Source organism: Abrus precatorius, unplaced genomic scaffold, assembly GCF_003935025.1.
Source record: "Abrus precatorius isolate BTA unplaced genomic scaffold, Abrus_2018 Scaffold6, whole genome shotgun sequence".
Lineage (NCBI taxonomy): Eukaryota > Viridiplantae > Streptophyta > Magnoliopsida > Fabales > Fabaceae > Abrus > Abrus precatorius.
In genome coordinates, this window is record NW_020874406.1 from 11,649,766 (window position 1) to 11,721,642 (window position 71,877).

The 71,877-nt window shown below is 29.6% G+C and overlaps 7 protein-coding genes across 11 annotated transcripts in view; 6 read left to right on the forward strand and 1 right to left on the reverse strand.

Moving 5' to 3' along the window:
* The first annotated feature begins 8,712 nt into the window (after nt 1-8,712).
* On the forward strand, nt 8,713-15,452 carry LOC113868716 (putative E3 ubiquitin-protein ligase UBR7). 2 transcript variants are annotated; one of them, XM_027504555.1, is made up of 7 exons: nt 8,714-8,759; nt 8,954-9,077; nt 12,890-13,048; nt 13,603-13,863; nt 14,040-14,314; nt 14,528-14,921; nt 15,115-15,332. In XM_027504555.1, the coding sequence occupies exons 2-7, from the start codon at nt 8,997-8,999 to the stop codon at nt 15,202-15,204; spliced, it is 1,260 nt and encodes a 419-aa protein (XP_027360356.1). In that variant the 5' UTR covers nt 8,714-8,759; nt 8,954-8,996; the 3' UTR covers nt 15,205-15,332. The 2 variants fall into 2 exon arrangements, with proteins under 2 accessions (XP_027360355.1, XP_027360356.1); XM_027504554.1 differs by having other exon boundaries at nt 8,713-8,757; nt 14,040-14,921; nt 15,115-15,452.
* A 13,320-nt stretch (nt 15,453-28,772) lies between these two features.
* LOC113870168 lies at nt 28,773-29,105 on the forward strand. The gene has a single exon (XM_027506765.1). The coding sequence runs from the start codon at nt 28,773-28,775 to the stop codon at nt 29,103-29,105; it is 333 nt and encodes a 110-aa protein (XP_027362566.1).
* Nucleotides 29,106-42,769: 13,664 nt separating this feature from the next.
* On the reverse strand, nt 42,770-43,343 carry LOC113869908. The gene has a single exon (XM_027506427.1). The coding sequence runs from the start codon at nt 43,292-43,294 to the stop codon at nt 42,944-42,946; it is 351 nt and encodes a 116-aa protein (XP_027362228.1). The 5' UTR covers nt 43,295-43,343; the 3' UTR covers nt 42,770-42,943.
* An 8,073-nt stretch (nt 43,344-51,416) lies between these two features.
* On the forward strand, nt 51,417-52,843 carry LOC113869860. The gene is made up of 3 exons (XM_027506361.1): nt 51,417-51,536; nt 52,202-52,335; nt 52,606-52,843. The coding sequence occupies exons 1-3, from the start codon at nt 51,458-51,460 to the stop codon at nt 52,621-52,623; spliced, it is 231 nt and encodes a 76-aa protein (XP_027362162.1). The 5' UTR covers nt 51,417-51,457; the 3' UTR covers nt 52,624-52,843.
* Nucleotides 52,844-53,829: 986 nt separating this feature from the next.
* On the forward strand, nt 53,830-57,795 carry LOC113869724. Its single transcript, XM_027506183.1, has 7 exons — nt 53,830-53,889; nt 54,323-54,670; nt 54,759-54,841; nt 55,270-55,333; nt 55,448-55,565; nt 56,964-57,118; nt 57,271-57,795. The coding sequence occupies exons 2-7, from the start codon at nt 54,608-54,610 to the stop codon at nt 57,352-57,354; spliced, it is 567 nt and encodes a 188-aa protein (XP_027361984.1). The 5' UTR covers nt 53,830-53,889; nt 54,323-54,607; the 3' UTR covers nt 57,355-57,795.
* Nucleotides 57,796-60,627: 2,832 nt separating this feature from the next.
* LOC113869852 lies at nt 60,628-64,621 on the forward strand. Of its 3 annotated transcripts, XM_027506352.1 has the most exons (8): nt 60,628-60,824; nt 61,038-61,052; nt 61,381-61,447; nt 61,538-61,593; nt 61,692-61,781; nt 61,882-62,021; nt 63,753-63,807; nt 64,016-64,472. In XM_027506352.1, the coding sequence occupies exons 3-8, from the start codon at nt 61,381-61,383 to the stop codon at nt 64,217-64,219; spliced, it is 612 nt and encodes a 203-aa protein (XP_027362153.1). In that variant the 5' UTR covers nt 60,628-60,824; nt 61,038-61,052; the 3' UTR covers nt 64,220-64,472. The 3 variants fall into 3 exon arrangements, with proteins under 3 accessions (XP_027362153.1, XP_027362154.1, XP_027362152.1); XM_027506353.1 differs by lacking the exon at nt 61,038-61,052 and having other exon boundaries at nt 60,628-60,826; nt 64,019-64,621; XM_027506351.1 differs by lacking the exon at nt 61,038-61,052 and having other exon boundaries at nt 60,628-60,826.
* Nucleotides 64,622-68,256: 3,635 nt separating this feature from the next.
* LOC113869851 (long chain acyl-CoA synthetase 4-like) overlaps nt 68,257-71,877 on the forward strand; it is a 9,443-nt gene continuing 5,822 nt past the window's right edge. Inside the window, exons 1-9 of one of the 2 annotated variants that reach the window (XM_027506349.1) lie at nt 68,257-68,655; nt 69,262-69,325; nt 69,439-69,528; nt 69,918-69,974; nt 70,372-70,420; nt 70,994-71,070; nt 71,192-71,231; nt 71,320-71,414; nt 71,825-71,877. The exon at nt 71,825-71,877 is cut by the window's right edge and continues 115 nt beyond it. In XM_027506349.1, coding sequence (XP_027362150.1) covers nt 68,504-68,655; nt 69,262-69,325; nt 69,439-69,528; nt 69,918-69,974; nt 70,372-70,420; nt 70,994-71,070; nt 71,192-71,231; nt 71,320-71,414; nt 71,825-71,877 — 677 coding nt within the window. In that variant the 5' untranslated portion in view covers nt 68,257-68,503. Of the gene's footprint in view, nt 68,656-69,261; nt 69,349-69,438; nt 69,529-69,917; nt 69,975-70,371; nt 70,421-70,993; nt 71,071-71,191; nt 71,232-71,319; nt 71,415-71,824 lie in introns of both variants that reach the window. The other variant, XM_027506350.1, reaches the window with a different exon arrangement.

The following is a 71,877-nucleotide window of genomic DNA, read 5'->3' on the forward strand; positions in this document are numbered from 1 at the left end:
CATGCAGCGATGATTCTATTGCTGAGTTAGGCAGAAAATAACACTAAATAGAAAAATTGTGTTAAACTTACTCTATTTTTAGAATTAATTTTAAAAAATATTATTTAAATAAATAAGCCTAACAACAAAGTATCATTCATACAATTATAGGTGGATTATCTCATGTAGTCATAGCCATGGATCAGTTTTATGTTTCAAGCCATTGATGTTTAAATCGTTAATAGATGTGTGTTTCATTGGTTTGTGGTTAGTTAAGTTCGTTACAATATGTAAGTTAGATATGATTGTAGTCGTGAACATGATGCTTGCATAGATATAAAAAAAACTAGGCACATAAAACTGCATATGATTTGTTTACAGTGAAAAATGACAGTTTTGTAAACAAATAATCTAAGAATAATCTGGGGACTGGATTAGGTCCTCTTTGGGTTCTTTTAAGTGTATTGGTAACATGACGCTCAAATTAACAGTGTAAAAAGAGTATTAAGCAATAATAGAGAATAGTAAACGTTCAGAATTGAATCAAACGTAGAGGTTCTTTACAGAAAAGTGCGAAATAGGAAACAAATTGCAGAAACGAAATAAACAACAAGTTGGAATTAAAATGCAGAAGGGTAAATGTGCAGGAATGTAAAGGTGCGTGAATGTAAACGTACGGCTCCTCACAACAGCAGATAGCGACCACCGTGAGTCTCCTTGTAGCTGGTGTCTGGCACAGTGCAGGGTTTTAGTGTGCAGAGAATTTTAGGTGCGGTGTTTGGGTGCAAAAAGTTGTCCCTTGTAAAATGGTGCTTTGGAGTATTTATAGACATGAAGACCACCACCGTTCTCCTCCTTTTGCGGGCACTTCTTAGTAACTTCCTTCAACTGTTGATGCCCATTATCCACAATTGCTTGTGATCATGTTTGTTGGTTGTGGTTTCTTTCGTAACTGTTATCGTACACGATCTCTTTTGTGTAGTGGTGAATGTTGATAACTGCTGGTAACCGCTTTTGGATTTTGCAATGACTTGACCTATCAAGACTCTTGTTTTTCCATCTTTCAAGTATTTTTAGGAGAAACCTAAGTGACTCATTTAGTATTATGACCTTAGAATAGTTTCTTCTAGACTTTTCTTTTCGAGCAATTCTGGAGTTTTGAGAGCTTGTCTTGGTCTTGTGGACTTTGGAGCTTGTCTTTACTCATTTCTGTTTTTTGAGCAATTCTGAAGGGACTTTGGAGCTTAACCAGGTTTGTGGACTTAGAATATTTTCTGACCACTTCCTGTTTTTCGAGCAGTTTTGAGTGTCAGGAACTTGGAAACTCCTCAAAAAGCCTCGAAAAGCCATCAGTTTTTGTGGACTTAGAATATTTTTTTGTCTTTCAAGTAGTTTAGAGAAAAATCAACAATGTGACAAAAATCTCCTAAAATAGCTCGAAATGTGTCCCTTTTAATAAAACTAAAGGTTTAGGATGATCTTTCAATATTCTCTTATGTTTAGGCCTATTTTTTAACTCCTTCTTGACCCTCAAAACTTGTTGAAATGTAATTTTCCTCAAGATAATTTTTAACTTAGAAAATTTTCCTTATCTCAAACATAATTCAAGTAATTTCGTGATTTTTAAATAAAAACAAAAACAAAAGTAATGTTTTAGATCACTATAAAGCATATGAGGTAAAATAAGTAATATAATACTCTTAAGTTAAGTCATGTAATTTATTATAATTTGATACCTAAGTTGCATATGACTTTTATGACGTGAATTTCTTTAAAATAATGACACAATTGAGATTACTATTTCTTTATATTTTAATTCGATACTTGAGTCTTTTTTTATTGGTACTTAGGTAGTTAGTTCGTTATAACACATCAGTCATTAGTGTTGGGAGTCACGAATCACGAGGCTTGAAATAATATGAAAAATCTCAATAGATAAATCATAAATGGTACATGTAATTTTATATTTGTTAAAAAAAAAGTTGTATTTTTCATATGCATTAACACATTATCAATAAAAAATTGTAATGAAAAGCACATTCTTATTATTATTAAAAAGAAACTTGAATCTCATGTAATATTTAATCTATATAGCAGGAGACATACGCTTGCTTAAGCCAAGGACCTTGCAAGCGGCCATTGAACTAGCCAAGCGAAAGGATGAATAACTTCAGCGTTCAAGAAAAAGCATGGTAGGGGGGCCACGTACTAACTCACGACCAACGCCCATAGTAGCGGCGTCAAATGTCACAACAGACCGTACTGACCGTGCACCCAGGAAACTCTCTTGGGCTGAGATGCAACAGAGGCGTGAAAAAAACCTTTGCTTTAGTTGTGATGAAAAATTTGTTCTAGGACACCGTTGCAGGAATGCACAATCACTTCTCATTGAATTGTGCACAGAAGATAAAGGCAGTGATGGCGAGTTAGGAGGCAACACTGATGTTAAGGAGCATCTGGTGTCATTAAATGCGCTCGTCGGGGGGTCAAGCAGCAAGACATTACGAGTCAGTGGGTTATTGCAACAACAACAAGTGTTCGCGTTGGTGGACAGCGGCTCAAGCTTGAACTTTATAAACCCACATTTGGCACAACAATTACATTTACCAGTCACTTGCATCAAACCCTTTACAGTCAAAGTTGCCAATGGTGAGAGACTAGAATGTCGAGAGAAATATGAAGCAGTGCCCTTTGCCATTCAGGGCCACACCTCTCATATGACTCTTTATGCCCTTCCGATTAGGGGATTAGACATTGTCTTGGGAATCCCTTGGCTAGTAAGTCTAGGGCCAGTTACAACAGATTATAAACGCCTCATAATGACGTTTCGCTTATGAGAAAGGGAGTTCTGTTTGACGGGACTTAACCAGAAGGAAGTGGAGGCAACCAGCCTTGATGTGGTGGTTCGTGAATGGAATCGTGGGGCAAAACTATTTTGTCTAATGGGTTGTGGGGAGGAACATCGAATGCCCATATTGCTAGAGAATCAGCATGGTAGTCTAAAGAAACTCTTAGATGAGTTTAGTGATGTAATGGAAGAACCGAAGGGACAACCACCAAGTCGAGTGTTTGATCATCGAATTTGACTAATCGATGAGACTAAGGCAGTTAATGTGGCACCATACCGATACGACCACTTTCAAAAGAATGAAATTGAGAAGCAAGTGAATGAAATGTTAAGCTTAGGCCTCATCCGTCCAAGCACAAGCCCCTTTTCCTCACCTGTACTTTTGGTAAAGAAAAAGAATGGAACATGGAGGTTTTGTACAGATTACCGAGCATTGAACACAGCAACAATCAAGGATCATTTTCCAATCCCAACAGTTGATGATATGCTAGATGAGTTGTTCGGATCAACTTATTTCAGTAAACTAATTTACGATCGGGTTACCATCAAATACGCGTTGACCCTGAAGATGTACACAAGACTGCCTTTCGAACCCACAATGGCCACTATGAATATCTTGTTATGCCGTTTGGATTATGTAACGCTCCATCCACCTTCCAAGCTGCCATGAATGACATTTTCCGACCACATTTGTGAAAATTTATCTTAGTTTTCTTCGATGATATCTTAGTGTATAGCACCACATGGGAGGCCCATCTAGAGCATCTGAGATTAACGCTCATGATTCTGCGCAAGCATAAATTCTTTGTTAAACTTGCTAGATGTCACTTCGGGAAGGAAGAGGTGGAATATTTGGGGCATTTCATCTCAAAGGAAGGCGTGCGAGTTGACCCGAGAAAAGTTGAAGCTATGGTAACCTGGCAAAGACCAACAACCGTAACCTCGCTTAGAGGATTTTTGGGCCTAACAGGGTACTACCGTAAGTTTGTACAGAATTACGGGATAATTGCTAAACCACTCACGCAATTGTTAAAAAAGGGATGCTTTGGTTGGGGGGAGGAGGCAGAACAAGCCTTTGAAGCCTTAAAAACAGCCATGACATCTACACCAGTCTTAGCACTACCAAACTTTTCGAAAGGCTTTGTGATTGAGACTGATGCCTCAGGCCATGGTGTTGGAGCAGTCCTATCGCAAAGCGGACGACCAATAGCTTACTTGAGCAAGGCTATCAGTATAAGAAAAAAGCTTGGTCAACTCATGAAAAGGAAATGCTTGCAATTCTGGAGGCTATAAGAGCATAGCGACAATATCTATTGGGTTGCAAATTCCAAATCCACACAGATCAAAAGAGCCTTCGTCATCTTCTTGAGCAAAGGATTACGACTCTGGAACAACAAAAGTGGCTAACAAAGTTGATCGGGTTTGATTATGAGATCGTGTACAAACCAGGAAAAACAAATAAGGCGGCTAATGCATTATCTCGATATGGACAAACTATGACCACAACAGATTTGGCGGCTATATCTCAGCCAATTTGGACTTTATGGGAGGAAATAGCACATGCTACGGCAGCGGATAGTTCCTTGGTTGAAATAGTGAGACGGGTGCAAGAGAACACTCACCCAGGAGATGGGTATCGACTGAGGAATGGATGTTTTTGGCTTAATGGAAAAATTATCGTGCCAAACGATTCAAATATATAAAAGTAGATGAATTTTGAAAAAAAATTTACTTTCACTCTTTATACATGTAAAAATACACAAATTTAAAAAAAAATGTTTTCACAACTGCATTAAAATTGTATTAATTTTTGTAATAGTAATTTAATTCAAATTAGTTAAATGTATTTATCTTTAATTTTTATGATAATTTTAAATTTTAATATTAATATTTATTTTAAATTTTATTATTAGAAACTGATAACGGATAAAATTAAGAAAATTTTTTAAACTTTAAATTAAGTTAATTATAAAAATAAAAAACTTTCTTCTTTAATCTAAATTAAGTTTATTATAAAAATAAAAACTTTATTTTTTAATTAATGTCAATATAAAAGAAAAATAACTTTATAAAGTTATATATTGTAGTTCTTTCTTTCAAATAATTAATATTTTTATTAGTAATAATATTAATATATACTAATTAATTTTAACCTTTAAAATAATATAAAAATTATCATAACAAAATTATGAAGTTATTTTTTTATTTTATAATTAATAATTATAATATTATATTATGACATAATAACTTATCCGTATTTTTCGTTGTATTTTTCAAATCTTAAAGTGAGAAAGAAAATGAATTTTATTTGGTATATATAAGGAAAAGTACAAGTTATTTGTTTGAAATAAAATTCCTCTAAAATGGCACATACTATTTCAATGCTTTCTGAAATACGACTTAGGACCTGGATTGGAGGATAATGATTCAAATAATTCATTTGTAGTTTTCTTATGAGTTTAGAAATAAAAGTCAAGTCAATAGTATGAACATGATTTTGGTCGATAAAAAGGTGAAACTGTCAGATTTCTTTAGTCAAAGGGCATAAATTTTTATTATTATTTAATTTAATTCCTTCATCTTTTCTCATTATTTCAAAATTTAATGATTCATTGTACTGTTAGGAAGAATATTATATCACGTTATGAAAAACTACTCCATCAAGGCAATGTGTATATCATAGAAAATTTTATAGTCATTACTCCTGAAAAGAATATGTTAACCACTAAACACAAATGAAAGTTAAATTTGATGATAACCTCCAAAATTTCAGAGGTTAAATGTAACAATATCTCTTTTAATTGTTTTAATTTTGTTCCATTCTCAAAAAATTTAAGTGGGTTAGATGAATTATATCTAATTGGTAAGTTTTATTTTTATTTTATTTTAATTGCTTTCATATATAACCATGTGTGCTACTTTATTGTTTTAAAAGAATGTTTGACACATGTTCAATTAGATGTCATTGGTCATGTGGTTGAGAAATAGGATCTAAAAGAGACAAAAAAAAATGGAAAGAAAAGCAAATATATTGATTTAGTTCTCGAATAGTTGGAGTGAATATTATTTTACAACATATTTTAATGGCTAAAATATTTTTTATTTATTTTATCTCTTTCATTACTTTATACTAATTAAAGGTTATATTATATTGAATTTGTTTTGTAAGAATCAGATAATTGTTTTCACTTTATGAGAGGAGTTTGATGATCAGATGATTAATTTTCTAAATAATAAAAATTATAATGCTTTACCTAATGTGGTTATTCAATTATGTAAAATGAAAACATTTTGTGATATGATTCGTTATCAATATTGAACTCCTTTTAATTGTGTGATAGTTATTATTATCAACAAACTATATTTCATGGTTGTTTCAAAAACTTTAGGCATACCAAATGCTTATAATAGAACAAAGTTGTATATTAATTCTAACATAAAAGAGACTATTGATTATAAGAATAAGTAAGTTTTTTAATTATTTTTTATTTATGGAGGCATCATTATGTTTTATACAATATTTTTTATTTTTGTTAACTTATTAACTATTTTATTTGTGGTATAGGATAAATATGAATGATGCAAGTATAAATCGAGTATTAAGTTAGATGTTTGGGTACTTCTCTGTTTCTATAGAAGATGGTTTGCTCCAAATTCAAAGAATGACCATATATAAAATAATTGAGACAAATTATGTATGTTCTATATTAAAATAATGAAGTGAAATGCATTAAGATGTTCTTTGCAAACAATTTTTTTTCCTTTTTAGTTACATGTTTATGTTACTTTTTTATTTATTTTGAAGTTTAGTTATAAAGTTATTTACCAATATTTTAATATATTTGAACCATAGTATTCTCTGTCAATGTTATATAAGTGGATAAATTTTTTAATATATAAATTTAAGTTAATTTAAAAAGATTCTTACAACATCTTGATTTAAGTCCTTTATTATCATTATGAAATACATTATTTATATTAGTCAAGTTATATTAATTTGATTAACATATATATCCATTTTTTTAACTTTAATATTAACATATTAATGCATTAAGAATTAATATTAATTTAGTGTTTGTAATTTTAATATTAACATATTAATACATTTATTCTTGCAAAGTTTAAGATATTTTTAAATTTTTATATTAATGATTAATTTAAATTTTATTATTGGAAACTAATAATTGATATCTAATTATCGAAGAATAGTAAAATAAATAAATAAATTTTATTATTATTTTAAATTTTGATATTACTATAGTTGTTATGTAACTAAACTAACTCATAAAAATGATTAGAAAACTTTGAACTATGTGTATAACATGCATATATTACAATAAATTATTTATAAACTATTTATAAAATTCTTTACTCTGTATATAGTGCATACATATATTATAGGTAAACTATTTATAAAAATTATTAAGTTCAAATCAATATTTTATTTTCAAATTTAAAGATCATATATTCTTTTAACATGGTAAGCACCCCTTATAATAATTACCTTATTACAAAGTTGAAATCAAAGTTATTTTTCTTTATTTTATAATTAATAATTATAATATTATATTATGACATAATATAGTATGTATTGACTTTATTCTTATAATAATATTTGTTTATATTTTATATGTAACTCATAAATTTTATATTATATCAACATGTATAATTTTAATTGATATAAAGATTTATTTTTGTATTCAATAAAATTATTCTTCTATTTTATTTTCTATTTAAATCTTAATTAAAAATTTCAAATATATAAAATTTATAAAAATTTGTATATAAAAATATATTTATCATAATTTTTAATTTAATTATATTTAATATTATTCAATATAATAAAATTTTATTATTACATATTTTTATATTTAAATTATAATTATTTATTTTAAAATAAAATAATTTAATAAATAATATAAACAAATTTGTGTAACACACAAATATATTTACTAATTTATAACTAAATTATTATCATTAAGATTTACAATGTTTAAAATCATATATAAATTAATTTTAACTATTATATTTATTTTTATATATTTTTTAAAAAATAATCAAAATTTTCAATTAACATTTTTTATGTTTTTATTATATTAAAAATAAATATTTTTATTATATTTGTACAAATCTGTGCAACGAACAAACATATTTACCTGGCATAAAAAAATTAATATTTTTTATCCCTAAATTGTATGCTATATAATTTTGTAAAATAAAATATATTTTTAGTATTTATAAATATAGTTAATATTTATTTTATTCCTTCAATAGTTTTAGTCTTACTAAATTTTAAATATATTAAAATTGATTTTTTTATTATTAATCATCAATTATAAGAATTATTTTTAAATTTTATAAATTAAAATAATATTTGAGTCTAATTTTTTTACTTTTAAAATTAATTTACAAATATTTAAAAAATATTGCAAGTCTTAATACAATATATGAAATATTTTTATTAATAATAATATTAATATATTAATTAATTTTAATTTAAAAAAATTTAAATATTTTATATAATTATTTTTTAATTATTAATTATAATATTATATTATGTTATAATAATTTATTTATGCATTGCATGCATCCTAGTTAAAAAATATAATAGTTGCAAATTTCATCCAAATGTATCTTATTTTAAATAATTTTGAGTCATTTAATTTGCGAATCAATCCACTCCCAAATTCTCATGCTGCATCTCTTGGACATATGGCGGGAAAATGTCCATATGATCCTTATTTCACATTTTCCCATACCAAGCCCTAAACCTCTTATATAAGGACATAAATCACAAATTGTGCATTTCAGTGCTCTGCTTCATACTCCAAATCCTCTCATTTCCTTTACCCATCTTTTCGCCGCTGCCGTACAAATGTTCAGCTGCTTCACAGTAGTCTGATCGATATTCCACCATTCACTTCGCTATCGCGTTAGTCACTCATAATTTTCTTCTCTCTTTTTTTTTTTGCTTTGTTTTCAATTTTGCTTTTGATGCCTTGGAATTTAGGGTTTCTTAATCCGGGGGTTTCGTGCTAGCTCTTCGCCAAAGGAGCCTGTGCCCTATTTACATGCTTTTGTTTCTGTTTTCTGTTCCTTAATTTTTGTCCATGTGTTGTGTTTTAGGAACGGATCGTGAAACTCCGTAACCAGAAGCCAGAGTTTGAAAATGGAAGGTGCGTTTGATGATGAAGCTGAACCGGCTGTTACAATCGGCGAGTACCTGGAGGAAGTCGAGGAACGAGAGCTGGTTAGTATTTTTTGCATTCTTGACATGTTTTCATATCTATGTGAAGCTTAGTGTTATGTATCTCTGATGTTGGTTGTTTGACATAATTGATTTGCATCTCATTTGGCTTATATTGTCAAGATCTATCTTATCATTATGAATTATGTGGGATAATGTTTTGCTCTCTTTGACCGTATTGCTACTTGTGGTCCTTTAACCAGTAACCGTAACCTGATAGCTTCATTAGGAGGTGTTGTACTTGTTTGTCCATGTAACTTGAGAGTTATTTGTTTGGATGTTTACAATTTTGCGGAGGCGATGGAGTTGGCTTAGTGAAGTAATGCATATCTCATTTAAATGGGGACAAAGGCTTACTGTTTAACTATTGTATGCATGTCTAAAGAAAGTATTTGACCTTATGCTTTGCATACTTTGGGTGGGGTGAGAAATCACTGCTTGCACTTTGGTGTAGATTGGTTTTCTTGTTAAAGCTGGAGATTATGAGTTTTGTTTCAAAGCTGGAAAACATACAGAGATCAAATTCTGAAGCACATGTTTTAAAGGATATTTGAGAAATCACAATCTACTCTTAGACAAGTATGCGTGTGTGTGTTCATTCAGTTGACTATTGTAGTGCTTATGAGAATGTAAATTATGTTCCAACGTCCAAGTAAGTTGTAAACTTTGTCTGTACGTGTTTATTGCTTGTTGGTTGTGTTAATCACCTATTTATTTGGGGAAAAGAAAAGTGAATATTTTATGAGTATTAAAAATGATTAACGGTGTATTTGGAATAAATGAAATTATCTTGTGATTATTTGTTACCTGTTATGGAGTATGGACTACTAATGTGGGGGCATATATGGTTTTTATAGCATTGTTTTATAATGATGCCCGATTTTCCTACATTTTTTTTATTTGTTAGAAGTTCAAGCCCTTGAAATTATCTGAAATCTCATATATTGGTTCACGAAACTTTGGTTGGCTAGTCTTCATTTATCATATCGTGATAATTTGTTCCTTGTCTTTTGTGCTTGTTTTCTGGTTTGGTTCCATTGTTTCAAGCATGGTAGTCAAAATTGCGATTATACTCGTAAGATCATATGATTTTATGATTTTCTCCATGCCAAGCGATTTCAATCCTAGGATTTGATATGTTTTGTTAGGTTGTTGGGATTGCACGATCTTACTGGTAAAATCATGTGATCGCAGCATGCTGAAAAAGAGCCTGATTTAAAAATAATAATTTTTTCATAAAAAATCCAATGCACCCACCTGATTTTCTCATGACCTGGTTTATATAACCCAAGACCTGCATGTCTAGGTTATTTGGCCGCAACATTACCCTCCATTCCTTGCTCTTTCTTCTTCAAATCTGTATGTGAATGTGACTGGGTGGGTACTGGGTTCTATTCTCTGCCTCTATTTCTTCTTCAATGTTGATTGCTGCTGTACCTGCAAGTTTGAGTTGCTCCTGGGTATTGGTAGCTGTGCCTGTGAGTCTGTCTTGCAAATGGATGCTCAGTGTTCAAATACAAGGCCCCCTCTCTCCATTCCCACTTGTATTCAACTCTGTTTTGATTATTATTATGTATTTTGTTTCTGAATTTTTTTTTCTAGTTGCACGTTTCGTGATCCTTTTTTCTGGTTGGCATTTTGTCTATATTTTGCAAGGTGTGGGCTGGTCCTTTCTTTTCTTTTTTTGTGAAAACTTACATTGGTTAAATAAATAAATAAAATTTTGTTTTTTATAGAGTTGTCATTTGTCGGGTTATGACATATTCTAATTAAATTTTATTAAATGTTATTTATGATTTTAAGGTTACTTTGCTTATTTATGATATTTATATGTATATATATTATTCAAGTTTAATTTCATATTTTAAGATCTTATCATAGTAGTCAATAGCGGGTGGAGCATAGCGGTGCGGTGCCACTATGAAGACCCTATAGCATCGCGGTTAAGAGGAGCGGCTGTTGCACTGCAAATAGCAGCCAAAAATGACAGAAATTGTGGCTGTCGTGGCTGCTATTCAATGTCTAAAATTCTGAACTTGCCCTTTGTTTCTTAACGTTGGGCCCCCTATTTTCTGATCTTCTCCTCCCTCTTTCGCAAGCCCTAACTTCTCATTTTGTCTCTCAGTTCTCCCTCTCATTTAATCTCTATTTTCTACGTTTCCACTGCTTTTGGTGGCCTTCATCTCTGTTGAGGCTTCTACCGTGACAGGGACATTCTGCTGTCATCTTATTCATCTTTGGTGAAGCCTCCAATGTGACTTGGATTGTTTTGAGTCATCTTCTTTATTTCTGGTCATCTTCTTCAAGTTCAACAAAGCTTTCAACATCACTCAGACACTTTCCGGTGACTGAACGTTTTTTTTCCTATTTTAGTTGTGTTTTTTTATTTCCTTCTTTGTTTGGATTCTCCTACTCTGTTCTCTTTCAAATTTCAAAGCTTCAAGTAGAATCAATGGCTACTCCTGCACTCTTTGCTGTTTGTTATTTATTTCCTTTTCTGATTTGAGTTTTTCTTTTTTGTTTTGTTTCAAATTTGTGTATTAATTTTATATTTTTCAGCATGTATATGTGTGCATATAAACTTCAGAACAGCGGTCATCCCGCTACCGCTATCCCTGTTATAGCATTTTTGAGGTTGGCCGCTCTGTGCCACTATTTAGGATTGACTACTATGGATCTTACCTTTCATGCTATGATCCTATGATTTGCATGTTTCCCTCCCCCTCCTGATCCTAGGTAGGATCTTGATTTTGACTTCATGGTTTCACACATGATTTTTTAGTATTAGGACAGGACAATAAAATGTGTGTGAAATATATGACAATTTTGATATAATTTTGATATATAATTTGCATCTAAGTAGAGATTATATTCTTCTTGTGCACTTTACTTTATTTGAAAGAGGCTGCTTGTTGAGTTTCAAGGTTCATAAACTAATTTGATTAGGCAGAAGCTATTATACTTCATGGTAGTTTAGGGTTTAGCTATTTTACTGTTATGTCTGATTCTATTTTACTCAGGTTGTGGCATGATTGCAACCATAGTTATCAATAGCACATAAGTGCAACACTTTTGCAGTGGTCAGCTGCCACAGAACTTAAATAGTGGAGTTTTTTCTGTTTGCGGGTGTACTGGCCCAAAATCTGTATTTTGCAGTGATATCTCTGTGCGGCAGAGAAGATGAAGTGAAAATTCCATCTTGGCCTTATAAACTGCGACATTTTGCGGTTATTTTTTAGGGCCAAAGTTGTCCTTTTGTTTTTTCAGAAAAGTTAAAAACCCTAACCCTAAATTTTGTTTTCACTCTTTCTCTTCTCTCTCTTCTGTTTGAAACTTCTCTTCTCCCAGTTCTGTTCTAACTTTGTGTGATCAAAGTGGCAGAGTCACCCATCTCCAATGGTATTCCAGCCACACCCATGCTTTTCTCTCTTCTTTGTTTGGGGCTTCTGCCTTTTTAACCCAAGTGGCAGAGCTAAACATCTATTTTGACTTGTCTCTCTATTTTGCAGTTCTGTTGTTTCCCCTCCGCAACCTTTATGATACTTTTTTCTTTTTTGTTACTTATTTGTATTCTTTAGACTTGTTACTTTTTATTGATAATTATGAATGTTTCATTAATTATGGATATTTTTTTGAGCATTGTATGTATAATTATTTATATAATATAGATCATATGTATGCATACAAAAATTTAAAATAGTGGGCTTCTTGCAATATCGTTTTGAGGGTTGACCACTATGTGCTGCTATCTGGGATAACTATCATTGTAATGTTGGCAGTTTAATTATTTCCTTTCTCATTTATTCAATTTGTAGGAAGCTGATTTAGTTTTGGGGGGTGATGATGGCAAGGAGTGTACCTACAGCAAAGGTTATATGAAAAGGCAGGCAGTTTTCTCTTGCCTCACCTGCACTCCTGATGGGAATGCTGGAGTTTGCACAGCTTGTTCATTGTCTTGCCATGATGGTCATCAGGTGGTTCTTATGATTCCAGAATTTTGGATTGCATTACTATAGAACAGAAAATGGATATGGATTGTGTTCATGTTTACTTTATATTGTCATTATGCATTTTTGTAAAGGAAGGTGGTAAATTATGATGTCAATTTTAGATTATTGTTTTGCTCGTATAATCTCCAGTGGTGAATCTGAGGTATATTCATAAAATTTTCAGTCATAGATTTGTCCTGTATTGTAAATACTTGATCTGTAGTCTGTGGTGGGTCCCTGATTACACGCTAGTGGCAATATAAAGTAAATCATAATTAGCATTAATACATTGTCTACATTGGTAGTGTTTCTTTTTATTCTTATGGGCCATAACGTTGATTGTATGTGAAGTATTGTATTCCATGTTTACTTATATTGGCCATGTTATAATGCTGGGACTGGTACACTTTATGTGGAATAGGTTTAGCTTTATTCACTAAAATAAAATTTTATTACTTGAATGGAACATCCGGTTTAACTTTGTTTGCTTGATCAATACCCATAACCTATGGTTTTATTACTCACCGCTACATATGAAGATTGTGGAACTGTGGACAAAAAGAAACTTCAGGTGTGATTGTGGGAATTCAAAATTTGGTGATGTCTACTGCAAAATTTTCCCAAACAAAGATTTGGAGAATGTTGAGAATTCATACAATCACAACTTTAAAGGTTCATATTGCACATGCGGTCGCCCGTATCCTGATCCAGACTTTGTACAACAAGAAGAGATGATACAGTGCTGTCTATGTGAGGACTGGTTTCATGAAGAGCATCTTGGGCTTGAGTCGTCAGCTGAGGTTGGTGTCTTGGAATGTGGTGCTTGGTCTTTGCCTAAATTTTTTTTTGTTCTTGTACTTCAATCTTGAGTGAGATTTGTATGCAGTTTTGGAAAATAAAAAATGCAAGGCCTTATTGTGATGTATTTATCATACTCATGTTTTGCCATTTGATTGTTTTCCTTGCTATACCGTAGATTCCCAAAGATGATGAAGGAGAGCCTATCTATGAGGAATTTATATGTAAGGCATGCTCCGAGGTATGTTTCTTTATAAAGTTATATCCTGAAGAAAGATGGGCGGCTGGAAAGCAGGCAGATGCTACTGTCCAAGTTAACAAGGACAAAGGTGTTTTGGAAGAGATGCCTACTTGTGAGTCTGAAAAGCCAATGGGTGATTCTTCATATAATTCTCCGAAAAATGATGTTTCACAAGCTACTGTTGATTCTGAATCTATATCTGATGGGACGAGGCTGTCTGAGGGGGAAAATTGTAATAGCAGTATAACTTTAAATCAATATACAAAAAGCACCAATTCGCAAGTTAACAAGGACAAAGGTGTTATGGAAGGGGTGCCTACAACTTGTGAGTCTGCAAAGCCAATGGGTGATACTTCATATAATTCTCCTAAAATTGATGATGCACAAGCTGCTGTTGATTCTGAATCTATATCTGATGGGACGAGGCTGTCTGAGGGAGAAAATTGTAATAGCAGTATGACTTTAAATCAATGCACAAAAAACACCGATTTGCAAGTTCATTGTCTCCTCGGTGTTAACCTAGCTGCTGCTACCCCTGATATACATGGTAAACCATTTTTCCTTTCTAAGCATTGGAGAGATGCTCTATGCAGATGCAATAATTGCTTGGAGTTTTACAATCAGAAGCAGATTGCTTTTCTACTTGACAAGGAAGACTCAATTGCGGAGTATGAGAAAGTGGCCAAGCAAAAGAGAGAAGAAAAGTTGCAGCGACAGGAGGGTGCGGAGATAAGTTTTTTTAATAAACTTGGTCATGTAGAGAAAGTGGAGATCTTGAAGGGCATTGAAGAGATGAAGGATGGGCTTCGTGCATTCCTGGTAAGTTCTCAGACATACTATAGATTTCTTTTTTCACGTTTTTTCACTATTTCAGTCGCTTGTTCTGAATGGTAAAAAGGTGGAGCAAGAGTTCTATTTGAATAGATGGGTTCATGCTTGTTCAATCGTGGGTAGAGTCTTATAACAATAACTGATTGTGTTGTGGTTGATTGTATGTTATGTTTTGTGACAGGAGTCTGCAGACTCGTCAAAGCCAATTACTGCTGCTGATGTCCACCAGTTTTTTGATGACATTAAGAATAAGCGTCGCCGGGTACAGTGAATTTTTGTTGTGTGTTTGCGTTTCAAGGGCGTTAGTCAAAACTTTCAAACTCTTGTCTGAGGTTCAAAAGGCCTGCATGGTTTATGATATTTATATTACAATGCGCTGTTTGTATCAACTTTTGAATATTTTAGTTCCGTAGAATGAACTTGGATTTAACATATGCTTGTTAGACTATACATTCTGCTAGCCAACCATCCTGTTTTTGGTTATTTTTTACTCCAATTTCTTGACGGGTGCTGACGGTTAATTCTGTTAAACACTAAATTATATAAGAATGCATCAAATATATATTTTTTATAATTGAGATGATAAATATATTTATTTTTAAGTTGTTAACACGAGCTTTCAAAGCCACGTTAAATAAATTTTGTTAATAAGTGAATGTGTAAATAGGTTATTTTTAAATAGACTTGATGAATACACTAACAATAAAGTGTGAATCTCAGGAATTTTTATACTAGTTTCCCACGCTCCCAGATCCCGACATATAAGTCCTGTCATGGGGATGAATCTCATGCTAATTTTTTTGGCAACTGTCAATGAAAATGTGTTTTATACTAAATTGGTAAATAATACTCGTAAATATTGTGTTTCTTGTCAATTAGGGCCACTTATTAATAGATAGTAACAATAATTGAGTGACTATTTAAGTTTTATTATATTCAATTCTATTGTTAGGTGAAATATTCTTGAATTTATAAATTCGATTAGCTTAAATTTTTTATAATGTGTTACGATTACCACCACAGTAAAAAAATACGGGCTGAAGTTTTTAGTAAAAGATATAGATTTGTCTTTAGCTATCTTCCTAATATAGGAAATAATAAAAAAGTGTTTTTTACCTTGGAAAAGCTTGATCTCAACTCAATCTCACATACTTTTACTCGGGGGCTGGGCTGGGTCTTGGGGCTCCCCAATGTCATAATCTGGTCAGCAGAGTGATCAGCGGTGCCCAATTTTGATTCGTGTTCACTGGGTAGCCCAATGAATTAGTTGGTTATCTCGGTTGAACTTTATGTTGAACCTTACAAAAAAAAAGTTCAATAAAAATTGATATTGTCAAAAAACTGTTTTTTTCATTTAAGCTTTATGTTGAGTCTTATTAAAAATTTAGGAATAAAAATTTATTTTGTTAAAAAATATTTATAACAGCTTTTTTCAAGATAAACAAAATATAATTAATATTGGATTGGTTTTAAATTATTATTTCATATTTTTTTTACTTAACTGAAAAAATAAAATTGGAAACAAAAATTGTAGTAGGAAAAATTGAATCACTAACATGTTTTAATGCAATAAAATTAAACTATTAATCACTTTCGATATAATTGACTAATAACAAGTTAACAAAAAATTCAATTAATAAAATATGAAACATTAGTCTTACTTATCTATTATACATAACCAAATCATCCAATAATAACATTTACAAAAAAATTTGATAGCATTCATTCACATATGCCAAAAAACTCTAATTTAAAATACACATATTAATGAAATATAGAGTAATAGTCATATCTACTATATTAATCAAATTATTCAAAAATAACATCAACAAATTATATTTTAGTAATATCCATATATGCAACATATTTTTCTTATCATAACAAAATATAGTTAGTTTTAATATAATCAAAGCATGACAATATTTGATAAAAATTATAAAAAAAACAAATTGAGTAGATTACTAAAAATTCAAATGACTAGTATGCATACTGTGCAGTGCTAGTTATCCAAGCTGAATAAGAAATTTTGGGAACAAAAAATAACTATAAGGTAACGTTTGGTTCAGAGACAGAGACATTGAGATAGAAACACAGAGACACGCATATCATGTTTGACAAGTGTCTCGCTAGAGAGATAGAGACATAAAGGACACGTGAGACACAAATTTGAAGGACATCAGTGTACCTCCTAGAAAAAAGGACACTAATGTCCCAACTCTAGAGACCTCTCATAATTTTTAAAAATTGCATAAATTATTCTCATAATTTTATATCCAAACACAATACAAGATAAAATACACCACATCCTGTTCTTACTTTCAAACACAATACACAGACACAAACATTAGTGTTTCTGTCCTTCATTGTCTCAGTATCTCTGTCTCCTGTGTCCAGGGACGATATCCAAACGCTATCTAAAGGGATAAAATCTATACATTAAGGAACAAGTTTGTATAGAAAGGTAATAACTAAATGGAGAAAATATGTTTATGAAAGAACACTTATAAGACTTGTACCAACAAATTAAAAAGAAAAAAATATATAATCTTACCTTAAAAAAATATGAGGTAAACAATCTATCTATTTATATTATATTTATTAATTCTAAAAGCATATAATGATATAACATCACATGAAATTATTTTAATTTAATTTTTTCATTTCTGTCTATTATATTACAAACTGCCAAACAAAAAAAATATCTCAGCAGAAAAGAAGACAACACAAGTAGTCAAAACAAATGAAGATAGCACAAGCAATCAAAATAGATAAAGAAATCCTATGTAAAAAATTTCTCCATAAGTCATAACAATGCTATAAGGAATTATGTGAACATATAAATATAAAAAACAACAATTGAAGCAAAAGAGAAATACAAAATTTGAAAGAAAACACATTTCACAACCAGAACAAAAGTGTTAGTTAATGTCAATTGCAATGATAATTCAAATTCAATATGATTTTAGGCAAAGTAATGTAGCAGGATAGTAGATGTAACTAATTAATATCAAGTTTATATTGAACTGTAAAGTTGTTGATGGTGTAAGTGCACATATCAAGGGTTCATCACATTATAACCTTTTAAACTTTCTGTGCAAGTATTTTTAAAACTAAATATTTTAGTTAATAAAAAAAATTAGGTTTCAATTATTGAACATTTTTGAAGCATTAAAGTCTAATTGATCAATTTACCTTTACAAGGAGAAGGAATGAGAACACGAGCAGAAATAAACAAAAACCTAAAATGGAGAAGAATGGCATAATCATATTCATACTGATTAAAGAAAAACAAAACAACAATAGAATAAGAAACGACACTATAACAAAACAACGTAGACAAAAAAAAAAAAGAATGAGTAAATCCCTCACCCGCAACAACACAAATTTAGTAGTTCATTAAACCAAACAACAAAAACATAGAACAATATTAACAAAAACTAAAGAATAAAAACCCTAACCCCAAAGGAATACAAGAAAAATAAAAAAATAAAAAAATGCTTACCTTAGTAAAGATGAAAGTGGAGTAAAGAGTGAGAGTAGTAAGACGAAAGAGAGAAATGGTGGTTACAAGAAAGAGAGATAGAGAAGGGAATAATTTCCTAAATCCTAGCAGAGCAAAAAGATAACAAAGAGAGGGGCGGCGCATGAACTAAAGAAAAGAGGGAAAGGTTCAGATTTGTTATGCATCTCTCAATTAAAACCTATTGATTGGAACTGGACCTGGGCCTAAATTTAACACACACACACATTCGCTTGGTGGCGAGTTCTGACGGTTCTACAATTTTAAATCCATAGTCGACCATCCTTAACCATTTTAACCCAAAAAAATCCATTTTACTCACCCGAAACCCATTCAAATATATTTTTCTTGGGTGGGTTCTTCAATTTCGTATGGGTCGGGGCAGTTTGATCGGATCCTGCACAACCCTATTGGTCAATCATGTTGTTTTATCTCTTTCTGAGATAAATTTAGATCTTCTAGTCATTTTGTACTCTGACCATGAAGAATAGCATTAGAAAAAGTTTAAAAGTTTCCTTCCTTACCATGCTTGTAGCCTTATTGCCAAAATTAAACTCCTTTCTAATTTTAGGGAACAAGATATGTTTTTTTGGCACTTAATCACTAATGAATTTTTTTCTATCAAATATGTCTATAGTTTAATTTTTTATCCATCTCTTTGTATTAATATGTTTAAGCTTGTTTTGGAATTGGGATTGACCTCCCAAGATTGCACTATTTTTATAGAAAATATCTCATGGTAAATTAATCTAATGAAGAAAGATGTAAGCGTGATATGTCAATTGTTTCTACTTGCCTCATGTCTAGACCATCTTATTTTTCTTGAGACTTAATTTGCTTTTTTTCAATAGTGGTCTTATAAAGTGGTTTAGTTAGAACTTGTGTATTCAGTATTTGAACAAATTACCTAATTGAAGTAGATTGTTTAATTTTACTATTTGACACTTGTGAAAAGCTAGGAATCTTTGTTTTTCCACAACTCATCTATTCTACTAAGTAGTAATAAGGAAAGAGCTATGTGATGCTGATTATTTGAATACTTTTTGCAGGGGTAGCTCCAAAACTTTGCCAAGGCTAGTGGCTAATCAAATTCACATTAAGTGGCTTTCTCCCATTATTAGTCAGCTTAAATTGAATGTAAACAATTCAGTTGTACAAAATTCTACAAGCTGTGGTGGATTAATTAAAGACGACCAAGGCCAATTCATTGTTGGATTTTATGGTAATTTGACACCATGTTCTCCCTTGGCAACTAAACTGTGGGCTATTCACATGGGAGTTAAACTAATTATTCACAAGAATGTTCAACTTATTTGAATTGAATCCAACTTTAAGGAAGCATTGTCCTTGCTATTAAATATTTAAGACAATTTTCATCCTTTTTTTTTTTTGGTAATGTAGCATTAAAAATTTGTTAAAACAGATTCAATTTGTTAGATTTTGTCATGTTTGTAAGGAAGCTAATAAATATGTTGATAAGCTTGCTAAATTAGGCATAGCATAATGTGTTCCTTTCAATTGTTTTGATATGTTTCCTATTTCTTTGTATCTCTTCTTGTGTCTAGACGCTTGTGGCATTTGGACCCCTAGGGTAGTGACCTAACTTTATTTGTTTGTTCTTGGTATTTGTTAGCTCCTTTGTATACTAAAAAAATGAGTGTGTTAAAATATGATAAGTTTGTATTTTTAAATATTTTTATAACCTATTTTTATGTACTTGATCCTTATTTAAATGTGTTTTACACTAATTATTTTATTGATTATCACAGTTTAGCATGCTAAGAGCTCTAATGGATTATTGAAGTGTTTTAGGCATGAATTGATGAAAAATAGGGCAAGCACACCCATACTTCGAGCATATACACAATTATGCATATTGGTCATGATCCTCTTTTGGTGCATCCAACTTGGAGATTTTTTAGGGACTTGTGAAGAGAGAATTTGAATTTAAAATTTAGCAAATCATATATTTTTCTCTTAATGCGTCATATCAACATATCTTTTGGAGGCAATAACTATTATCTTTGGTAGATACTAAATCCTATTTAAAGAACCTTGAGAGTTACGACTTGAATATCTTGATTTTGGCATACTTTTGACGACATTTGGAGTTATTGAGAGTGAAGGTCATTAGCAAAGATAAAGAAAGTTTCTTCTTAGTTTAAGCAAGTGATTGAGAGCGTGTTTGAGCAGCAAATTTTTTTTTTATTCTCATCTCTTGGAGATTTTTCTAGTTTGTAATCTTCTTTCATTTGAATATGGATATGGGTACAATTTCTTTCCTTGTTTTCTTTACAATGAGTAGCTAAATCCATAGCTAGAGTTATGGTAAATCATATATATGACTTTATGTAATCTTTACGTTCAATAATAATTTCAATTCTCATCTATGATTGATTTTTATTCTAGTGCATATATATGTATGTTAGGAATTAACCACTATTAATATTTCATAATTGATTACATTGTAGGCAACCGTACCACACATAGTTAATAGATCTATAGGATAAAACAAGATAAAGAATTAAGTAGATCAAACTTAGTTTTTTTTTCTTTCAATCATTATTAAATTAACAAACTCATAAGTATTTTATGTTTTTTCTTTCTTTTACCTTGCATGATCATTGAGGGTAATAATTTAAGGAAACAACTGTTAACATTATATGACTATTTGGTGTTAATACAATTAATATGAGTAGTTGACAATCATAAATAAATCAAAATTAGAATTAGACTAAAAGTAAATATAAAAAGTATAAAGATGAAATCATACGCTCTAGGTTCTTTTCCAATAGTCTAATTGAAAGTTGCATTATTTTATTTACTTTAAATTACTTGTTAATTTAATTTATTCTTAGTTTAATTTTATTATGCAATCCTTAAGTTCAAATAATTAAATTAAAATATTCTTAGTACTTAGAAATAATTCTTATGGAACAAAATTTTAGAAACTTGTTTAAAAATTCTTTATTACTTTTCGATAGATATTCTTGCCTATAAATAGGATATATGTTAAGAAGTTAAAATATTATCATTTTACATTAAAAATAAAAAATAGTTATTATTTTAAAATTATAAAATATTTCATGCATGATTTAATGGTATTTAAAGTATTAATAGAATATATTTAATATTTTTAATATGTATTTTGGATATATATTAAAAATTTGTTTAAAAATTTGGTAATTTTCTGTTTTTGGTCTTATTTTTATAATTTTAAAATACAAGTCAATATTAATTATAACATAAAAACACATATTTATAAATGTCTAATTTATCTAAATTTTGACATTTAAAATTAAGTCTATATTATATGATTCAACATTTAGGTTTTCTTAAATTTGTAATTTCTTAAATATATTAAATGGTTATACAATTTTATCATCGAAAGAATTTGAAGAAAATAAAATAAAATGAAGTCAATAAAAAATCTTTTAAATTAAAAGAACATAAAATTATGTGCTTCAGAAAGTTTTAGAGAGTTTATATAATATTTTTATTTTATTTAAAAAATATTAAATAAAAGTTATCTCTAAATAAGCCTTCATCTTCTCTCACTTTCTTCAAAATAAAATAAAATAAAATAAACTTCTAAATAAAACTTTAGGTTGTGTTTGGATAAGATATTTCAAAATTATTAAGATTCATGTATTTAAATAATAAGAAAGAATAATTTTAAAATACTATATAATTTTAAATAATTAATTTTTATGCCAAATAAAAAATTGAATGACTTGTCTTTATAAAAAATTTAAACTTCTCTTTATTATGCTTTAACTTTTTTTTTTTTTTTATCATTCATAACTTCTATTATATTTTACTCTCATTTGAAGCATAACTTATTATTATTTTCATAATTTTTTAAAAATTTTAAAATTCTTTATCTAAACACAATTTTAGGGTCAACGTCATCCTTTCTAATAGTAAAAACTAAACTTGTAGTTAAGAATGTATGTGTATTGATTGACTCGGTTCACTTAAACGTGTAAATAAATTAACTAGTTTAATAGCTTATGCAATGTACAAATATTTTATTTTAAAATAAACATAAAATAGAAAAATATATTATAAAAATTAAAGACTCAAAAATTAAGAATTTTAATCAAATATAATTTATTAATAAAGATTCGATCAATTTTGATGTATGCATTTATGAAAAAAAAAAACATAATTTACATATATAATATTTAGTAAAAAAGATATATATATATATATATATATATATATATCAAAAAGTATATATATTGTATATATATGATATTGATATATAGAGAAAAGTAAAAGATATCACTATTTTAAAAATAAATTTATCATGATTAACTAAAGAAATCAGCATAAGAGTGTATATGAAAACATACAAATTTTGAGAATAAAAAGATAAAAAGAAATGATACACTATGCAATTTATTACAGAAAAAACATATTTTGCATAAATTTAAAGATATGTAATTAATAAGAATATTGACTAAAAATACTATAAATAATATATTAAATATTATAAATTTTATAACATAAATATAAGTATTTATGAAAAATTGTTTATATAAGGATACTTTTATAAGTATAAACGTAATTATTTAAAAAATTTGAAAGTTTATTGATAACCATGTCGTAATGGTTTCGAATAAAACTAGATTTCTTAAATAATTTTGCAATATAGATAGTAAACCTAGGTTATCTTATAAAGATACAAATTCATTATGTTTCTAGTTTTAAACATGCAATGGTGGTTAAATTGGAGATTTGTAATTTTCAAGAAATTAAACAGAAACGTAAATTGGCAACAGAGAATTGAATTAAATCCAAAAAATGCAGTAAAACAAATTAAATTGAAATTGAATTAAATAAATGAATTAAACCTAGAAAATGAATTAAACAAAAATGAAAATGAAAACGAAAATAAAAACGAAAATAAAAATTGAAACAAAAACGAGGAAGAACAAATGTTAATTAAAAGAACGAAGGCAAATAAAAACGAAGGCAAGTAAAACAAGACACGAACTAGGATTAAAACCGAAAATCATAAGCACGAACTGGGATTGCTATACCGAATTTGCCTAAACCTTGAATGCAAAAGAAATCAATTAATCAATCGGTCAATCTTATACTCAAGAATAAAAATTAAATTCAATCGAATTATGCATGTACAAATCTTGATCAAGAATTGTGAGAAAGTGAAAAGACAAACTCAGAGTGATCAGTGGGTCTTACAATCTGTGCTCAAGATGAGATGATTTGAGCATTCAACCACGTAGTCGCGAATCATAATACGAGCAAAATCAAATTGAAAGTCACAATGGAATCAGAAATCGAATTGTGCAGAATCTGGAAAGGATGTAAGTAACGGCAACGAAAAAGGTTTCTTTTAAAAAAAAGGGAAAAATCTTACAAAATCCAAGACTATGAAAAAGAGTGCGTAAAGTCAACCTTTTGACCCCTATATATACGGGTCTTAAATGAAACGGAAATAAATAGGCCAAGACTACCACAAGTAATTATAATAAAAACCCTAAATAAAAACTCTAAATATAAAAAGTATGTTTTAAGTCTGAACTTTAAAAATTAATAAAAAAATAGCTTCAAACTCCTAATGTGACACCCAAGCGCTAGGCGAGGGCGGGAAGCGATCACCAGTACATTCTAGCACACACAATGAGTGGCTCCTGGCAGGCTTCCAGGCGAGGGTGCACAAACAAGGAGCAGCTCCTGGCAGACTTCCAGTGGTAAGGGATACATGAATGAATCAAATTTACACCAGAATGAGAGTGATCCAGAGACTGCGTATACAGTTGATGATAGCTTAAAAGAATTGATTATGAGTACCTATACCAACAAAATGTATTTACTTTTCGGTGGCCTATCACTTAAGAACTTCAAAGTTAAGCGTGCTTAACTTGGGACAATTATGGGATAAGTGACATTCTGGAAAATTCCTGGGAAGTGTGTGAGTGAGGACAAAGCACACTAAAAATGTCTTGTGTTGGTTTGTGAAAATAGTCATCAATCCCAAATAAGTTGCCGAGCTATTACACCAAACAACACGATCCATATGTCAAAATTGAAGTATAGGAAGTAAGGAATCCATTGCAACAAGAATCAATGAAAAAGGAAATCTACAAAAAAAAATTATGGCCAAAATAGTGGACAAAGGTCAGAATAAAAAAAATATGAAATATAAAGTAAAAATAACAAGTATTTATAAAAACTCTAATTTAATGCAAGAAATACAAAAATATGCTAAATGAAATAAATAATAAAGGAAAAGATATTTTGGAAGATGCAATAAGACTATAAATATGAGTCATCATTTATGTAAAGTAATAAGAAAATTTGTATAAATGTAAAAAAAAATAAGTACTTACATAAAATATAAAATTAATAAGAAATAATTAAATAACAACTTTAATTTTTAAAATTTAAAATAAAATAAAATGTGGTTAAAATATAAAATTATTATAGCCAAAAAGAGTATAATTTAAATATCACTCACAAATAATTTTAAGTCTAAAATTAATATGTGACAAGCGAAAAAAAAAGGTAAATAAAATGATTTACTTGTTACTGAGGTAGCCCTTCATTTAACTCGTGGGCCTATGATCCATTTGCTAGGTTATTTTGCACATTATTCATATCAAATAAAAATTAGTTTAACAACTCTTTTCTCAAACCCATGCCATAACTAAAGTTGAAACCGAAATTCAATGACAATGGATGAAATCACCGTAACAATGAAGCTTGACTTGCTCAACAGCACAGGAAGAAGAATGTGAGAATAATGCTTGGAACACTGAACTGAAGCTTCTGGCAAACATAGCGTTGGTTATCATATCTTAATGACAGAATGAGAAGGTGTTTGATTACCCATTTATAATATGTTGTATATGTACGAGAGAAAAAACACAAAAAGAAAAATTTATTACATTAACCTAAATGTTTGTTAAAATCTATTTTGACGAAGACTAAATTCACCGAGTAATTATTAAAGGTTTTGTTAATCAGTACTTTTAGTAGTTAAAAAATTAAAAGTAACTTTTTATTTAATATTTGCCAATTACTAATTACAAAGCGTGTGTTCTAATTTCTTTATGAATTTTGGGGGAATTAGGAGACACAATGATTTTGGGGTGGGGTAACCTAATCTCTTGTGTAGAGCTGTCCTTTGACTGGACTCTCTGACTGTCCCAAACACAACATGAACGTTAAAATTGTCAACAAACATATTAAGGCAAAGACAAGATTAGGTTTTGTGGATCTTATCAGCGTCAGGAATAGGATTGTGTGCATGTGCATCGACAGTTCATTAGTCTAGTTAAATATATATTACACAAGTCATATCTTACCTAAACAAGGGATCTGTAATGTCGCACTGACTTATTAATTCCCCCCCGTGACAAAGAAATCAAAGTTTTAAAATTGTTAAGCAGTTATTTAAACAAATTATATATCATTAGCACATCATATGATTCATATAATTTCACACAAATTTTAAAATTTGATCATACATAAATATTTTTCAGTATTTTAAAATATTCGTAATATAATCAAAGACACACGGCTTCGGAAAAAGGAAACTAAATTTCATTATACATTAATCCATGATGCATTTTTGCTTAATCTGTCACATGATTTTTATTTATATGTTTTTTCTTTCTGTCTGATATTCAGCATCATATGATGTCATAATGACTTTATTTATATCCTTGTCTCAATAATAATACAAATGCGCAATATCAGGATTGGGATACAACTTTTTATCATAATGTTGATGCGATTGAATTTTTAAGGATATTATTAATTAGTATCTTAGGGATGTTTGTTAAATTACTATCTAGTTTTTTTTACTAAATATTATTTTGATAGGGTAGTGAAAATTATATAAAAAAAAGTGTATACAATAATATATTTTTGAATGTTTTTTATTTTTAATTAGTATCTTTATAGTATTAGTTCGGGTTTTTTAACTTTTTATTTAATAAACATGATACAATTTTAAGGAGGCAATAATTATATTGATAGGATTGAGTTTTTAATATAGCTGATAGATGGTTAAATTTTTTAAGTATATTGATAGGGGTTAATTTCTCTTTTAAAAAAGTTTTGATCAAATACTCAATATTGCAAATTTATGCGAATAACATTACTCTCCTCCATTATTTATTATAGTTTAATTTATTTGAATATAAGTATAAGTAATTATAAACGGGCTTGTAAAAAGTAAAATCTCCGTTCTTAATAGAAGTGAATTGGATTAATAGTGAAATTATTTAAAATAAAAAAAACATTTTCTGTAGCTAGTACTATACCCATGTCTTAATAGAAATTAATCTCACATCCAACGATTTTAAGACGCCCTGTTATTGTTTTTCTTAAGAAATTCTACCGCTTGAAATGTCTTTCATTCTACTTGCATAAGCTTTATATATATGTAGGAGCCATATTTAATTTGAGCGTGAGAGATGAGAGGGGTCAATATTAACCACATAAGCATAATACACAGATGCTTTTATTAAACATGTTTGAGATGTAGGTTCTTTTTTATTTTAACTATTTGAGCTAAGTGTTAATGTTAAGACAATGTCAAACAAATACGCGTAATTAATCTCTTGTACTTGTGGCATTAGCAGTCTTCACACGCCAATGACTAAAACCAAACTCTGTGTGTGGCAACATTAGACTAATACTAATGAGTCATTTACCCCAAAAGAAGAAAAAGAAATAAAGAAAATTGTAGGAAAGGGTGGATAATTGTAGTGGCACAAGATCATTACTCGGCATTAATGTGGGATCGAAAACGGTAAAATGGGATCAATTAATAGATTTAACGAATCTTTAAATGTGAATAAATTTAATTTTATAGAATAAATTTTATTTAAACTAAATTTGAAGTAGCACGATTTATATTTTAAATTTTTTATTAAAAGAAAAATTTTGGTAAAATTTAATATAAACCTTTTAATTCGACATAAAAATTATAATTTCTTACCTTAATTTAAACATAAATTTAAATATAAAACTAATTAACGTATGAAATAAATATGAGTTTAACCTGCATTCAATTATGTATTTAGACTATGCTTTAGTTTCTTCCTTCATTTTCAGCTCTACTTTTTAGCTGTTGGAACATAATTAGAAGAATATTTGTCCCTTTGTGGGAGCTTTTTCATTTTGGAAATATGAAAAGCGAGTGAGACTTGAAATTTCAAGAGAGGGGACGTAAATCATGCCCTATTCTAATGCGGCCCATACCAAGAGATATTTGACGTTAAGCAGTTGAAGTTAGGTGGTTAACAGCTTAGCGAAGACAAGAAAGACTTGATAAATGTAATTATGTATGGCTTAATAATTTCTAATTAAGTAAAATTTTGATATGGAATTTAACTAGTTTGCTGTCACGAGAATCATAAAAATTGTTGTTAGTGTAATTGGTGCCCATATCTTATTCTTTAAGCAAAATAACAATATATTGATAATCTCTTGATGTGCAATTGGCACAAGATATTGAGACTCCTCTTCTTGAATGAAAAAAATTGTCAAAATGTTTAAAAACCACATAAATTACAATTGGTTTAAGCTGGGTTGGATATATTTTTTTTCAAAAATATATATATATTTTTTTTGTAATTTACAAAACTCAGACTCAATATTTTACTTAAGAGAAGTCAAATTCTTTAGACTAGTAGGCGCTGGTGTGTTTAAGCAAGTTTTGTCACTAAAATAAATCAAGCTTTTTATCAGAAATGCTGGACCAGTTTTTACATTAATCCGAAATAATATAACTTTAAAAATCTTTTAATTTTGTCTGTGAAGACATATAAAAAAACACTGGATTTTCAATAATGCCATATATCTATATATATTTATTCATGCAGCTGTCATATAATAAGTTAAATGTCTACATCACCGGCACCCCAATTATTGAATTTGCTTAATAAGTAGTACGCTTTTTAAACGATGACAAATGACTATTGAGAGACATGACTATTAATTTAATACAAAACAATTAAATGCGTCACTCATTATTGAGCAAATAAAATATTTTAAAGATCTTTTCTAGACTCTAGCTATAGAAATATCCGTGAACCCACCCTCTTAGCTCAAAATCCGTGAATCATTTTCTTTAATTAGTTAAATGGCCTATTGAAGTTTGTTTATGTTACATGTATATAAATATAGTTCATTAGGCCTTCTATAATCCCTTCCTCATTAGGTTCTCTATTATCCCTTCCTCGTTAGGTTCACACGCTGTAGTAAATAGTTCGAAGATTCAAAGGCAAAAAATTTAAGATCCAAAATCTTGCAAAGGATCACTTTCCAAAGTAATGGGCAATTGCATGGAGACATACACTGTAAGCCCGAGGCAACAAGATATATGGGAGGAGCAGCAAAAAGAAGAAAGTGGAACATGCAATGGATTTGCAAAGATTGATGATAATGAAGGGAAGAATGGTCTAAGGATGAAAATAGTGTTGACAAAAGAGGAGCTCAAATGGTTGATACTTCAACTCAATGAGAAAGGAGGAATGGGAGTGGAACAAGTGCTTAAAGGGATAGAAAGAAGCAGAGAAAAGGTTGAGGTTGAGGGTTGGAAGCCTTCTCTAGAGAGTATCTTGGAGGCTCCTGAAACGCTTGAGATGGATAGATCATTTTCTTAGGCAGTGACACCCACATTTGTAAATCTTAGGGTGAAGAAAGCATGTTGAGATAATAACGAGGTAAATTCAAGTATCTATCATCTATGTATTCCTTCGTTTTCGTTTTACCAGGAAACATTCGATGTATTTTCTGTTGTTTGATGTAGAAATTTAGTATTTTTTTGTCTTACATTTTTTATGATAGATCTAAATAAGATACAACAGCGGAAGAATTTCTCTTGTCTTTCACATTAAAACAAGATTGATACATCTCCATAAAATCTAATTACAAAAATATCAAATCATATTTATAAGATAATTGCCTAAAACGATTTCTATAAGCATGTTAACTTGATTTTCTTTGATTGGCTATATAATCTGTTTGACCAAATGCCATAACTATTTCTGATAACATAATCCAATGATTACTGTTGATATCATTATTCAATTTTGGGATCACCTCATTATCTCACACCCTTCCTTCAAATTGGTGAATGAAGATTATAAATATTTAATTTATTAAGTAAGGAATGAAATTGAGCACAATCAAGTACTTTGGTGAGAATATAAGCTAACTATGCTTGAGTGGTGACATAAAGGGTCAAATGGTGCTTGCAAGAATTTCATTGCAAACAAAATAATAAATTTTTATATGTTTGGTGTGTTCATAAAAAATGGAGTTCTTAATACTATGAAACACAATTTGACTATCACATAAGAGCTGAATAAGTTGCAAATGAGATATCCAAAGATAATGTAAGAGGATTTTCAGCCATTTGAGTTCACATGTAGTAGTGTGTTAGAAAAGTGTTTTAGGATTTCACAACCAGTTTTTTTTATTTTTATATTTGTTTCAATTGCTGTTTTGTAATCCAATCTTTAGGAAGCAGTTACGTTTTTTAAGTGTTGTTGATCATGGCTTAATTATAGGAGTGGACAGTTAAGCTTTCTTTTTAATTTGTAATGTTTCTAAAGTGAAAAAAATGTGTGCTTTGTTTTTTTTCTTCTTTTTCAAAATAAGTTGGTTCCATTTCTTCTACTGTAGTATCTTTGAATTTTATAAAAAAAATTATTGGTATCAAAGACCTTTATTCTTAAGGGACTTGTGAGAGAAAAATATGAAAGCATGGAAGGAAATCAAGTTTTTCAGCAATAACACCACCAATCTTCAATAGAAAAAATTATCAAATTTGGGCAGTTCGAATGAAAGTCTACCTAAAGACTTTGAATCTATGGGAGACAGTTGAAGAGGATTTTGAAATTCCTATGCTACTCGACAATCCAACAATGGCTTAAATCAAGAATCACAAGGATAGAAAAACCATAAAGCTAAGACAAAGGCGTGCCTAAGGGTGGAAGTAAATTAGACTTTGCATTAAAAGGCCTGACCTATTTAATAATTTTGAAGCCTAAGTTTGACATATTATCTGTTATAGACTTTTTATTAAGCTTACCCTGACATTTTTAAAAGCCTACTTTGACATCTTAGCCTTTTTAATGATTTACTTCATATTGAGACCTTCAATAACTAATTAAACTTTTTTATAAATAGGTTATTAACTATCTAAATAGGTATGTTTTTATAAAAGTCATACGGTTTATATCTAAATAAGTTATAAAAAAAAATATAGTTTAACACCTTCAATATGTATAATAAAATTACATATTTCTATTTTATCAAAATACATAATTGAGACAATGCAAATTAATGTTATGCATACAAAATAGATCAAACAACGGTATTATATAAAACTTCAGCAAGTAGAACTTTCTCTCTTAGAAGGTATGTAGCAGGAATACTTTTCAACTCCAATGAAAAGTATAAGGATTTATAATTTAAGATTTTATTTATTTTAAAATATAATTTATTTAATATAATATTATATTATAATTTTAATATAAAATATTTAATATATTATTAATAATTTTATGAGTTTTAAATAGGTCATTTTAATAGGTTTAGTAGACTTTTTTTTTAAAGCTCAAGCCTACTCTACTTTATTAATTAAGCCTTTTAAAAAGTCTAAATTAAGCTCATTACTTAAATAGGTCAAGCCGAGTTAGGTCTTAAAAATGCTAGGTCATAGGCCTTTGTCAGAAAAGTTTAACCTTTTTTTAACCCTAGGCATGCCTCTTTTTTGCAGTTTGACCAACAATTTTCACTTAAACCATGTCTCTAAAGTCAGTATATAAGATTATCTCAAAAAAAAATATGATAGAGATGATTGAATTAAAGGCATGCAGATGTTGAATATCATTAGAGACTTTGAATTGTAAAAGATGAGGGAATAAGAAACTATCAAGGAGTACTCTGAGGCTTCTGAGCATAGAAAACAGAGTAAGATTGTTTGGTTTTGGTTACTATGCTTGAAAGATTTGAGGCTATCATAACCACGTTGGAAAATCCTAAAGATCTATCCAAGATCACCTTGGCAGAGTTGCTGAATTTCTTGCAGGCATAAGAACAATGAAAGGCTATGAGAGAAGGAGGCTTTCTTAAGTCTTTCTTGCCAAACATGAAGATGTTAGGAGAAACAAAAAGAAGAACCAACAAGAAAATAGAGAGGGTGTTGTAAAAAATGAAAGTAAAGAGGCTCAAAGGGAAAGTATCTTCCTTGCAAACATTGCAACAAAATAGGTTATCCTCCATACAAGTGTTGGAAAGGGCGTAACGCTAAGTGCACCAAGTGCAATCAACTTGGGCATGCACTTGTCATTTGCATGAACCAAACCTAACAACAACAAAAACAAGATGTTCAAAATGCTGATGAAGAGGAGGAAGATCAACTTTTTTTGTAACCTATTTTTCAAGCAATGTTTCAAGCGAATCTTGGCTGATTAATAGTGGATGCACCAATCACATGATTAATGACAAGGAACTCTTCAAGGAATTGAAGCTTTTTAAAATTTCAAAGGTTAGGATATGTCATGACAATTATATTCTAGTAAAAGGAATAGGAACCATTGCCATTGCAACACATTCAAGAACTAAAACAATTTTTGATGTGCTATATGTGCCTGACTTAGACCAAAATTTGTTGAGTGTTGGCTGACTATTAGAAAAAGACTTTAAGGTATTTTTTGAAAATAATTCTTGCTTGATCAAGGATGCTATAGGTCAAGATTTATTTAAGGTGAAAATGCGAGGTAAAAGCTTCTCACTAAACCCAACATAGGAGGAGCATGTAGCTTTTCTAACAAAAGAAAACGTTGTTGATTATGGCATAAGAGGTTTAGACATGATCACTATCAAGGGCTTCTCAAAATGCAAAAATCTGAAATGGTAAAAGACTTACCTCACTTTGAAGTGATTTCTACAATTGTCGTTGATGATAATCACAATCCGTGTTACTGAATTAAACGATCTTAAATTGGATTTCATAAGACAAAAACAAAATTGTTAAGGCACAAATAGGAACAAGGAGAAAATTAATAAAAAAAAAAGAAATAGAATAGAGATGAAAAATGATGCCACAATCGCAAGATTGATAAGCCAAAGAAAGATCACCATAAGAGTTTTGACCTCTTGATAAGATCAAAGAAAATTGACTCACTCAAGAATCTAGAGTCACACGCTCTTACAAGAGTGTTCAATCTCAAATTGTATTCAAAATTAATTAAAAGTGTGTATATAAGAACATATATATGTCTAATGCTAATAAACCAACACAAACACAACCCTAATAGGCTTCCTGTGGCAACAAACTCAAATCTAAATAAACTAAATAAAATAACAAGATTTTATCCTAAATAAAAAAATTAAAATAAGTAATGACTAATATTAAAATAAATAAACTAAATATAGTACTCCAATCCTAATGGAACATATTGGAGTACAAGTTCTCTAAGAATATGTAATTGACTATTTTGAACTATTCTAACTCTAAATTGGACTCTTTTTCAAATAGGACAACAACTATTTTTTCTAAGTTTTTCTTTATCTTTTTTGTCATTGTCCTTGTTATTGGTTTTTAAAGCTCTTCTAATGCCTTTAAGCCTTTATCTTCAATTGGCCTTCTTTGATTCTCATCAATCCCTCCTTCTTTAAGAGAATTTATTCTTAAATTTGACTCTTTATTACCTACATTAAAGAGAGATAAATCAAATACATAAAAAGTAGCACCAACACCATACTTACCTAGTAAGTCCACTTTATATGCATTATTTTTAATCACTCTAAGACTTGGAATAATTCATCCTCTTTTATTTGAAGCTTTGACTTTCCTTACATAGGAAACTTTTTTTTACGCATATGTACCCAAATCCAATCCACAGGTTCAAATACTACTTTTTTCCTTTCCTTTTTGACATATTTTGCTTTTTGCTCTACTTTCTTTTTAATTTGATGTTCTATCCTTCTAATTGGAGGTAGGTTGTGAGATACTTCTTTAGGGTAGACATCTTCAAAATTCTGCAAAAGAGAGGAAACACTACTAGGCAAAATATCATTAGCAAAGAAATCAATAAATTTACTATGAGGACTTTCTTTACACAAAAGTAGATACATAGGCCGAGAGACCAACAAAACTTTCCTCACTTCTTTTTCTCTCACAAATAATTTTTTGCTCTTTTCACATTGATTTTTCTCTTCACTTTTCTTTTCACTCTCATATTTTTCACTTGTAAATGTCTTCACTTTTTCCCCTTTCTTTTTAATTTTGCCCCTAAACTCACTTTTTCCTTTTATTTCTTCTCTCATCCTTTTTCTCTTGCTCTCTTCTTAACTTCATAACTATTTGATCTTTAAGTACTTGACTAGGAGTCTGTCACAAAGCTCAGACAACACTAACTAACAAGTGTACTAGGTAGTTGTAGCAAGTAATAAAATTTGAAATTCAATTTGAGTCTCAAGTATCGTCCTTAAGGATTAGTTCTATCAATTACCACTTCACAAATCAATAACTAGTTGAGCCAAACGAATATTAGAAATGTTTTAAATTATTTGAGAATAAAAGCAATAAAGTGTAGAAATAAGAAAATAACAACAAAATAGAGTGACAAATTTAGAAATGAAATGATATGTAAATGAAGTTAGGATTGATTTCATCTCTTTATCATTTGCAAAACTGAAGTAGATCTGAACTCTAAGTTCCTTAATTGATTGATGATCAATTTCACTAAATTAATTGAAGGATAATTCCTTGCCTCAATGATCGTAATATCTAACTAAACTACCCTAATTCCTTAGGTGTAATTCAATCAAATATTCCATTAGGCATTAAAAAATTAACACACTTCCATTGATAAAAATCTCTCTAGGTTTAATTCAATTGAATAGCTAATTCAAGAATTGCATTAAGGAAAGAATTAAACGTTCAATACAATCAAGATCTTAAAATTCAAATTCATACTAAATTAATCGAAGGATAATTCCTTGCCTCAATTATCGTAATATCTAACTAAACTATCCTAATTCCTTAGGTGTAATTCAATCAAACATTCCATTAGGCATTAAAAAATTAACACACTTCCATTGATAAAAATCTCTCTAGGTTCAATTCAATTGAATAGCTAATTCAAGAATTGCATTAAGGAAAGAATTAAACGTTCAATACAATCAAGATCTTAAAATTCAGATTCATACTAAATTAATCGAAGGATAATTCCTTGCCTCAATTATCGTAATATCTAACTAAACTATCCTAATTCCTTAGGTGTAATTCAATCAAACATTCCATTAGGTATTAAAAAATTAACACACTTCCATTGATAAAAATCTCTCTAGGTTCAATTCAATTGAATAGCTAATTCAAGAATTGCATTAAGGAAAGAATTAAACGTTCAATACAATCAAGATCTTAAAATCTAGATTCATACTAAATTAATCGAAGGATAATTCCTTGCCTCAATTATCGTAATATCTAACTAAACTATCCTAATTCCTTAGGTGTAATTCAATCAAACATTCCATTAGGCATTAAAAAATTAACACACTTCCATTGATAAAAATCTCTCTAGGTTCAATTCAATTGAATAGCTAATTCAAGAATTGCATTAAGGAAAGAATTAAACGTTCAATACAATCAAGATCTTAAAATTCAGATTCATACTAAATTAATCGAAGGATAATTCCTTGCCTCAATTATCGTAATATCTAACTAAACTATCCTAATTCCTTAGGTGTAATTCAATCAAACATTCCATTAGGTATTAAAAAATTAACACACTTCCATTGATAAAAATCTCTCTAGGTTCAATTCAATTGAATAGCTAATTCAAGAATTGCATTAAGGAAAGAATTAAACGTTCAATACAATCAAGATCTTAAAATCTAGATTCATACTAAATTAATCGAAGGATAATTCCTTGCCTCAATTATCGTAATATCTAACTAAACTATCCTAATTCCTTAGGTGTAATTCAATCAAACATTCCATTAGGCATTAAAAAATTAACACACTTCCATTGATAAAAATCTCTCTAGGTTCAATTCAATTGAATAGCTAATTCAAGAATTGCATTAAGGAAAGAATTAAACGTTCAATACAATCAAGATCTTAAAATTCAGATTCATACTAAATTAATCGAAGGATAATTCCTTGCCTCAATTATCGTAATATCTAACTAAACTATCCTAATTCCTTAGGTGTAATTCAATCAAACATTCCATTAGGTATTAAAAAATTAACACACTTCCATTGATAAAAATCTCTCTAGGTTCAATTCAATTGAATAGCTAATTCAAGAATTGCATTAAGGAAAGAATTAAACGTTCAATACAATCAAGATCTTAAAATCCAGATTCATAATCAATTTACAATATCAAAATCAGATCCATCAATCCATAACAAAAAAAATTAAAACATGTTTCTAAAAGAAAAAGAGAGAGAAAGAGTAGAAGAAGAGGAATTGCAGAATTTCTTTATAAATCCAATCCCCAGCCTGATTCCTCAAGATCCAAAGCTTGGAAGTCGCCTCCAATCTCCCTCTCTAACTCTCCTAAGGTGTGGAAATGAAAAAAATGAGAAAAGATCCCAAGTTTCGGAGCTAATCTCATATTTATAAAAAATTTTGCCTTTCTAGCGTGATTACTTTTATAACATAAAGTAACCACGCAGAATTTCTAGTAGTCTTCATAACTGGAACAACCACTTTTATTTATAATAGTAGCAACGCAGAGATGAATTGCCTCAAATAGCATGCACGTGATCACTTTTATTCACAGTAGGAGTCATGCGCAACCTGTTTTGTTGGAAGGCTCTCTGGAATGATTACTTTTATTGATAAAAGTAACAATGCGCAACTTGTTTTGCTGAAAGGTTATCGGGAACGATCACTTTTATTGATAAACGTGACAATTTGTAGCTTGTTTGGCCTTTAGATCATGCGTGTGATCACTTTTCTCAGCAGTAGTGATCACACGCAACTTATTTCTTCTACCAAACTTGCATGTGTTCACTAACAATTAATTTTTCTCTAGATTATTTTGCTCTAAAACAACTGTCAAAATTTATTCACCAGTCCCTCACCCTTATTCATACTAACATTAGAAATGGATCATGTGATCTTAAAAGATGGGTGTCCCAAGTGCTTGTGCTATAAATTCACTTGATTCATCCCATCTACCTTGTAAGCTTGTATTCTTTGAACTTTGTAAAAAAAGTAAAGTCCATCTTTACGTTTACATGCAGGAATCAACATCCTTGAAGTGCAGTCATGCAAAATATACAAATTATTAGTGAATTGTGTAATACAATTTGACCCATATAGTATTTATGATACATATAAAGTTGTAGCTCAATTTTGGGATATAGAGCACATTGGTAAATTTCAGGCCTCCTCCCAACTATATTGTGCCTTCCTTTGTGGCATTTGTATGTACTCTATCTGGAAAACTTATTAAACATGGTACAATATCGCGTACTTTGTACATATCTTTCACACTTCTAATCATAGGGTTAGAGGCCTTGGTGTTGATAATCCATGAGGTGGATTGGAATTACATTTTATCTTCTCATTAGTTTCTATTTTGTTCAACATTTCCATCACTTTTTGCCATTTATTTGTAGTCAATCAGCTTTTGTCATTTCCTCTCCTTCATCCCTTACTAGTATGTTGCAACGTCTTGTTTTTCCCAGTAGTTTTTCTGTTGTTTTGGGCTTGTCTCCCCATCACTTGGGGTATTCAGTCAACCAGAAACAATTATTGGTGTCAGGTCTTACTCTACTGTAGTTAGTGCAAATATAAGATTTATCTTTGGCCTCCCCGTGACCTCTACCTCTAGCTTGTGCCCAAGTCCCACAATCTCTCCCCTTTCCTCCTTTACTCTAGTAATTGTCCTTACATGTTCTTCTTGAATTATGGTCGAGTATACCTAATTCAAAGAAGGCAGTGGATCACACATAAGTAAACTTGATCGCATTGTCCCATATATGACATCATTTAAGCCCATAAGGAACTAATGCGCCTTTTCTTCTTCTCTTTGCTGCTTCAACTTAGTGGATATAGCACAAGTGCAGGTCGCACATGTGCACACCAGTATTTGCTCATAGTTGGCTAATTCATCCCACAAAGATTTTGACTTGTCGCAGTACGTAATTATGGTCATGCCTCTTTGCTTGCAATCTACCAATTTTGACTTGATAGTAATTGAGAATCTTTCCTTGATATTATTCTACAAGTCCTTCACATTCTTCATGTATGAGATTGTAAAGCATAGATTTGCTTCTATGGTGTTCAAAATCCATGACAGTAACATGGATTGGATTGTCCACCAGTTTTCCAATTTTATTATCCTTTCCTTTAGTTGTCCAAACGTGCTCTCAACGAATCTTTACTTCCTTTTAGCATGCAAGGTAAGCTCACTCTATTAAAATCAAGTGTGAATTGAGTCTTACGTGGAATGGGATGAGTAAGTTAGAGATTTATAAAGAAATGAATCCATATACTTATTGCCTTGGTGTCCTACTCATTGTAAGGTTTTGTACTTAAATACTCTCCTAACCCAACAATGATATCAAAGCTAGGTCAATTCGGGTGACCGGCTCAGACAAGTGGATGAGTCATGGCAAAGAAAGCTAACGGTGTGGCACCTATGGTCAATGTGAAATTGCACCGTAGAGGAAATGATGACCCTAAATGGGCCCTAGCAAAGAGTTAGTGGCACCCACGTGTGAAGGGTGTGAAGCCCAAAAAGTATCGTTGAATGGACGACAACTTACATGGAATAGAGCAAGAGTTGCTTTAGTGTTGTAGACCATGGATACTTGTGGATGAAAGAAATTCCGTTGTTGAGGGAGCTTATATGAAATATAAATGGATTCACACCTGATGGAAAGTGTTGGAATCAAGTGTGAATTGAGTCGTGCATGGAATGAAATATAAGTTAGGGATTTATAAGCAGATGAACCTATGTACTTATTACCTTAAGGTTTTGGAGTTGCATTGTGATGTCCTACTCATTGTAAGGTTTTCTACTTAAATACTCCCCCAACCCAATACACTCCTCATAGTTCTCACCACGTAGTTAAACTTGAGTGATAATGTTTCTTGAATTATCATTAAAATTGAGATCATACGAGAAAAACACATTTCTCTTAGTACCTAAACTTATTGCCATTGTTAACCATTTTTCGATATATTCCTTAATTAATGAACTTATCACCGGTGTCAGCCATTTGTTGATCAAGATTTCAATGTACCATAAGTCACATTTTGATACCAAAATAAAACACAAACACAACAATGGAAGAGTTTCTCTTATCTATTACATTAAAACAAGATTTAGACATATATATAACCCAAAAAAACTAATTGCAAAATTAACAATCTTATTTAGAGGGTAATTGCCTAAAACAATTCCTATAAACACTCTTACTTGATTTTCTTTTATTCACTCTAATTTGTTTGATCAAATCCTATAACTATTTATGGTAACATAATCATATGATGATTATTGCTAATATCGTTATTTAATTTCAGGATCATGCCGTTAAATCTTTTCCTTTTCATATAGATATGGGAAGTAATTAAACCTTTGAGTGTAGAAAAATAAATTATTCTTTAAAAGGGGTGTTATTTATCAGCACTAGCTAATTTATTGAAAATTTTAAGAAATTATGCATTTTTTTCCTTTTAAAATTGCAGTCCTTCGATTAAAAGGAGCAAAATTTTCTACTCCATTAATATGTTTTTTTTTTTTTGGAAGTAAAAATCTTCTCAATTCAGCTTCTTCAATTTTCTCCCACAACTCCCTCTTTTTCCTTCGGATAACTCTGTTATTCTAGCTTATTGATAACCCATATAAGCTATATATTATACTATTGAGAGTCTTGCGATACACAACAACCATGTCATTGTAAATTTACGTTTTAAGAGTATTGTCATGACATAAACTATAAGGCTCGATATTTTTCAGTAATTGCTATATCTGTTTTTTTTTTTTTTTTTTTTTTTTTTTTGTCTTCGTATAAAAAACTTGAATTGTAACGTGTATATCAATAAAGTTCCGCATATTTCGTACATAAAATGTCTCTTTTTAACATGTAGATAACTGTTTAATTTCCAATTATGCATACAAAAAATGTTTTATCAAACGAGATAAATCTATTTCATAGTTCTTTAAATCTTAATAAATTCATTATTAGTTGGAAGATACCTTATTATACAACACCACATACAAAAAAATCATAATACATATGACATATGTATTTATATAAACTGGCAGGGAGTCAACGGACACAACATTCGTATGAAAATAATATTCTGTGTACATTATTTTACTACATCCTTGTATTTTTTGTTAAAAAATATTAAAATTAATTATTAAAACTAATTTTAAATATTTAAAAATATTTATTACATATTCACATTTTTAATATAATAAACTAATTTTTTTTGTGCGTGTATGTATGTTTAATTTATTCAAAGAATTTTATATAACAATAGCATCTTATCTTACTGTTAGAAGGGGAAAAAAAACTATACAAACTTATATAACCATAAGAAAATTACTATTAAGTGAGTGAATAGTAATTAAGTGAATGAAATAATATATATATAATTTGAATTCTTATTAATATCCTCTCACTTTATTTGTTTTAACAAGAAAATTGTAAATGTTAAGGTGGTAGGCAAATAACATGAGTCATGAAAAAGTTTACGAAATAAATACTAATAATTCCGAACCTGCCACGTTAGACGGGGTGGATAGAATTTTAAGTTAGGAGGGCTGTAAATATGGGCTAATCGGTTGTTTTCGCGTCATTGGACGTGATTAGTAAGTTTATATGGGTTGTGTTTTAAAAAATTAAATTTTTTTAACTTAAAAAAAACTAAACTTGGTTTTATGTAGATAATGAACTTATGTAGGTTGGCTTACTTTTTAATTTATTTTATATATTTTTAAAAATATATGTTAATATATTATTTATAAAATCGTATCTAATTTTTTTAATACTTTGTGTTAAAAAAATTAACATATTTAATAAATTTAAATACATCAAACTTAAAACATCGTTAATTCATCTGATAAATTAAAAATATCAATTATACTAATAGTTTAAAATTAAATATTGACTATATTAACAATTTTTTTATGTACAATAACTTTTTAAATTTTTTATCTTACAAACAATAATTTTTAAAAAAAAGTAAAAATTACTCACAAAATTATTTAATCAATTGTATGTGTAAAAGAAAGTAAAATCATTTAAATTTTCTTGATATAAAATAACATTATATGTTTTCTATTTGGAGGGTATTAATGTAGGCGGACCAACTCAGCGTGAACTCACTTGTGATGGAACCGAATTAAAAAATAATAATCAAATTTATTTAATTTTAAAATTTAATAACCCAAACTCTTAATTCTTAAGGGTATATTTAAGGCTAGCTCATGAACTAACCTATTTTGATGGCTTTTAATTTAGGTACTGTGCTTTTAATGACAAGGCTACAATATGGGTAACTATAACTTGTTCATTTAATTTAATAACCTGAAGAAGAAGAAAGTGACATGCAAAGAAATTTGTGGGTGACGGACCTTGTCAATGCTACAAGTTTCAAACTTGTAGGCTTTGTATTCTCTCTGTTTCTAGAAAGGTTACAAATAAGCACAAGCTCCTTCATTTTCCATCCAAATCGCCACTCTGTGATTTGAATATATTTAATGTCCCCTAGCATAGGGCATTTACCATTCCAGCAATTTCCGTAAGCAATGTTTGATTTTGCTGTTTGCTAAAAAAAATGTCACATTATTAGTGTACATATATAAGAAAAAGTTTTACAATATTAAGAATTTGCTTAAAAATTTTCTAAAACTTCGTATACAATACGTATTTAATTTTGTTCATTAATTGATATATAGCTTGAAAGTATTTGCAGTGACACTAAAAAATTTAATTTTTATGAGTTCTTCCATGATACAAAATGACTCGGTGATTTCCATGGAATTGATTTAGTATGCAGCATAGCATTAAGGTTGAGTATTGGATAAACTTAAAGTGAGTTATAATAAGTTTCAGAAATAAATATCAGAATAAACTATAAGTTCTAATGTGATAAACTTTTTGTTAATTAAGTGTCTAATTAAATTGATTATCCAAATATGCGTAATTCTTAAGTTGTTGCATGTAAGCAGATGTGTGGATAATGTGTCTAATTATCATTTTTTTGGGGCTGAAACTTTTCATCGGTTTTCTAGTCAATGCAAATCTATCTTACTCTTAGAGAGAAGGTGATTTGCTGGCTTTATAGTCAAACTTAAAAGTTGCAAGAATACAAGAAAACGTGGTTTCATTGTGTTGGTTTTTTTATTAATTTTGTTTACTTCATAATTTTGTCTTTAGCTTACAATAAAAATTTAATGAAACTATAACTATAGTGCAGAAGTAGCAGATTGCAGCAGATATTTGATTCCTAGAAGTAAATAGAAGTTAAACACGGGGAAAGTTACTTAAAAGCTTTGTAAAAAGAAAGATAACAGCAAGATCGAAGATGTGTTTGAAAGTTGAACAATAGAACATAATGAAATATAGGAAGTTCGAGGTGGTATATAATTTTTATTGTAATTTATATAGAAATGTCCTTTGGGAGCTTGTTCTTCTGACAACAATTAAGAAATAAAAATTTACTTTTTTTCCCTTTTAAATTAAGACTCATAATAATTCTTATAAGAAGAGGGCAAATAGAATAGAGGAATAGAAAAAAGGCAATGCCTTGAGAGAATCAAACTCCTATACTCACAATTTGTATCTTGCACTTTAACTAACTAAGCTATCTAGTTAATTTGAAGGAAAAAAATTTACTCGTTTTTTACTTCGTTGCTAGATTCCCCAAGACCAGGGTAACTTAGACTTCCACTTTCTACGTTAAAAACTTTCTAGGCTTCTTTCCAACTAGGATTCAAGTGAGTGCTCCAAGACTTGCAAAATTTACCACAAATGATATTTTAACATTCATTTTGGTTGTTACACCACACACTCACTATTTGGGTATTGAAATATATTTTTTATAATTATTTAATATTCTTCTTTTATACATAAAAAGTATTTCAACACTATAAAATACTGAGTGTATGATTCAGACACTTATTTTGAGTGTTAAAATAACACTTCTCGCAAAATTTACGTAAATAATAAGAATAATCCTATATCCATAAAATAATTACAACAAAACTAAAACCTTGGAACTTCAATTCATCTTTATATTTTTACAAAGGTTTAATATATATAGTCTTTAAACTTCACTAACATAGTTAAACCCTGCTCTTTTCCATACCAACCAAATGAAACGATGCATGCACACTCCTAGAGCTAACAAAACTTTCTATTAATGTAATCTAAGCAAATTCACTATCATAGACAATTACATACTACAGATAATTTTGTGAATCTCACTACTACACAGCTTGAACATTATCATTGGTGCAAAGTAGAAACAACGGTAACTCGATTCAGTGGGAGCGCGACAAGCTCAGGAGCAACATCCTTGAATTGGAGAACTCCTCCTTCTTTGCATTTTGATAGCAACTTTGCAGCTTCTTTCTTTGTCATCTTTACCTTCACTCTAATCCCTGTTCTTTTTTCTCCTGCTTCATTACCATCACACCATCCTTTCACGAACTCCTTCTCGTTGTTGGAAGGTTCTGAATCCGCAAACCTGACACTTTTCTTCACCGCCTTGCATGGCGGTGGAGATCTCTTTTTAGTTAACTCTTCTCTCAATACTACCTTTTCATCTGATACCTTCCTGCTAAGGCAAGATAACATGGCGTGGAATATGTATGGATCGTGTTCTACGGAAGAGTGTTGCTGCAAGAAACTGGTAATTGAAGGAGGGGTGAGGCAGAATGGACATGAAAGAGTCAATTAATTTATAGTCATTTACACGAGATAAGCATATGACGTGTCAACTGGGGCACAAAAGGTCATGGATTTACCTCAAATATTATAAAAAACTGAAATTTGACACACGTTGTTTGGTTATAAACTAGGAGGAAAGGAAAAGAGATATAAAAAAGTTGCAACTTGTAAATATTTTTTTGAGATATTTACTCTTGGAGAAATATGGAAATAAAAAATGTGAAAAATGATAGATAGAGAGAGATTGAAAGGAGTAAATGGACCCAGATCTTTTATAGTCACTTTTTCTTTCAATCATCAATCCTAACTGTTGATATATATATTTTAAAAATAAAATATAATTAAAGAGAATCAACACTGAAAGATACAACTACCATTTTTTTGAACGTAGGGATCCATTTTTGTACTAAATAATTCGTGTTAATACTGTTCGAGTGCTTACAATTTAAAATTTAAAATGTATAATTGATTATATGATAAAAAATATATAAAAAAATGAAATATCAGAGTTGAAATATTATTTGATCCTATAGCAGGAGAGAGAGAAAGGTCGTGTTTGTGCCTTTATTAGTCAAGTTTCCAGTGATTGAAGGACCCATTGGATAGTCCCCACCAATGTTCTTTTTTTGCTAAAGACAGAAAAGCTTGGCTCCACTTTTGTGCATATTACATTGAGGACGCTGATGTCTAAAAGACTAAAGCAATAAACACCCAATGTTGAAAGGGTCAATACTCAATACCCTTTTGGGTGAATTTAACCCCTTGGCTACCTTTGTAGTGTCTAATTTAGCCAAAACAATATGTTAAAATGCACGAAATAAGTGTTAAATAGGAGGAAGAAAAAGAAAGATAAAATAAATGATATGATATACGATGCGATAGATAAATAAAAATAAAAATGAAGAGATAAAAATTGGACGTAAAATAAATAAGTGTGAAAATATAACTTAATCTGTCCGAGCTTCACACTTATAGCGGTTTGATCTAATCCTGTGTTCCACTCTTGAGTGTGATGTTTAAGGCCCTATCTTCAATGTCACCACTTGCCACTTGCTTAATCAATTATCGTGAAGGACTCGTTCAACTTAAATTACAAGTCTAGTGTTGTGGCACCAGTTGTAGTTATCATACAACTACGTACGCCGGTAAACAATATACTTGAGACAATTTTGAAACTTTGATAAATTGGAAAGTTGGAAGTGTTTTGAAGAAAGACACTATAATTTTCACTATGACTTATATAAATCATCCACAACTTTACAAAATATAAACAAGAAATAGCTAAAGTCTAAATAGAAATTTTTATGTTGATTGTATTATAGATGGGACCGTTGGAATAAGGGTATGTGTATGCCACATATTAAGCTCGTTTTTTCCTACTCTTTTAAGGATCGATAAAGAAGATCATGGCTGATTGCATCAAGGAGTATAACTTTAGAGAACACCCAAGAATCAGACAGTGGAAGTTGGCACTAGAAAATTGTCATGAACTTTCAATTCAATCAAGTGCATGCCTGAAAATTGAAACGTATTAGAAACTCATCTGTGCCTCCTTGTTTTATAATCTGTTAATTTTTTTGCTTGAAAAATTATGCGTATTGACTACTTTTCCACCCCTTTCTTCCTTTGTCTTTGTTGAAGACCGTAGTTTATTGAGGCCCTAGAAAGTGAAGCAAGGAATGAGTCACGGAGAAATAATGAAAGAGGGATTGGATTAAATTAGGCCTAGCGAGACTAAGTCAATGTGATTAAGTTTTCAAACCATCGTGATCTTTTGTTACTCTTGAAATTAAGTACTGCATTGGATTTCTTAAGTTGTTTCCTTTTAAGTTAAATTAAAAATGGATTATTTTATAATACAAAAACACCCACTAATAATTTATTAAGTGTGTGTTTTTGGAAACATGATTAAAAAATATTTTATATAGAGATAAAAATAAAATATTGTTAAAACATAAGACTAAACTTTTAATTTAGTTTTTCTTTTACACCTATCTTGTTTTTCTAATGGGAAAATATCTTATTTGAAAATAAATCATTCTTTAAAAAAAGAAATATTTTTCTTTTAATAATTGGTTTTTAAAGATATTATTACTCTTTGCTTCTAGAACCTGGAAGAAAAGGTAACTAAATTGAATTGATTTTGAAGAGTAATCCATTTGAAAGTTGTTTGTTTGCCAAATGTCGGCTTTCTTTGTTAATAAATGCTTGCGTTTACTCGAGAAGAACGAAGTAACTTACTTTGTTAATTTTGAATTGCGTTTACTTTTTGTTTGAAGGTGACATTATCAAAAGTTTTTAATGAAAAACTTTTATGTATTTATTTATTTACCATAACTATTTTAGCTAGTTAGTTGGCTAGAGTTTATGAGGTAGTTAGTTATTAATTGCTTTCTCTTATATATGTATAAGTTATATTATGAACTCAATTGTACACATTTCTCATTCCACGTGTTCTGAATTCTCCGCTCCCTATCTCTGTCTCTCTTTTATTTCTTTTTACTTTTCAGACTTTGCCATATTTCTTAACATAGTATGAAAATCATTATGATATTTATCAAGTCAAGTTAGATATTTTCTTTTTCTTGTTCTACTTACGTAGAATTTTCCTTTAAATTTCTCTCTGTTTTGCAATCATCCATTATATGTGGTTGTCTTTGGGTTCTTCAAATTTTTTCATTTGCACTTAATTTTGTGTCTTTTTATACATTACTCAAATATTTATATCAAAAAAAAGTTTAAAAATTCTTTCATTTAACTTATATTTAATAGGTTATAATTTAATACTTTGACCATTAGATGTAACTTAAATGAAAGACTTAAATAGAATATAAAAGTTCTTAGACTTACACACTAGAATAGAAAGATTTTGCTCATATATATATATATATATATATATATATATATATATATATATATATTATTTTTTTATTGTTTATACACATATTCAATTAAAACTCCCCCTTTATAATTAGTAATCAGGCTACTTAAAATTAGGCTTGAAAATAATTAATTATCATTTTGTTAGCAAAATGAATGACAAGTGCATAGGAATGAAATGAAACAATAACAAGTAAAAATACATGGAAGGAAACAAATCTTCTATGATTCTATTATTCATTTCAGGCTTATAATCATAATGAACATCAATTATCACCATTTAGACATTCATCAAACAAACAGGATAATTGCAAATTACAATATAAAATTCGTCTTTTGTCAATTAAAGAAAAAAAAAACCCAAGAAAGAAAGACCAATTAAAAGGAAAATAAAAAGTGGGCAACCATTAAAAAACTGTCTCAATCCAGTCTAATGCTTCTAGTTTTTTTCAACAACCAAAAAAAAAAAAAAAACTCAAGATAGACATACAAAATCAAAGCAATGGTTTGGCAAATCAAGTTGGCAATAGAAATTAAACAGGAAACACCAACTAAGGATTCAGAGATCTTGAAACCAATAAATGGAACATAAAATGAGAAAATCCTCAAAAACTAGAACTATACAAAGAAGCGCCACATAAATAATACTTTTTACAAGAGATGAAACACCGTTTGACTTTGGTGTGATTTTGTGTAAAAGAAAGCGACATCAAGAAAAAAAAAAAAAAAAAAAGAGAGAAAAGGGAGGAAGAGAAAGTGGGTGATAAAGGAGAAAATGAGTGGGAGAATTAGAGGACCGAACGTGCTATGAGATGAAAAAAAATATTAGGCAAATTTATTTAAATAATGCTAATTTAAAAATAAATTCTCAAATTAATATTTTTTTTAAACATATTTTTTATCTGGTACTAATTTTTGCTAGATCAGTACTTGTATTGCATCTGCATGTACGATGGTATACTTTTTTTAATTTTTAATTGACTATTGGCAACTCCTAACTGATACTCTCTCAAAATTTAACACATAGACACAGAAATTCTTGAGTAATTTAAAAAAGAAAAAATAAATAAAAATTGACTTCTATCGGACACTTGAGGGCGATAATTGTCACGTGTCTGATCATCATTTGTATCGCACCAATAGCAATGATAGTCTTTTTCAAAATCAACGGTCAAGGAGAGAATACATGTTAAAATCGTACGCTATATTGACTCTGCCTCTACAATAAGGCTATCGGTGTATCAGTGGTGATAATGCTTCTGATTACGACACGTGGCGAGAAAGATACTGGTGCCGCAGAACCCTTCTTCTTCCCTCCCTGCAGTTCAGCTTCCATTAACGCCAGCCAGAAGAGCATTTGTCCATTACTTGTGTCAAATTTAGGACAAGTTGTTGATTTTACAGTGTTTTTCTGAACGAAATTCAAAGGTAAAAATAAAATTTTGTAATAAATTTGTTTATTTTATTTATAATAGAAAAATAATAGTTTATTATATTTTAAAAATTTGCAGGTGCTGGTACCAGAAAATACAAAAGTGAAACTCTATTTCAATCGACAAAAGGGGTTAATGAAGGATAAATTTTTCATGTATAATTTTTTTCTAATTTATTTTAATGTTTATATATTTTTTAAATAATTTAACGTAAAATTAGTTGAAAATGTAATATTTGAATTACTAATTTTTAAAAAAAATTAGATTTATAAGTTGAATATACATTTGTTATATTTAATTCTGAAGTTTAGCATTAAATTGAAAAAATTTATAATATGTTTAAGTTTAAGTGCAGTTATGAAAAAATTGTAAATTTTATGTAAAATATTTAGTAAAGTCAGTAAAAATAGATTAATATTTTTTAATTGTGAATAAAATAAATTTTTGGTTGAGTGTTTTTATAAAATAGCAAATTGAAATTAAAATAATCTTTAATTACAGCATAATAAAATATTAAGTTGGCTGAGAAAAAAAATAGATAATGAGTTAAATTAATAAATTAAAATTACATAATAAAACATGATAAATTAAATAAAATTTGTAAAAAAAATTATCACTGTTAAGATTAATTAGAAGGGTAAATTATAGGTGTAGAAAGTATAATTTTATGAAATATGTTTAAAATGTAAAATAATTTTGAGTAGAGTAAATCAAAATTTTACGGAAACAAATTTAAAAAATAATAAACAGTAATTTATAATTTGTTATCAATAGATTAGAAATAATAGAATTTTAAAAGATTAAAATTATAAATAAATTCATTCTTAATCACAATATAAAAAGGAAATTTAAAATATAATTTAAATGAAATATATGTATATTTAAAATAATAAAAATATAAAATCATTAAAAATAATAATTACGACAAATGATTTTTTTGAAGATAGAAAATCTATGTAACTTATCTGAATTATATTTATATAAAGTTAAATTTTTTTTGAATTTTTAGGTTATTATAGATTAATATAGATTATAATGGCGACATTTGTTTAAAAAATTATAATTACGTGATTTTATAATTATACATAATTTTGATCTCTATTATAATAGAAATATTAAAAAAAATTATTTACATAAGTTATTAAATATATTGCCATACATAAATGCTAAATAGTACAGCCTAATAAAAATTATATATAAAAAAATAAAGATTTTAGTACGAATATTCTAATAGAAATTATTTGTATTATTATAAAATTAAACAAAAATAAATTCTGCATGTAGTAAAATATTAAATTAGCCATTAATGTAAGTAAATATATAATAAAATTGAAATATTAGGTATATAAAAATTAAAGTATATTATTAGAAGTGTAATAAATATTAGGCATAATTATTATATTTACTATTTATTAACACAAAAATTTCTATGTGCACTTAAACAAAAATGTTAATTTGCATTAACTAGTTTTGTAATGTTAATAAATTTATAGTTTGTACAAAAATTAAATTAAAGTAATATTGAATATGAATATGTAATTGTAATATTATTCTATATTTTTCATATGATTATTAAATTTTTTAATTATTATGTAACTTGGTTCACTAAATTTGTAGTTGTGTATTTAGATAAGTAAAATATTAATTTTACCATTATCTTGTCATGTTTAATATGTTAATAATACTAACATTTTTTTTGAAAATTATTAGACGAAATCATCTTCTTCACAAGGTTTAGTGATTAATTCAGAGTCTAAAGATTCATCATTGTTACGTTTTTAAAGTATACATGTGTCTAAACACATTTGGGGATGGTCGAGAACATCCTATGATGAAGGTTAAGAAGTGTCAGTTTATACCAGTTGGCCTAGACGGTGTTCCATTAGAAATTCTACCACATTTGGAGCTGGCTGGCTTTGCTGGAGTGACACAGCTTGCCAACTTTCTATTAGATAGACACTGATTACTCTATTAGTTAAAAAATGGAGGCCTGAGACACACATCTTTCATATGCCACCAGGAGAATGCACCATAACGCTTCACTAAACTTATTTTATTAAAAATTCATATATGCAACACCAAACTTATTATAATGTTAATAATATTGCATTAATATATAAAATTTTTCTGCCATTTTTTAACACAACAAAATTAGTATAATTATATTTAAATATCAACCTAAATTAAACATTAAATTGTTTAAATTTATTGCATAAAAAACAACGTAACCTATCACAACAGTTTATAATGAATTTTATTAAACATCACTTTATATGCCTAATTTTATTTTATAAAGATTATAAATTTTTACTCAAATCAGGCATATTTTTTAATATCAATTTAATTTAAAAATAATTTTATTACCTCTATTAAATCATTTTACATCATTTTTACATTTCTTTTCACAGTTTTTTAATTTTTTTAATAATTTATACAAATATTTAAATTATTAATCATAATAAAATACTACAATCATATTAAAATAAAATCATAATTTTTTATATACATTATTTTATTTGATAATAATATTTCTATCACACTATTCAATTTTATTTTAACTACTAAATAAAAAAAATTATTTCCATAACAAATAAAAAATATAAATTTTATCTAAACAAAAATAATCAAAACTCAATAAATAAATTACATAATCACGGAAGAAACTCAACTAATCTGAGCTCTCCAAATTTTTTTCTTCAGGAAAACGCTTTAGGAACGTAAAGTTTTTTCTTCTTTCAACAATGTAAGGCAAATGCAAAGAGTGCGCAAGGTAAAAATTTTTCTTCCTTCAGATTGAGGCAAATGCGAAGAGTGCAAAACGCAAAGCTTTTTTTTCCCTTCAGCAATAATGTTAGGCAAATGTGAAGAGTGCAATATATATACCACTGCTACATAGATTTTTTTTCAATGCATCACTCATGTAACCAGTGGATGTGAACACGTGGCGGGTGCTCACTTGTATCGCACTCTACAGAGTGATAGTGCTGACGCAGCTGGACCAGCGCATTGGCTATTGCTCAAAACGAACCGATACAGCCATCCCAATTGACAGTTGTCAAGCATCACCTATATCGTCTCTAGATAAACGATAGAATTTACACGTTTTGACTAACGACTTATCTATCGTTTGAAAATAAATGATACACCTCTAATTACGACACGTGTATAAATCTGAGCAAGTATCGGTTATATATAACCAATAGTGTATTAAAAAATTAAATAAATAGGTTATCATACATGCAGATGCGATACAGGTAATGATCTGGCAAAAAATAGCACCAGATAGAGAATATGTTTAAAAAAAAATGCTAATTTGAGAATTTATTTTTAAATTAGCATTATTTAAATAAATTTTCCAAAATATTATCCATCTTTTTATTACTAGCTTAAGCCCTTCTATTAGATTAATTTTAAAATAAAATATGATAGAATGAGATGGTATGATAACTTTATCTTTTTTTATTGGATAAATTTTGTTCAAATAAATTATATCATCTAAAAAATTTTATTTAATGTGGAGAATGAAAATTTAACGGCTTATATGAAAATTTTGAATCCTCTTGCATTGATAAATAATATCATGTTATAAAAAAATCGTATAAAAATAAACATTAACCATATAGGCTGGCTGGTCCTTTGAACGAGGCCCAATGGGCTATTGGATCGCACACTGGACAGTTCTAATGATAAAATTCTGGAATTCAGTAATCGTTTTGTTTGGTTTGTGAATTGTGAAAGAAAGAAGAAAAAGGAAGGAATGGGTGGAGCTCAAGCTATGAAGAGAATCCCTCGCATCAAGTTCCCACAGAGACATCCCAAACCCTCTGCCTCCGCTGGTAATCATCATATTCCATCAAAGTTAATGATAATTAATTCGAAAGTAACAATCCGATTATGATAATCTGAATGCAAATTCTGATAGATGCCGCTTGCGATTTAAGTTTTTGATTCTTATCGAGATAAATTCGAGACTTGGTAAAGCATCCTTAAATGTTCGATTCTCTTTATTCCCAAGGTTTTGCTACTGTTATCGTCGTTTAACGTTTTGGAATAAAATTAGGGCAGTTTCATTCCTGTAGCTTTTAGGATATATCGTCGTTTAATTCCGTGTCTATCGAAATCATCTATCTATCTCTGTTCCATGAGAATTATAGTTGTTAGTTTGAGAATCATTTCACATTAGGGTTCTTATGTTTGAATACCACCTCACCACGTTTTTGAATCATTTGTGTCTTCATTTAACAGTGTCAATGCCCAAAACGTAACAATATGGTCAAACAAGCCTGATTTCTTTTTGTCCAGGTCAATCATAGGAAGGGTTATTGTTTTATTGTTATCACGTAATTAGAATTTTCTTTCACTGTTTTTTATCTGTTCCATCCTAGTATTCATTTTGATTCATAATAGTTGGATATTTTGAGAAGAATGTTACACCATTTGTCATTTAGTTTCTATGTTGAGACAATAAGTAAATTGCCCAATTCTCTTGAAATTTTCGCAGGCTCTGCACCTGAGACGACCGATGCCAAATTACCATTCTTCTCGAGTTCAAAAGCCTCGACATCACTGGGAGGGAAGGCCTCTCTTCAACCCAAAAGGACTCCTGTGTCCAAAGAGGAGATTGAGGCAATTTTGGTACGTATCTTTGTGTTACCATCGTCACCTCTGTTCATTACAAAATGCATATTTGATCTTGCAAAGGGGTTAGGATTTGGTCTACTCTTGCATGAACCGCGATTGAAGTGTGCCACTAGATAGGCCTTAAGCCTTTGAATTTCTTGTTTCTTGCTCTTGCTTGCTTACTCTTTTTTTATATATTTTCTGATATCAATCCAGCATTTTGCCTCAATATTTACTCAATTTGTATTGTATTCCTAAAATAAAAATTTTCTTGACTTGTGGCAGTTGGGCGGCTGCATCTAATCGACTGTGTTGGAGAGCAGACTATATTTTGCACTCATTTTCTGTAGCTCTAAGTCATCATAAATTCATCATCAACACTTAATGGTTCTTTTTTAGTTGCCTGGTGTTCGCACGAAACAAAATACTGATTTTAATTGTCAATAATAAAAATATGCATTGGATTGAAATTGTAAACCATGATTAATTTTTCCATTGATGGAATTCGAATATAGATTCTGAAAAGAACAGGTTTGAAATTGATTCTGAAAAGAACAGGTTTGAAGTTTTGTTTCTCTTGGTTTTTATCTACGGTACGGTATTCAATAGAGTGGACAGCGTGGAAGGACGGAGAAACTACATTGACTTGCCTTGTCCCAAACTACATTGCTTTGAATTTTTCTGCGCTCTAGCTGATCGATTGCAAGGCGCAGCCGGAAAATAAAATAACGGTGGTGACGGATAATTCTTTACGTACCGTTTTCCATGTTTTTACGGGCAATAAGTACCTCAGATATTGGATATAACTTTCTTGCAAGTTAATGAAATCCCACTCCATGATATTCAAAAAATAAAATATAATGAATGTTTTAATAATTATATCTAGTAAAAATTTATATTAGTACTATTAATTTGTAAGTTATTGATTTTGTAGAATGTTATTAAAGATTAAAAAGTTTGCCCTAAATTGTTTAGTAGGTTGGCATGAAAATTAACCTAAAAATGAAAAGTTTACTCTAAGTTAAATACTATATTGTTTCTTTTAGCTTTCAAATAATTATCAGTCCAAAATGCTACATGGTGAGATTCTTCTGCCGAAAATATACCTTTTATTTTTTAAAATTTGAAAGAATAAAATAAAAATCTCTTTGATCAAAATTAAATAAAATTAAGTTTTCATTATTAAACATGCGTAAAAATAATTTTAATTGTTTTTCTAAATAATATTTTTATTGAAGAATATGAATTAATTTCTTAACATAAAAAAAAATAAGTACTGAAAAAGAAACAAGGGAGCAGCAAATGGCAAATATTTGCGGCTGGGCCTGTGATAAGAGCATGTGCAGAATATAACAGCCAATGGCCTAACATAAAAATATAAATTTTATCCAATAATAATAATACGATTTCCATATCGTATTATATCGTATTACTGGGAAGAAGATACGGGTCAAACTAGTAAAATACTCAACTAACAATATTTGATGTCTATCTCTGTTTCTGCGGCTTGGGGTGAAATTCTTTCGTGTAAACTGTAGCTACCACCGATCTCTCTTCCTCATACCGCGGGTACCACCAACATCCAAACAACTCTCTCTCTTTTTCTCTGTTCTTATTCAAATGCGTTGTTACTTAATATTATTATTGTATGTTATCTTCCAAGAATTATTCGTTGCCGGTTCTAATCTGCAAGTTTTTGTACGACTTTTAAATTATTTTGGAATAAAGCTCTTCTTCCGATTTTCCCAACCATACCAGTTTATCTGCGATCCTTGCACCATTCATTGCTTGCTTTTTTATATATATTTATATTTTCTTTTTCCCTGTCTTGGAGTGTTGTGTTTTTAATACTAGTATAAATTGACTGCCGAGTGATCACCACGCAACAATTTCTTAATGCTCTTTCTGAATGCCTGGGCTTTTTTATGTTTTGGGATTATTCACTGTTTACTCATCATTCCTGTCTTCCTCAGATGTAGTTTTTCCTTTCCTTCTTGATCAGGGTCTATTTCATGGATGATGGTTGTGAGAAGATAAAGGTCGTCCCTGATCACTTTCAATTTCCAATATCTGCTGTAGAATCTCTTGAGAAAACAACACTTTCTTTTGCAAAACCTAGAACTGCTAAATCTTTTGAGGCATTTTATCCTGGTGGAAAAGGGGAAAGAAACCCATGATCAGAAAGTCATTAAGAGAGTTTGACTCTGTTTGAAATCAATCACTTAATACAGCATTGTTTAGGACTTGGCGCCATCTGTGGACTTGAAGAACATCAAGGGCTGCTTCCATGTTGAAATTGTTTACTCTTTGGGGTCTGCCATGGCGCTCCAGTAGTGGTGGTCAGGGAAAGGTTTGCGTTGAGAATCATTTGTGCAGTGTGCCTTTCATCATTGGTGAAGGTTCTGTTACATCATACCTAGACAAATTATATTTTGCAGGTTGAGCTAACAGCTGCAGAAGTAGAGTCACTTCGATCAGAACTTGCCGATATAGAAGAAAGGGAAGCTCAACTGAAAGCTCAGTAAGTGATCTGTAACTTTGCACTATTATTGTCTTTTCTGCCTTACTATGTATTTTAAGTTCTCACATAGCAGTTTGCTAAGGGTTACTTGCTTCTTGTGATTGGTATTTCTCTTTTGATTGAATTACCAAAGACATTGAATATAAAAAAGCTAGGAATTCAGATGCAAGCCGTAGATTTGGAGTCTACACGTGTGTGATTATTTGAGTATTAAGTATAAAATGAAGTTCAATTCCGTTTTTTCTTTGGTTGTTCTCCACGTGAACAGAGGCAGCTACTCAATGTTGGAGATGAAAATGTGTTGAAAGACTGGGGGAATTGAGCGTTTAATCTTTACCAACTCTTCCCTGACACTGGAATTCTTACAGGCCTTAGAGACACAAACGTGCTTTCTATAAATAATTTTAATGATTTTTTTTCTCTCACAGGTTGGAAAATGTTGATGAAGTTTTGCGGTCAGCTCGTCTATCGGGTTATTTATACATCCGCACGGTACTTACTGAACAACCTCCTTTGGTTTACTTTGCTCCAGTTTGTACTTTGTGCATCGTTTTATTATTTGCCTAACTGACTTGTTAATAATTTGCTTTTGATCTTTCTCCATAGAGATGGATAGCACTTCCAGGAGAACCACCACCTATAGATGATACTGATGTAGATGATTGGCTTCCTCGCTTTATTGTTCTTCATGGCGCATGTCTATTCGTATATTTGTTGTGTACAGGTAATGTGGTTATTTGTTTTTCTTCTTTGCCTTTCTTCTTCCCCTTCTTTTTCTACCAACTCCTGTTTTTATTCAGAGCTGTTGTTCCTGCTATAACACCTTTTTCTGATATATTATTCCTTACAAGTTTTTTCTCTCGTTAGTTTTGCAGTTTGTATTTTTACTTTGTTTTGAGATTAATATATTCAACTTCAGAGCATTGAATATATTCTTTATATCTTTTTTACTTCTTTCGCTCCCCTCCATTTTTTATTTCTAACTGGCATATTAATATATCATTGAAGATGTACTCTCTGGATGTTTGTCTTCGTTACAAGTCTTGAATGCTAATCCTGTAATGCACGTAAAAATTTCAATGGCAAAATGTTGAGAGGAATTTTTTTATTTGTTATCATTGATTATATTTGTCACTATACTTGATATGAATTGCATGCAAATTTTGCTAAACATGCAAAGACTTTTCTGGATTGAGATATTTCTTTATATCTCTTTACTGATGAGTAACTTGATCTTCATTTTCTAGTTAAATGTATAACATGTTGACATTACTACCCGACATCTAGACTTATTGGACTGACCCTTATATTTTCTGACTATGTAGATAAATTGCACTTTTTCTTTTGAATTATGTATGGTGTATGATATGAAAAAGTATAGGAGACCTCCTAATTTCTAGGCATACCCGTTTCCTTTTGTATAATTTCTTTTAAATACATTCCTTGCTATTATGGAAAACAACACTTCCACCTGTCTATTGGCTAGTTAATTTTCCAATACTTGTTTTAAGCTTGTCATTGACTTCTATTCTTGAAAATCGACATTTTATGGTGAAACTCCGTTCCTTAATGATGTCTAACCAGGGGCTAGCACTTCAAAGAGATTTCATTGCCGGACTATGAAAAAGAAGAAAAGATAAGATAAAAAAGGTCTTTTGTGTTTTGTTGGGAATCTCCGAACCATGGTTTGGACAAAAGCTTATCTCTTATGACTTTTGCCCTGATCATAGTTTGTGGTTTTCAAAGGGAGAATCAAACATGTAATGACTTAATTTGGAAAGGCCCAATAATATACATACATACATATATATATATATATGACACCTACGTGTGAAAGCCCTGACGCATCATAGGCACGACCAAATTGAATTACAAGAATAGGGGCAAACATAGGAAGTACTCTTGAACATGATTATTTAAAAGTGATTTTGTTTTTTAAGTAATTATGAATGCATTTACTCTTGATTTAATTTGAAGTGCATTGTGATTTTAATTTACTAAAAGTTCAAGGTAGATATAGCTTTACACTCTTAACTCAATGGCACAATTTTGAGTTTTATAAGCGTTGAGATGATCGGCTTTCATTTAAAATGGTTTTGCTGATAAAAGGGGTAAATTGCAGATCTTAGTCCTCATGACTCGGTGCTTCTATCTGATATTGTTGAAGTAGACCAACTACCAAGTTTTAAGCGTGAAGATGATGACATGCGATACGCCTTTTATATTTTAACTCGTCATGGTTTACGATATGAATGCTCAAGCAGTTCTAAGATACAGGTGTGTCTATGTTATGAAAATTGTTTCCTATAAGTAGTATTTATTATTACATTTTACTGTTTGAGCAGGTACTGAATAATTTATTAATTTGAATCTTTATTTTATTGATGATATTAAATGATGTATTTTTCCCTTCGTTATTCTTCTCTCAGGTGGACTCGTGGTTATCAACTTTACAATGTGATTGCAAATTGGAATCTGATACATCAACTGCCAATGGTTCAGTAGAGATGTAACATACTTTACCCCTTTTCTATGACTTTAAGATACATGTGTAAATATGAAAGTAAAGCCATTATCTTCTTTTTTTGTCTTGTTTTCTTGTACATACTAAATAAGGTAAAAAGGTAGCGTTAATTGAATAGAGACCGATGATTCTTTTGTCACTCACCGCTCATTCTAGGACTTGATTGACCCATTCGGCTTTAAATTTTCGAACATTGCAATTTTGATGATCTTCTCCGACATTTAGTGAAGTTGATTTGTTTTGTGATATATCATTTAAATTAAAATTATATTTTGCTATATACTTTGTGCAGTGCATTGTGCAGTGCCTAAAACAATGACATGAAAATTGTTGTGCAATGCATGGATGCAAAAGGTGAAAATAAAATCTGTTAGGAACCTGGAGTACAAAATAGAGGAAAGCAAAGAAAAATTGTATTTCTTGATTGATCGCAAAAGAACAGAAAAAAAAGAGAAGCTATCAAATAATTTTTCCTTCACAAAGCAAAAACTTTATTCTCCAAAACGACAAGACTGCATGAAACTCTTTTCCTTTCCATTATCCTATTTATTTAACTTTATTCTCCAAAGCGCCATTACTAAATTATGTGCTCCTCCCGTTAATTTATAATCTATCTATCTTCTGTATATCTATATATTTATGTAAAATTTACTATTACTATTTGTTATCATATGTATTTATAACAAAATTTATAAAATTTATAATTGTTAAAATTTAAAAAGTATGAAGTTACTTTATATTTTTTTTTATATATTCATTAGTCTATAAAATTACGCATGTTTATTATTCTATGTATTTATAATAGAATTTATGTTTATTAAAATTTAAAATGTTTAGAGTCACTTCTATATATAAATAACAAATATATATTATTTTTATATATTTATAATAATTTATAAATAAATTTATTAAAAATTATATAAATGAAAATTAATTATAATATTTTTTATAACTTATTAATTAAAATTATATTTGATTTATATGTATTATCTTTTAATTGTATTTAAGAAAATTTTATTATAATTTATGATTGCTGCAAATGACAATTTCTAAAAATTTTAAAAATCATTGTCAATTGTTAAAAAGAAAAAATATTGATTCAATTGAATGAAAAAATTCTTACAATTGAATAAAAATATTTTTATAAAAATATAATAAAATTCTCGAGTTACCTTTTAATAGTAAAAAAAATTGTATTTTATTTTAAGTTATATTTAAATTTGAGTGTTATTGCTTCAAAACTTTTATTTATTAGTTTCATATATTTTATATTAACAAATTCACTATAAATTGCCTAAAATTTGAGTTCATTGGAATTAATTATAATATTTTTTATAACTTACAAATTAAAATTATATGTGATTCATATAGATTATAGGATAGTCTAAACATATATCATAAAAAATAGTTAATTAAAATTGATATGGTACTAATTGATGAAAAGATATTAGTATTTATATTTTTTTTATAAAAAATTTATTATTTGCAATAAATTATAATTATGTTATCTTTTATATGTAATTTTATACTAACTTAATTTATTTTTAAATTTTTTAATTAATTAATTTTTTTTTATAGGACAATTACATACATGTTTCAATAGAACATAGTATAGGCATTTTACATATTTTTTAAATAAAAATAAGTACTTACTTTAAAAATCTTGAAAGACAAAGTTTTAAAATAAATAAAATTTTGAAGCCAATAGTAAAGATAATATAGAAGATTAAATTAGAGTTTTATTATTTTCATTTATAATGTTTACAATACGATCATGAATAAATTTATTTTTATTATTTAATATTTAAATATTAAGAAGAAAGGAAATTTAGACAATATAAATATAAAAATAAAAGAAGGTGACTTGATAATAAGTTCTTTATGTATATCTTAAACCGTGAAACACCAAATCTACCAAAAAGAAAGAGAAAATTAATGTATAATTTTTTAATTTATAATGTATTGTTGAAATTTTTTAAATCATATACTAATTTATATTTCATATTTAGTTTTAGATTGTAACTCGATGAAAATAAAGTAAACAATGTTAAACGATAGACAGCAACGAAAGATTTAGAAAATTGAATAATTTTATTATATTATTGTATAAATACTTTAAAAATTTATAGATTTTCAAAAGTAGAATGGCGCCAAACATTTTCATCTTTTATAAAATAATTTTATTATCTTATTATATATATATTTCTCTTACTTTTTATTATTATTATTATTATTATTATTATTATGTATTGAATTTTTTTATTATAATATTTATCTATATTTTATACATGATTCATAAATTTTATATTATATCAACATGTGTAATTTTAATTGATATAAGAATTATTTTTTGTATTTAATAAAATTATTCTTCTCTTTTAATTTTTATTTAAATTTTAATTAAAAATTTTAAATATATAAAATATATAAAAATTTGTATATAAAAATATATTTATCATATTTTTTAATTTAATTATATTTAATATTATTCAGTATAATAAAATTTTATTATCATATATTTTTATATTTAAATAATATTTTTTATTTACTTTAAAATAGAATAATTTAATAAAAATATAAATAAATTTGTGTAACACATAAATATATTTATTAATTTATAACTAAATTATTATTGTTAATTTTTATAATATTTAAAGTCACATATAAATTAATTTTAACTATTATATTTATTTTTTATATATAATTTATTTTAAAAATAATTAAAAATTTATTTAATATTTTGATCTTTTAATCACATTAAAAATAATTATTTTTAATTTAAATTATACTTATTTTAAAATTAAATTAAATAATAATAAATATAAATATATTTATAGAAAATATATTTATATAAATCTGTGCAATGGACATATTTGTTAGTAAATAAGAGATTAATATAAGATTGTTGTAAAATACTAATGTAGAGATTTCTCACAATACACATCAATAAAAATATTTTGGGCTTGACGTTGTGAGAATAAAAGCTGGGCACGCGAAAATTCCGTGGCATGTTTGAAAATCCAGCAAAGCAGAATTGAAACTATTTGAAAGGCTGTTAATTTTAAAGAGATTACAGCATAAAAACAGAAGAGTTCTGGCATGGAGAATTTCTAATTAAGAGTATTATGCAGTTGCAGACTTTTATTTTTAATTTTAAATATATTTTCTTAATTAATATAATCACCTTTGCCACGTGTTACGTTTTTATTGGAGGAGGCAAATATAAACCCTTCGGGTTAAGGAGGATGCAAATACAGATCCGGTTGAGTCACCGCCATCTATACCTAGCATAAATACCTCACCCTTCTCTTTCTTTTTTATTTCACCCTCCAATATTAGTTTCTACGCGATTTTCTGTATCTCTTCATCGCCTTTGAGTACCAAGCAAAACCCTAACACAGTCTCGTTCGATTTCAATTTGCAACTCCGTTGCAGTTATTCAATTCCACCTTCACCGAAGAGTAAGGATTTTCCCTCTAACCTTTTCTCTATTCTGTAGACATCTATTTGCATCGAATATTGAAATATCAAGTGAACTTTTCTTACTACGCCGATATTTGTTTCTTTCTTTAATCTTTTAAATCGGTTCAGAGAGGGAAAAAAACAGCTGAAATCTTTTTTAGCTTGTTAAAAGTCAAGGATGTTTAGTTATTAATAATAGGCTTTTTTTACGGTGTAGCTGAGAAGGTATCTCTTTGTTCTATTAACTCTTTTGGTTTTATTTCTATGATTGAGTTATCTGTTCAAGCAATTCATGAAACATTTTGTGTTCTTTATTCTTTTAAGAGTCCTTTTTTTATTTCTTTACCTCGTTTCTGCCCGATGTGATGATTAATTGTCGTAAAATGTCGATGTTTGGTGCTTCTTTAGTCTTACATGACAAATCTTGGAACGAAATCATGTTTTCTCTTGTAACTGGCCTTGTTTCATTTCGTTCTAGGCTATGTTGGTAATCTTAAATTTTTATGTTGTCGGCATATTCTTAGTTGTGTTAAATTTCTCTATACATTATTAGATGGCAGCTAAACCTCTAACAACGGAGGCAATTGCGCTTACGGAAAAGAAGATGGACATGACACTAGGTGTGCTTAAAAGAACCCTTTGTAAAACTGCTATTCTTTCTCATATTCTGTCTGATATATCTAATATCCTTCATCTGTTGATATTGATAGATGACATAATCAAAATGTCTAAAAATACGAGGAATAGGAAGCAAAGAAGGGTTGTGGTAAGTATTTATTCTGGAAAATTGTTTTGCGCTTTCTTGATATGTGGATGCTTTGTAAAATTCATGTATGATTTCACGTGATTCTTATACCTATACAGAACAAAAGTCAAAAATTTTCAAACAATTTTACTCAAGATAAGTCTTCAAAGGTGCAGCGTTATATGGATTCAAGAGCTTCTCTTAGACAGGTGTTTTAGTTTATGAAAAGCATAATTATTTGAAGTTTCTTACTTATATTGTGTCTGTGCCCATGTTTCTAATATTTTTGTGTTTAAATATGTTAATCAGGGGGCTCTTGCAAAAAGAAGGTCTAATTTCCAGGGAAACCAATTTCCTGTTGCAGTTGAAGTTGCACGAAAAGCTGTTACTGCTCCTCTGCGTAATAGAGTTCCTAATCGTAATAGGGTGGCTAACTGGAATAAAGCAAGGTATGATATTTTGTTTAATACTTTAATTGTATTGTGTGCCTATGTTAACTGTTAGAAGAGCAGTTTAGGAGTTAACATTTAACTCTGAATAATGTTCTTGTGTGTTGATGATAATCATAACAATGATTGTAAATTGTATTTTGCATTATTGCAGGTAAAACATGGCCCATCTTAATGTGCCTTCCGTATGTAAGATTTTTTTTTGTCTGCAAAAGGAGCCAGTTTGACATCATGAATGAGGGCCAGCCACGTTATGGAATTCTGAATTGAATGCTTGCATTATTATTACATAAAACTATTGTCAAATCCAAACTCCTTTGTGGTTTGAGTGGGTTATGTTGAATGTTACTAAGGATGTTCATGCTAGATAATTGGAGTTATGTTGGTTTAACTGGCTGGTTATGCAAATCAGTTGCTAGTTGGATGGAGTCTGGTTCACTGGAAATATGATGGTAGAAAAGATAAGATTCTTTTTGAAGTATCTCTTCCTTGTGTGAAGAAGGGTAGCCTTACCATCTCATGTGCACAAAAATCAGGACAATAATGTTGTCAATATTTAGTGGCTGGCTCACATGGGAAAAGCAACTCTGCATCATTTCAGTTGTTTAGAAGCAAGTGTAGTGATTGTGGAATTAACTAACTAAGCATGCATTTTTTTTGAGAATTAACCATGTTGAAGGGATGAGATCATCTTAGCATTATAATATTTATGGGTACTCTCCTTTAGGCATGTTCCTTCATTGTGAGAATTGCTACTTTTTATTTGGCTGTCAGTATCCCTTGCGCTTGGGTCTAGATTCTTGCTGATCTATCTATTTGCTATAAACCTTGACCACTTCGATATGATATTGGCTCTTACACCTGATCACTTCTCCAAGTTAATGCTGCAAAGATGCATGCACTTGCTAAGCAATATGGAATCATTGCAACATGCCACTTTAATATTTTTGTGTTCCTAAGTTAGTTACTGTTTTCAACCACTGGTCAGATAATTGAAAAGTTCTAAGTTGATTCCGTGGGATTGAGAAAATATATTTGTGACCAAGAAACCTGGAATCACTTCTTCATGGGTTTGACTTTGAAGAAAACATTTTGTGATTGACAATCAAGTAAATGAATGGGAAGTTCTTTTGGGTCTGGTAAACATTTAATGGGGAAGATGATCACTCTCCAAATATTTGTTTCAAGTTCTTTTAATCTGCTGCAGAGGTTGCATAAAGTGATTGCTGGTGGGCAATGTTATCCTCATCTCCATGCAGATAAATTTTAGTGCTACTTTACGGTGATGTGATCTTTGTGGAAGCCTTGTCTTAAGTGGTCTTACTTGCATGACAACCTCCTTGGTAATATCCAGTTCTGGACTGATGCAAGTTTTGTACAAAGTTGTTGGGTGCTAGTACAAACTCCAGATAATGTTGCAACTGGCAGGTTTCTTGGAAATTTTGAAAGTGGTTCACCACTGAGTTGGTCTTCAACTATGTAGCCAGTCTTGTATTTTATTCTTGCTTAAATTATTTTCCTCCTTTTCTATAGTTGGATATAGATAGATATATGATGGTAAGTGATTCAACTTTTCTTGTAAGTGAAAGGGTAGTGAGTAGTATCTGTTTGTATTACAAGTAATAGTTGGTGGTGCTGAGCATCTTGATGCTAATCACTGATCTTGATGGAGTAATTTGAATGTTTTTTAATTTCTTCACCTGGATTATCCCTTTTCTTTTCTGGGTGCAGATTTCGAGTTCCTACAAGTCAGAGAAGGGTTGCTAATGGAGGCATCACTTCCAAGGTACGGTAGTTTCCTTTGCTGGGTTTGTGTCTGTTTTCTGGTTTTGTACATTGACAACTCAAAAATCCAAGGTTGAAAGGCGGGCCTTGCAGAAATAAAGAAGCTATCCGTCAAATGTCAATCATTGTTGAACCCTGTGCATCCCAATTGAAGTTTGTGCTTTTCATCTGTTGATGCTGTAATTTAATATTTTTTTGTAAACTTGTAGCAGCAACCACTTCCTTCCCCTCAGAAGCAGCAGGCGAATGTGGATATAATGCCCAAGCAAAAGCCTCAGACGCTGGATTCACTGTTTGCAAACATGAAGGAGCAAAGAATGAGAGTTCTGTCAATGCAGAATAATGCTGTGCAGCGCAATGGAGGTGGAAATCGGAGGCTCCCATGGGGAAGAGGTCGATTTGGCAACTACTAATATGTTGGCTTGAATAGGAATTTGATGATATCATTTTCAGAACTTATGTCTTGGCCCGCTGCTTCTATACTCCTGGGTTGATGCAACTGGAAATTTTCTCGTGCAGCAGTGAACTCTAGATTTTTCCCCCCTGCTTCTTTGAAACTTGAACGTACTCGTGTTCTTTTTGCTCGTCCATTGTATATTAGTTTCTTTGGTGGCTTAATGTTTGACTGTGATTCTTGTTTGTGTCTGTTCTATATACGCGGGCACGGAATTCTGGTTTTTCTAAGTTTATGTTTTAACCTCTTGTATATGATGAGCTTTTCCACGCCCTTCTCATGAAAACGGGACGCTAAAATTCGGTTGATGGTTGGTGTTTTTAAGTGCGGCTCTTATCCGTGTATAAATCTGGTTTTTTTGAGTTAATATTCATTTTGCTAACTTTTTGTCTTTTGGCCGTTAGGGTTTATTTTTAGTTCATATGTTGATTGAAAATAATGACGAGATGTTTATTTTGCGATTTGAAGTTGATGATGTTGGATTGTATTGGGTTACGTTCAAGTGTTTATTAATATTTACGGAATTGGTGGATTAAAAGGATCTTTGGATAAGGCCTGAGAGTAGATGACCTCATTATATATATTTATTCGATTATAATTTAGATGAAATTTTATATATCTTTCAAGTTTTCGAAAGTCATAATATTTATGTAAACTTCTAAACTTACGAGTTATCTACAAGTTTTTTTTAAAAAAATCTTCAAACATCGTTGCTTGATTAGATAATTCTTTTTGTTGTGTGGCTCAAAGATTTAAAGTGATGGCAAGCGTGTTGACAGCAACGTAGATGCAACTAATTTTAGTTTGGCAGTTTAAGATTTGATCTTCAAAGAATATCCAACTTTTTTAGAAAAAGTGACCATGTTCAATCAATCAAATAAAAAGCTTTGGGGTGTTGCATAGAAAAATCTGTCATGTAATTACTTTTAATTATATAATTATTTTTTAACTTTTTTTTTCTTGTTGACAAATTTTAAAAAAATTATCATCATATATTTTTTTAACTTTTTATCATGTCTCAATCAGAATTATCTCTAAAGAATTAATGTGATTTATATAAAGAAAATAAAAATAAATTGTTATATTATAATATTTTTAAAACATCAATGAAATTAATTGACTATATTTATTTTTGTCTAATTTAGTTAAAGATCCTTTATTAAAAAAATCAAAGAGTGTATTTTTTATTTTTTACTCTATTTTTTCTTTTTGTTTTCTGCGTGGTTTTTGGTTCTTAATTTCGCTTTTCTTTCATATAGAAACGGTATTGAAATCGTACAGTTCTCTAGAAAGATTGCGATTGGTCAAATTGTCTACAGGGGGACTTTTCAAACATTAGATTCAAGACTGGTAAGTGTAGTTTGCGTGACGGATGTAGTGATTGTTGCTCTCGAATTCTCAGAATTGGAGAAGAAATGTGCGGCTCTCTCCAAACAAGGCAACGACAGCACTAAAGTCATTTGGAGTTAAGAAACCCTTTGCCATTAAAATTCAATTACCAACGCAGGCAAGACTATTCCACTTTCCTTTGGTATATATATATTCATGTCATGTCATTATAAGTTTTGATATTTGACTATATATGAATGTAAAATTTATGTGACGGCAAAATATTTCTATTACTATTTTTTATTAGGATCTTTTAGTAGCTTATATAACTCATTATTTTTTAAAAATATATAATGTTTCTATCATTATCTCAACTTAGTTCACTTAAATAATTTTGTTCAATTAATTTTTTTACTATAATGATAATGGACTAACCTATCTCTTAGTGAATTAATTTACTATAATTTTTATGTGAGGGGATGAGTTAAACTATAAAAAATTGTAACAGTTATAAATCTAATTTTTAAGAAACACAGTTTACTCGTGGCTAGGATGAATCAAAATAGACTCACGGGATGAAACTCATTTTAATGACTCTAGTTAGTTAGTAGTCCCTTTGGAGTTTTTTATAACTTACCTTCTGGAAGTTTTAGAGTTTGTTAAACACTATGAAGCAAATAAATATTAATTGTGGAGTTAGATACAGTGGTATTAAATGAGGAGAAACTTGTTATGTAATGATAACTTTTTGAAAACTAAAAAAAATAAAATTATTTTTATTAGTTTGTATAATCTAATTAGATGTGCTTATAAAATAATTAAAGAGAATAATATACTTTTGAACAAATGAATAAAGTTTTCCATTTTTAAGAAAAAGAGTTTCGAGATGCAAAGTATTATTGTTGCAGTACTAAATTAACAATCTAAAGATAAAAGAATTATCAAGTAAGTTATTCAAAATTTAAGTTATCAAACTATTTTTTTAATTTAATTTATTACCAAATTAATTTTCAAATAATTTGTCATCAAAATAATTATTTAAGAATTTAATTTCTCATAAAATTAAGAACTAATATTCTGATCTTAGATCTTAAAAGGGATAGTAAAAAAAGTTTATCTTAGTGTAAAATATAATTTATGGAAAGTAAATAAATTTTTAACAAATTACTAAGTTATGTAAAATGACTCATTTAGTAACAAAATTCAAAAGATTAATGTATAATGATTTAAATTGTTAAAAAAGTTATTTTATCACATCAAATTTTTAAATAACCTATTTAGTGATATTTTTCTTTATCGTTAGAGTTCTATATTAATATTTTTTTTACATTAATGTGTTATATCAATAAAGTAAAATATATGTTGAACTACCATTTAAAACCATGGAATCAAGTTAGTTAACGATTACGAAAATCCAACTTCATTTAAAATAAGTTTAGTTTTAAATTTTTAATTTTTTTATAAATTTAAAATTTTGTTAGAATCAATCAAAGTATTATTTATAAAAAACATGACATAAAGCACATCCAAAACAATGAGTATCGAGAAAATACTTTTTTTTTTATTTACTCACTTCATCCAAACATTATTCATTAAATTAATATTATTCTAGAAAGTGTTGTGTAGTGTGTAAAACTTATACTTAACAATGGTTAAATTCTTTAAATAGTATAAAGTAAGAAGATAAGGATGTATTTAATATGAATTTTAAACAAACTAATTTATAATTTGAATTAAGTATATAGAAAAATAATAGTTATACTTTTACTTTTTTATTAGTTAATATACTTCTCACTATTAATTAAAAATTTTTAAACACTAAAAAGTTATAAGAGAAACATTAAATTAAGAGTGAAAAAGAGCAAAATCTACATAATTTTATAATTTTTAATAAATTTTAAATAAGAATTAAAAGTGTGTTAAGAAAATTGTGTTACTAATGTTTTTCTTTCTAAAACAAATGAGAACACGAAGCAAATTTAATGTTAAGTAAAGGCTCTTATCCTTTTTGTCTACTCATTTCATCCAAAAATTATTCATTTGATCAATATCATTTTAAAAAATGTCATGCAATATATAAAATTTCTACTACACTTCTGGAAAACACTTTTATCCTTTTATCTATTGTTTCATTCGAAAATTATTCTTCAATAAATATCATTCTAAAGAGTGTCATGCAATGTAAAATTTATACTTAACAATGATTGAACTCTTTTAGGATAGTTTTTAAACAAATTAATTATAATCTTAATTAAATTTGAATTAATAACAATTACACTTATCTTTTAAATTGATATATTTGTAATTTATTTAATTGACACATTTTATGATAAGATGGAAAAAAATAGATGCTTGACTAACTTTAAAACAACACCAATCTAATTAAATGATGAATACAAAACCTAAATAATTTCAAACATATTTATTCCTTTTTCCCGTCGTGCAAACATATTTATTCGAAATTTAATTTTTCTTATGAATTTTGAAGATTTGATATGAACAGATTGAAACATTACCTTATTTTTAAGGGATAAATTTTTTTTTGAAGTATCGCTGTCAATTTTATTTTATTTTTTTTATAGAAAAAAAAAAGGAACAATGGATTCAGAATTTGTTGACCAATCCAAACCTAATTCTTTTAAAAGTCTATTTATTTAGAAACGAAGTAACGACAACGCTATAGGCAGAGCCAGGTTCTCAACCACACTATTCTCCCTTCCCCTGTATCCAAGTCAAAACCGGCATTCGCACAAGTCACGCAGTTTACCCAACTTAACGTTATAAGTCTCTCCTTATATTCTCTTCCCTTTTGCTACCTTCATTCTCCGTTCCAATTCCGAAAGCACTTTTCACTTCGATATTATCGTGACTGTTCCTCAATCGGAATCAGAGAGGTATAATCACAGTCACAGCAATGGCTCAGAAGAGGTTCATCATTGAGGTCGAGAAAGCAAAGGAGGCCAGCGAAGGAAGGCCATCCAGAGGTCCTGTGTACCGTAGCATCTTCGCCAAGGATGGATTCCCTGCTCCTATTGAAGGTCTTGATAGCTGCTGGGATGTTTTTCGGTGAGGCTGTCGCTTCGATTTCATACCTTCTCACTCTCTTCTTTCAATTACGATGCTAATGTCGGATCCATTCTCTTCACTTAATTTCATGGATACGTGCTCTGGAATCTGGATTTGATTATGATAGTTCATACTCCAGCACGAGCTTTTGAAGCAATGAGCGTTCCTTTTTTCGTTCATTTCTGTAGATTTTACTCCACTGAATGTGTGCAATTCGGATGCATTTTTTTTATAATTTTTTGTTTGTTTTATTTCTTCGATTATTATGCTAACTTGTCAAGCAGAGCTCTCTCATCTGTATCGGACTGTCAAGTGAGGTGGAATTTCAATTGGAACTATGTTTTTCGGACTGTGAAAGCTATGATTTCTCAAATAAGAGCATGTTATTTAGATTCTCCAGTTTTTTTCAACATTAGAATAATATGTTGTTGAACTTTTGATTTCTGTGAAGAGGACTTGTGTATACGGTTTAATTTCACTTGATTTAGGTCTCAAAGCCACAGCATGTGAAAATTTAACTGGCTTTCTATTGTATTCAACAGAACTTAGTGCTTGTGTTGATAAAATATTAGTCAACTCAGTTCTGAATGTGTGGTACATTTACAGATTGTCTGTTGAGAAGTATCCAACAAATCCGATGCTTGGTCGCCGTGAAATTGTTGATGGGAAGGTAAAGTCTCGTGTACTTTCTAGGTCTGGTGTTCTGGAAATTTTCTTGCAATTGTTTGACCACTTGTGGCTTTTGCCCGACTTAAATGCATATTTTCTTATGTCCCTTTATAGGCTGGCAAGTACAAGTGGCTAACTTACCAAGAAGTATATGACCTGGTGATGAAAGTTGGGAATTCCATCCGTAGCTGCGGTTATGGAGAAGTAAGTCAGCTATATCTTTCTTACCAGAAAATGAAACGTTTTCCCCTGGTTGTTTTGGTAGTAATATCTTCTTTAATATGTCATTCCAAATTCTTGGATTCACATTACTTGTTGGGTTGCTCGCTTGTCCTTTACTTAAAATAACACTGACATGTAATTTACACAGTTTCATCATGCCGTTGTCTGGATGTGCATGAATATCTCAGTAGAGTAAAAAACATGGCCACATGTGTTCAAATACTGTGCTCTTTGACACAAAATTCCATTTGCACCTAAGATTGTGTGTTCGATCTTTGTTTTATATGATTTTGATATTTCATTTTTCCAAATAATTATAATTTCTAGTGATTTGTCCTTTTGAGCTTAATTCATGTATGGCTGGTTTACAGGGTGTGAAATGTGGTATTTATGGTGCCAATTGTGCAGAATGGATTATGAGCATGGAGGTATATTTTATTTTGCATTTTTTTCCTCTTTGTTGACTATTGAGTTTTTTATTTGGCAGAGGGTTCTGTCGTATTTATATGTTGATGTTAATGTTTGCTTGTGTTTTGTGACAAGTATTTGTGTTATTTCTATGTCTACTGTATTGTTTCTTTCATAAATGTCTGTTTACAGTCCTTGTTGAGCATAAAGGAGAATAAAGTATTTATGGATTGAGACTTTATTTCTTATATTGAACATCTACTCTCTACAGAGAGTTCCACTTCTTTTATTTGTTGCTATATTATGATCGATGCTTATGTTGTGCTGGTGGTTGGTATCCCTGGTCACCTAACAATAATGTTGCTGAACTAGCTTCTTCCACTCAATAGTTTTTAAAATATTGCCAAATAATTGCAGGCCTGCAATGCTCACGGACTTTATTGTGTTCCCTTATATGATACCTTGGGTACGTGACAGCTTCTTTAGCATGTTTATATACCATTCCAATGATTATTTATACTCAATTGCAATCCAAATTTGCTTTCCAAATCTGTCGTACGCAAGAGTTGCTGCAATCAAGGAACAATCATGCGTGAAAAGTTACAACATTTATGATCACATGGCATTTTTTTGTAACTTCTACCAACAAATAAATAAGTTCACAAATTTATGAACTTTTGAAAAACTTACCTGTTTTATGTACAAAATTACATCTTTTTGAAAACTTATGTAAGTGCTAAATTCACACATCTATTGGGACCTTTTCTCAACTAATAACCTCACAAGTCTTTACCTTTTGAAAATCTTAACCTTTTTATGACGTTAGTTCTTTTGAAAAATAACATAAGTAATGATTAATGAACTTACACTGAAACCTGTCACTTACCTAAAATTGTGATAACCTTTCTAAAAACAGTGGTGATCTTTTTAAAATTTGCTGCCATTTAGTAAAATTCAATGGTGCATGGTACTCGTAGAATATCCCATTATACAGGTATTGATAATCTCATTATCATTTTCTTTGACACTCATTAATTAGGTGCTGGCGCTGTAGAATTTATTATATGCCATGCAGAGGTTTCAATTGCATTTGCAGAAGAAAAGAAGATAGCTGAGGTTCATCTATTGAAAAGTCTTGTTTTATAGCACTTTATTGTTAAGTAGGACTAGAGAGTTGTGTATAATCTTTTTGTTAACAATCACTCTTACTCATATATTTGTTTTTTAAACTTTTCAGCTATTGAAAACATTTCCAAATGCAACAAAGTATCTCAGGAGTAAGTTTTGTTGATTCTGTCCTTTCTTCCCTAAAATGCATTATGCATATGCATTAGAAAGAAACATTCACTTTTATATCTGTTACAGCAATTGTAAGCTTTGGAAAGGTTACCCCTGAGCAAAAGCAAGAAGTTGAGAAGTTTGGGTTGACAATATATTCATGGGATGAATTTTTACAAGTGGTGGGTTATTCATTTCATGTATAACTTTTTTTTTTCCTACTATAAGTTGTAAATTTGATATGAAAGCTGTTCCATCTATAATTACTTGGCATTATCTGTAATTACTCTTGCTCAAAAATTTGTTGTACACAAATTCACAATCTCAATCGACATGCAGTTGGTAGAATAGTGGTGCATAGGGAAAACAGTTAGTGAACATAACTTTTGCACAATGGAAGTAAAAAAGTAAGGAAGGAAACTTGTGGATTGTTTAGTTAGACCAGTTTATATTGATATATTATATATACATTGGAATTTATTTTTCTGATGATCATTTCGGCCAGGACCCTTAGGAAATAATGTTTCTTTTGCTTCTTCTATGGATATTTTGTGTTTCCCATTCTTAATTCAACTTTTAATATTTGCCACAGGGTCAAAATCAGAGTTTCGATCTTCCTGTGAAGAAAAGGGATGACATCTGTAC

What these genes read in the sequence shown, in the direction of transcription:
- LOC113869860 (XM_027506361.1), top strand. Translation starts at nt 51,458, where the DNA reads ATGGGTGGAGCTCAAGCTATGAAGAGAATCCCTCGCATCAAGTTCCCA. An exon ending in CAAACCCTCTGCCTCCGCTG is followed by an intron (nt 51,537 to 52,201) that starts GTAATCATCATA and finishes AAATTTTCGCAG; the next exon opens with GCTCTGCACCTGAGACGACC.
- LOC113868716 (XM_027504554.1), top strand. Translation starts at nt 8,997, where the DNA reads ATGGAAGGTGCGTTTGATGATGAAGCTGAACCGGCTGTTACAATCGGC. An exon ending in CTTGCCATGATGGTCATCAG is followed by an intron (nt 13,049 to 13,602) that starts GTGGTTCTTATG and finishes CTACATATGAAG; the next exon opens with ATTGTGGAACTGTGGACAAA. An exon ending in GGCTTGAGTCGTCAGCTGAG is followed by an intron (nt 13,864 to 14,039) that starts GTTGGTGTCTTG and finishes GCTATACCGTAG; the next exon opens with ATTCCCAAAGATGATGAAGG.
- LOC113870168 (XM_027506765.1), top strand. Translation starts at nt 28,773, where the DNA reads ATGGGCAATTGCATGGAGACATACACTGTAAGCCCGAGGCAACAAGAT.
- LOC113869908 (XM_027506427.1), bottom strand. Translation starts at nt 43,294, where the DNA reads ATGTTATCTTGCCTTAGCAGGAAGGTATCAGATGAAAAGGTAGTATTG.
- LOC113869852 (XM_027506351.1), top strand. Translation starts at nt 61,381, where the DNA reads ATGGCAGCTAAACCTCTAACAACGGAGGCAATTGCGCTTACGGAAAAG. An exon ending in CAAGAGCTTCTCTTAGACAG is followed by an intron (nt 61,782 to 61,881) that starts GTGTTTTAGTTT and finishes TATGTTAATCAG; the next exon opens with GGGGCTCTTGCAAAAAGAAG. An exon ending in ATGGAGGCATCACTTCCAAG is followed by an intron (nt 63,808 to 64,015) that starts GTACGGTAGTTT and finishes GTAAACTTGTAG; the next exon opens with CAGCAACCACTTCCTTCCCC.
- LOC113869724 (XM_027506183.1), top strand. Translation starts at nt 54,608, where the DNA reads ATGTTGAAATTGTTTACTCTTTGGGGTCTGCCATGGCGCTCCAGTAGT. An exon ending in GAAGCTCAACTGAAAGCTCA is followed by an intron (nt 54,842 to 55,269) that starts GTAAGTGATCTG and finishes TTTCTCTCACAG; the next exon opens with GTTGGAAAATGTTGATGAAG. An exon ending in CAAGCAGTTCTAAGATACAG is followed by an intron (nt 57,119 to 57,270) that starts GTGTGTCTATGT and finishes TTCTTCTCTCAG; the next exon opens with GTGGACTCGTGGTTATCAAC.